The sequence below is a fragment of the Macaca mulatta genome, chromosome 7, assembly GCF_049350105.2.
Source record: "Macaca mulatta isolate MMU2019108-1 chromosome 7, T2T-MMU8v2.0, whole genome shotgun sequence".
Lineage (NCBI taxonomy): Eukaryota > Metazoa > Chordata > Mammalia > Primates > Cercopithecidae > Macaca > Macaca mulatta.
In genome coordinates this window covers 132,140,345-132,212,433 of record NC_133412.1, presented here as the reverse complement: position 1 = coordinate 132,212,433, position 72,089 = coordinate 132,140,345, and the positions used below count along the sequence as shown (strand labels likewise).

The following is a 72,089-nucleotide window of genomic DNA, read 5'->3' as shown; positions in this document are numbered from 1 at the left end:
GGACCTGTTTATTTGAGGTTTGCCTTTACCTGACACTGCCTTCTAACAAGTCTTCCTGTATTGTGCTTTTGTGTGCCACATTCGATTTCTGCCTGCTAATTAATACTGAGTCTCACCATAGTTCATACTAAATTAAAATATATATATATTTTTAAAATGTGTCCTTTAAATCTAAGAAATAATGTGATTTTTTTTTCTTAGTTTCCAATCTTGCCTTTAAATATCTGGTTAAAGGTAAATTATATACATTTATTTAAAACTTCAAATGATCCTTCTCCCATTTATGCAGTCCTAATGCAGTCTTGCTTTTATATAGACATCCCGAAACAAGCACAGGGCAGGCTATGTGAACTTGGTTCTACTGTTCATTATATACTGCAGAAAGGGCTAAAAAGCATGTCATTCGTAGATGAGTGAATGAATGAATGATGAACCACGCCTAAGCCAGCTGGCTAGGCCTTAACTTACAGAAACTACAGGACAAGAAGTTTCACTATCCTTGTCTTCTACACTGCCTGGTACCGTTTCTTGACTTTAAGCCCTTTCACTCTGTCTGCATGATCATGTTGCCAGACTGGACTGCAAGTGGGCCTGCCAGGGGATGTTGTGCCTGGCAAACTGGCCGCCCATTTCCTTTGTTTCACGGTAAACATTCAGCAACGTGCTAGGGTTGTTTTGTATCAGTTCCTCGCACCTGGTGAGCAGGTAGTGTTCAGATCAGCTGGAAGTAGGTTGAAAAGTGTGTTAGGAGTTGGGGGTCAGCAGGGTCTTGCAGAACCTTCTATAAGAAAGGCAAGGGAAACCTCTCATGTCTGGTAGAATCCTCACTCAGTGCTGGTGATTACCCTGTGGGAATCTGGGAATCTGTGCCCTTATTTGGGAGCAGGCTACCTTGTCTCCTGCAATGTGTAATGACACATTTTTGTATGTTTTGCCATTAGAAATACTTTACAAGATTATGTCCTTTACAGGGACATGGATGGAGCTGGAGACCATTATCTTTAGCAAATGAATGCAGAAACAGAAAACCAAATACCACCAAGTACCACAAGTGGGAGCTAAACGATGAGAACACACGGACACACAGAGGGGAACACCACACACTGGGGCCTATTGGAGGATGGAGGGTGGGAGGGGGATCAGGAAAAATAACTAATGAGTGCTAGGTTTGGTACCTGGGTGATGAAATAATCTGTACAGCAAGCCCCCATGACACACATTTACCTGTGTAACAAACCTACACGTGTACTCCTGAACTTAAAAGTTAAAAAAAATACTTTACATGCTCACTGGATCTGTTGAAATTACTCTGTTAATGAATCTTTCATCCTGTTGTGACAGCTATATGTCTGCTGTCTAAGACAGCATAGGTTTGAATCGCATAGACTCGAGGGCTTCTATAGTCTTCATTTCTCATATACACATTCAGGATATCTAAGAATGAGGAGATGATGGTTTCAGAACTCTCTGGCATAATCAGAAAGACCATGCAAATTAAACAGTGACTTTCTCTCCTAACACCAAAGGAAAAATCCCAGAGCATTATAGTCTAATCTTAGTTTGTATATTAAACTGTGCTTCCATATTTTGTGGTTTGGCTCTAAGTTCTAAAGTATAATTGAATTGACTTATAATGTATATTCTATGTTAATAACTATACAAACTATACAAATAACTTGACAAACACAAGAGCATAATGTATCACAGTATGATGCCTGAAAATCACTGCGTGGTTAGGACAATATTAATGAACAGGAATGAATGATTCCAGGCCTGGGAGAACTTGCTGCATTTTTTTCTAGAAGTATAGAACAATGTAGTGACCCCATAAGCCATTGAGCACTTGGTAAATAATGTGTTATCTTTCAGTATAATCTATGTCTGTCTGAATTCCGGCCCACCACAACTTAAAGATTTATTTAAAATAAACACGTTTATTTCACCATTCCCCTGTATTCCAAGTAAAGCTGTGATAGACTGACTGACCCATGCCAATGGAACATGAGCAGAATTATTATCAGACACATAGAACAAGATAAGCCCTGCTAATTGGCACATAGAAAGTGCTTGATGAAATGAGTCTGTTGCAACATAACCATGCTGTTGGCTTCATCTTGAGCTTCAACTATAAAAATGGAACAAATTGAACTTTTTTTCTTTTTCTTTTTTTTTTTTTGAGATGGGGGTCTCACTCTGTCACCCAAGCTGGAGTGCAGTGGTGTGATCTCAGTTCACTACAACCTGCACCTACTGGGCTCAAGCCATCCTCCCACCTAAGCCTCCTGAGTAGCTGGGACCGCAGGCATGCGTCACCACAGCTGGCTAACTTTTGTATTTTTAGTAGAGATGGGGTTGCACCATGTTGGCCAGGCTGGTCTCGAACTCCTGAGCTCAAGTAATCTGTCTGCCTTGGCCTCCCGAAGAGCTGGGATTAAAGGCATGAGCCACTGCACCTGGCCAAATTGAACTTTTAAGACTTTTTTTTTTTAAAGTTAAGTTGCCTGGGAGAACTTCACTACACACTTGGATACTTTGATGATTGTTCCCAGTTCCCTTTTCAGCAAACTGGATTCTGGTTTGGTGTAGACCTATGACTTTTAAGCTTAGGGGTTCTCTGAAAAGACTTGAGGGTCACTTGGCTTGGGAATAGGGATGAGTAAAGTTTTAGGGGAAAAAAATCCCTGCCTGGTTTCAACCAAAGTAGCTTTGATCGATTTCATATATCGGAATTCCACATGAGGTTTTTCCCGGGGGTAGGGGGCTTTGATCTTTATCATAGATTGGAATTCCATGTAAACTTTTCCCAGGGGCAAGGGGCAGTTTGCTGCTTAAACGTGTACTCAAAAACAGCTTGTAGAGTGCTAACAAATCAACAACAACAACAAAAACCTATTTGGTTAAAGTAAGTCATCATAAAATGAATTCTCAAAATGGGAGTTACACTTCTATTTAGAAATTATTTTATTTTAGATTTGCGGGTAGATGTGCAGGTTTGTTACATGGACATATTGTATGATGTTGTGGTTTGGGCTTCTATTGATCAACGATTTCCCCCTTACTTCCCTCCGCCCCCAGTAGTCCCCAGTGTCTATTGTTGTCATCTTTATGTCCATTTGTCCCAATGTTTAGCCCCCACTCATAAGTAGTAACATATGGTATTTGTTTTTCTGTTTGTGTTAATTAACCTAGTATAATGGCCTGCAGCTGCATCTCCATTGCTATAAAGGCCATTAATTCATTCTTTTTTTAATGGCTACACAGTATTCCATATTCCATGCTGTATATGTAGCATATTTTCTTTATCTAATCCACCAATCCAGCACTGATTCCATATCTTTGCTATTGTGAATAGTGCTGTGATAAATGTGTGAGTGCATGTGCCCTTTTAGTAGAATGATTTATCTTCCTTTGGGTATACACCCAGTAATGAAATTTCTGGGTCGATTGGTAGTTCTGCTTTTAGTTCTTTGAGAAATCTCCAAACTGCTTTCCACACTGGCTGAACTTATTTACATTCCCACCAGCAGTGTATAAGCATTCCCTTTTCTCTGCAGCCTTGCCAGCGTCTGTTGTTTTTTGGCTTTTTAATCATAGCCATTTGGACTGGTATGAGAGGGTATCTTATTGTGGTTTTAATTTGCCTCTCTCTGATAGTGGTGATGTTCAGCATTTTAAAAATGTTTTTTGGCTGCTTGTATGTGTTTTGAGAAGTGTCTATGTCCTTTGCCCACTTTTAAATGGGGTTTTGTTTTTTTCTTGTTGTTTTGTTTAAGTCACTTATAAATCCTGGATATTAGTTCTTTGTTGGATGCATAGTTTGTAAATATTTTTTTTTTCCAAAATGGAAGTTAATACTTCTTAAGACTCCCAAACATGAGCCAAAGTTGTCATGTTTAAAATTCAGGGGAACAAAGCTGGGTAGGCCTGAGTGAGGAAGGTGACAGTAATATTTGGGAAAGTAGTTCACAGGCGAGTGTGACATCATAAAAATATATATCTGAACCAAAGACAAAAACCACATGATTATCTCAATAGATGCAGAAAAGGCCTTTGACAAAATTCAATAGCCCTTCATGCTAAAAACTCTCAATAAATTTGGTATTGATGGAACGTATCTCAAAATGATAAGAGCTATTTATGACAAACCCACAGCCAATATCATACTGAATGGGCAAAACCTGGAAGCATTCCCTTTGAAAACTGGCACAAGACAGGTATGCCCTCTCTCACCACTCCTATTCAACATAGTATTGGAAGTGCTGGCCAGGGCAAACAGTCAGAAGAAAGAAATAAAGGGTATTCATTTGGAAAAGAGGAAGTCAAATTGTCCCTGTTTGCAGATGACATGATTGTATATTTAGAAAACCCCATCGTTTCAGCCCAAAATCTCCTTAAGCTGATAAGCAACTTCAGCAAAGTCTCAGGATACAAAATCAATGTGCAAAAATCACAAGCATTCTTATACACCAATAACAGACAGAGAGCCAAATCATGAGGGAACTCCCATTCACAATTGCTTCAAATAGAATAAAATACCTAGGAATCCAACTTATAAGGGATGTGAAGGAACTCTTCAAGGAGAACTACAAACCACTGTTCTGTGAAATAAAAGAGGACACAAAGAAATGGAAGAACATTCCATGCTCATGGATAGGAAGAATCAATATCGTGAAAATGGTCATACTACCCAAGGTAATTTATAGATACAATGCCATCCCCATTAAGCTACCAATGACTCTCTTCACAGAATTGGAAAAAACTGCTTTAAAGTTCATATGGAACCAAAAAAGAGCCCGCATTGCCAAGACAATCCTAAGCCAAAAGAACAAAGCTGGAGGCATCACGCTACCTGACTTCAAACTATACTACAAGGCTACAGTAACCAAAACAGCATGGTACTGGTACCAAAACAGAGATATAGACCAATGGAACAGAACAGAGCCCTCAGAAATAGCACCACACATCTACAACCATCTGATCTTTGACAAACCTGACAAAAACAAAAAATGGGGAAAGGATTCCCTATTTAATAAATGGTGCTGGGAAAACTGACTAGCCATAAGTAGAAAGCTGAAACTGGATCCCTTCCTTACTCCTTATATAAAAATTAATTCAAGATGAGTTAGAGACTTAAATGTTAGACCTAAAACCATAAAAACCCTAGAATAAAACCTAGGCAATACCATTCAGGACATAGGCATGACAAGGACTTCATGTCTAAAACACTAAAAGCAATGGCAACAAAAACCAAAATTGACAAATGGGATCTAATTAAAGTAAAGAGCTTCTGCACAGCAAAAGAAACTACCATCAGAGTGAACAGGCAACCTACAGAATGGGAGAAAATTTTTGCAATATATTTATCTGACAAAGGGCTAATATCCAGAACCTACAAAGAACTCAAACAAATTTATAAGAAAAAACGAAACAACCCCATCAAAAATGGGCAAAGGATATGAACAGACACCTCTCAAAAGAAGACATTCATACAGCCAACAGACACATGAAAAAATGCTCATCATCACTCGCCATCAGAGAAATGCAAATCAAAACCACAATGAGGTGTCATCTCACACCAGTTAGAATGGCAATCATTAAAAAGTCAGGAAACAACAGGTGCTGGAGAGGATGTGGAGAAACAGGAACACTTTTACACTGCTGGTGGGACTGTAAACTAGTTCAACCATTGTGGAAGACAGTGTGGTGATTCCTCAAGGATCTAGAACTAGAAATACCATTTGACCCAGCCATCCCATTACTAGGTATATACCCAAAGGATCATAAATCATGCTGCTGTAAAGACATATGCACATGTATGTTTATTGCGGCACTATTCATAATAGCAAAGACTTAGAACCAACACAAATGTCTATCAATGACACACTGGATTAAGAAAATGTGGCACATATACACTATGGAATACTATGCAGCCATAAAAAAGGATGAGTTCATGTCCTTTAGGGACATGGATGCAGCTGGAAACCATCATTCTGAGCAAACTATTGCAAGAACAGAAAACCAAACACCGCATGTTCTCACTCATAGGTGGGAATTGAACAATGAGAACACTTGGACACAGGAAGGGGAACATCACACACCGGGGCCTGTCGTGGGGTGAGGGGCTAGGGGAGGGATAGCATTAGGAGATGTACCTAATGTAAATGACAAGTTAATGGGTGCAGCACACCAACATGGCACATGTATACATATGTAATGAACCTGCACGTTGTGCACATGTGCCTTATAACTTATTTTATATATACATATATGTTAAAAATACTTTATCTATCTGGTATATATAAAGATATATATATATATATCTGGTCCCTGCCCCTGGTTCCGCACACAGAACTCTTTTATTTATTTTGAGACAGGGTCTCACTCTGTTGCCTAGGCTGGAGTGCAGTGGTGCAATCATAGTTCACTGCAAGTTCAAACGCCTGGGTTCAAGTGAACCTCCCTCCTTAGCCCTCCCAGTAGCTAGGACTACAGGTGCGCCACCATGCCCCACTATTTACATTATTTATTATTATTATTATTTGTAGCAATGAGGTCTCCCCATGTTGCTCAGGCTAGTCTTGAACTCCTGGGCTAAAGCTAGCCTTCTGCCTTGGCTTCCCAAAATGCTGGAATTATAGGCATGAGCCATTACGCTGGGTCCATAGAACTTGTAAATCTCTTGTAATTTCCTGGGCAGTAAGGGCTCTAGGTGCATCTTTTGTTCTGTATTTGGTCTCTGAGCTCAGTTCCTGACACAGAACTCCTAATCCCTTGGAATTTCCTGGGTGATGAGAGTATCTTCTGTTCTAACAAGGCAATTCTTGGCGGGCTCCTGGATGGGGACTGGTCATCAGAAAGGCCAGACCATGATTAAAAGCTTGAAACTTTCAGCCCCACCCCCTAACTTCTGGGAAGGAGAGAGGGGTTGGATATTGAGTTAATAACAGATCATGCCTATGTGATGAAGCCCCCATAAAAATCTCCGAGTTACAGGGTTCAGAGAGCTTCTGGCTTACTGAACTGGGGAAAATGGCTTACAACCTCTGCACCCCTTCCACATACCTTACCTTATGTACCTTTTCTTCTGGCTGTGTGTCTGCATTATTTGTAATACCCTTTATAATAAACCAGTAAAGGTAAGTGTTTTCCTGAGTTCTGTGAGCCATTCTAGCAAGTGATTGAGCATGACGATGGGGTAGTGGGAAGCACTGATTTGTGGCCAAGTCAGGCAGAAGTCGTGGGTAACCCAAGGGCCCACCTCTTGTGATTGGTGTCTAAAGTGAGAGGCAGTCTTGTGAGACTAAGCCTTTAACCTGTGGGATCTAAACTAACTCTACATAGTTAGTGTCATAATTAAATTGAATTACAGGACACCCCACCTAGAGTATGAGAATTGGTTGGTGTAGGAAAAACCCCACACAGCTGGTGTCAGAAGTGAAGCATTGAGAATGATGTGAGTGTAGAAGGGAAAACAGTTTAGTTTTCCGTATTATACAAGGAGAAACTTTCGCCCATCAGGCATTGGAAGTCTCCATGGAAGTCTTTGTTAAATCCCAGATCACATCTATACTGAGAACTGGCAATGAAGATCTTGCTTTAATGTCATCTCTAAAGAGGTCACTGCTTCTGGATGGTGTTTCACTTGAAATCATCTAAAGCATGATGTGGAACCAGATGTAGGTTTATACCAGAAACTAATTTATTTGACCTTTAGATTACAACTCAAGGATGAAGCTTTTGGGGAGAGTTTGGTCTTAATGAAAGAAAATATCAATCTGTATGCTTTGTTCTCACATTAAAAGGAGTAAGTTTAGGATTGAAAAAAGACACTTTAAAAATGGATTTCTACCAGGAATTGTTTTTAATTGGGTATAAAGTTTGTTATGCAAGATGAATACATTCTAGAGATCTGCTGTACAACATAGTAACTATTTAACAATAGAGTATGTGCACCTTAAAATATGTTAAGAAGTCAGGCATGGTGGTGCACATCTGTAGTCCTAGCTACTTGGGAGGCTGAAGTGGGAGGATCATTTGGGACCAGGAGTTTGAGGCTGCAGTGAGCTGTGATCAGGTCACCGCACTCCAGTCTGGGTAACAGAGTGAGACTATGTATCTAAAAAAGTTAAATAACAACAACAACAAATGGCTGAAAGATACATCTCATATTAAATGTTCTTACCAAAATAAACAAAAGAAAACCCATGAAAGGACGCAGAAAATTTTGGGGAGTGGTAGCTATCTATGCTTAGTACCTTTGTAGTGGTGGTGATATCATAGGTGTATGGCATATGTACAAACTCATCAGGATATATACATTAGATGTGTGTGAATTTTGTATATCAATTATAACTCTGTAAAGCTAAAAAAAAATAGATTATTATCTATTAATAGAGTATCCCAGAGCCAACTGCTAGGCCATACATTTTTAAAGGTCAACACTAAAGCAACATCTTTGTTCATTTGATGATGAAAAGGTACATTCCTCTATGATCTGTTCCCACAAAGGATAATGTTTTACAGTAAATTTATTTTTATTTATTTTTTTTATTTTTTGAGATGGAGTCTCACTCTGTCACCCAGGCTGGAGTGCAGTGGTGTGATCTTGGCTCACTGCAAGTTCTGCCTCCTGGGTTCATGCCATTCACCTGCCTCAGCCTCCCGAGTAGCTGGGAGTACAGGTACCCGCCACCACACCCGGCTAATTTTTTGTATTTTTAGTAGAGACGGGGTTTCACTGTGTTAGCCAAGATGGTCTCGATCTCCTGACCTCGTGATCTGCCCGCCTTGGCCTCCCAAAGTGCTGGGATTACAGGTGCGAGCCACCACGCCCGGCCAGTCAATTTCATTATTGGAACTCGTCCTAGGAAATATTTGGAGACAAAAAAAGAAACATGTCCAAGAATGTTTCAACTTTATTTATAATATAGAAAACTAGAAAACTACTTAAATATCCAGCAAAAAGAATTCAGTTAAATAAATTATGGTAGCTTCATTTGCTGGAAAGTTATGCAGGCATTAAAAATACTTTTGAAGAAAAATAATGTGAGAAAATTCTAATATAAATGTTAATGAATATATATTAAATATTCACATAAGGTTAATTTCTTGCAAATGTTAAGTAAATGCACATTGAATTTAATCTCTGTATGTTTAAAAATTTATAGATATATGCGTAAAAGAAGAAATTCATCTAAATATTAGTAGCATTTATCTCTGTGTATTGAAATTAATAATAATTTAAATATTGTTTCCCCTCTGGACTTTCCTTTATTACATACATGTTTAATTAAGAGAATGTATTATTTTTAGAATCAGAACAAAAGCTAAGTATGTAACAAAGGACTTGTCCAGGCAGTTGACATGGTTTTTTCTGTGAGAAAATATATAGATGAAAGGGACTTGGAGTCACTAAGTGGGAGAGGGATAATTTGCCTGAGAATTCCCAGAGCATCTGGAGGAGGAAGAAGCCCAGATCCTAGTCCCTTTTTCCAGATACTCAAAGTAATTGAATGAGATGAGTGGTCCACGTAGCTGTCATCAGGACCCAGTGACAGGAGAGAGCGATAAACCACTAATGCAAAATCGTCACAAAGATAGAAAGTGGCAGGAGAAAATGCTTGTCAAGGAGGATTGATGTGTTGAGTTTTGGTGGGGTTAAGGCAGGAATTGTTCCTGCCCCACAGAGTTTCCAGCTCCGATCTGATGCTTTAGACCATAAAAACCATCTCAGGGACACATGGAAGTATCACTGAAGCAGTCTCTCTGAGAAGGAGAGATGCTTTTTATGACAGAAACATGTACACTCAAACCATTTAATTGAAGCCCAAAACAGAGATGCTCACTTACTTTGTACTCCTAGGCTGGCAGAATGGAACCTAACAGTTGTCGGTCACTCTTTACCCATATGGGGATAAAATTAGCTAAGAACACACAAATAAGATGATACATTGAGGTAAAGTGCTATAAAATGAGATGAAATGATGTATAGGTCAAGAATGATTAAAATTAGAAAAACACCTCAGTAATTATAAAAATAAAACCACCAGGTTAAAAATATTGAGATTATGTAAATAACAATAAAATTATTAGCTTAAAGAAAATCCCAGATAAATGTTGCCAATATGTTGGTGTATCTTGAGATCCTCCATAAATGGAATAACACTATAAAGAGTTGTTTGTAACTTGTTTAACTTTAAAATTTATCAGATGTATATTTGTATGCCAACAAATATCTACATCATGGCTTTCAATAGCTTTGTAGGTTTCCATTTTATAGTGTAGTGACAATTTTTAATATTTTGTTGGTGCTACTCTAACTTGGGAGTTGGGATTATGATGGTGAACAAGATTCTGTCTTTAAGTGGAAACCTTCCTCCACAGATTTTTTTTTCTCTTCTCGTAAAAATACAACAACATGGGCTGTAGTTATATTCAGTGTTAAGACTATGAGAATTCTCATGAATTAAAAGATAACTTCATGAGGGTCAGCAGGATGCAGGCTGAGGAATAATCTGATTTATTAGACTTGTCTTCCTATGCTAGATAAAACAGTTGAGCCAATGTTATTTGGGTCTGCTCCTCTCTTCCTAGGTCTTACAGTGAAATACACACCAAAGAGAGATACTGCCCCTTTCCCTTCTGATGCAACAGCCTTGAACCAAAATACTGGTAGAGACAAAGCTATCTATTCTAGTGGACAGAAATCTGGAGAAATATCATAAATGTTCTGAGCCCTGGACCTACTGAGACTTTTGCAGGCAGCATTACCTCTATCCTACCTGGCAGACAAAACACTGCCTACCCTTTTTTGCTAGATAATTCTAAGTTAGGAAGCCTGTGGACTTACTAAATGACCTACATGATCTGGGAGGAGTAAAACACAACCATTCTGACAGGAGACATACCCGGACCCATAAGAGTCTTTCACTAGGACCAGGGTAAGATGGTTTGGGGGGAACTGTCAAATATTTATGGCTTTTTGTTCTTACATCAAATAAGTAGAATTTTTTAAAAATGTCTGGTGGTGAGAAGAACTTTAAAAAGTTGAAGTATTTGGGGTGTCTAAAGTAAATTCAGGCTGGGTTCATCATAATTTAGTTAGCCAGTTCTTTATAGCTAGACATTTAGTTTCTTTCTAGCTCTTTTCTGTTTTTGGCATGCAAGCATCATTGTACGTGTATTTGATTATATTCTTATGATCATTGCCTTAAAATGTGGTTTATTTGATTTATTTGATTATACTCTTATGATCATTGCCTTAAAATATAGTTACTAAGAGTTTGCAAAACTTCCAAACTTTTGATACATATTGTTAAGTTGCCCTCTAAAAATATAATAAAAGTTTCCATTTCCACTAAAACTATATGCAAATACTTGTTTTCTTAATATTGTCACCAATACTATGTATTACCATTTATTAAAATATTTTTAAAAACTTGTCTAATCTGAAATGTGAAAAATGGTACCTTATTAAGACTCCTTGTGAGAACAATGATCATAATCATTATCATCATTTTTTGTGGGAGTATCTTATTTTCCTCTCAAAATAGTTCAAGTAGGTCCTATTAATTCATATATTCATTGGCTATTTCTGCTTTCTAAAAATTAATTTATGTGTATGTCTTTTGCCTGTTTTTCTATTAGGATTTTTTTTTTTTTTTTTTTTTTTTTTTAGTGTAGAAGTACTCCTTAAAGATTAAGGAAATCAGGTTTCTCCTGATCATCTTTTTTTGGGATATGTCTTTAGTGGTATTTCTGTTGATCAAAAGTAATTGATAAATCAGAAAGTGTGGGGAAAGTCCTACAACTGAATACAAATAAAAACAAATGAACCTCAATGTGTATAAAAATGTTAACATATCCACACAGAATAAAAAAATTAATACAAGGGACTTTTGAATATATTACTCTGATGTACACTCTCAGGGAGATACATTCCAAGGAAAAAAAGGAATACGAAGAAATATTAAACTTTACTTATTAGGTTTCTTGTTAGTATAAGTATTGATAATAGTAATTTTGAAGTTATTTGCTCAATTTTACAATGTTAGAATTGAGATAGATAGGTTGACTGATATTGTTGGGAAAAAAGACTCTTACTGAGGCATAAAGGTGGTACAAACATGAAATGGTCCAAGGAAAGGAAGAACCCTCTGGTGTTTGATTGGCATTGGAACGTATGAACTTATAATTTTATATATATTGGATTTGTTTATCTTAGCAATGTCTGGATTTGTAAACATGTTCCAACAAGAAACAGGGTGCACAAGCTTTGTAGATCCCAAGGAGCATTAACTCTCCCATGCCCTTCAGATGTGGCCATAGGGGCTGATGGACAAAGAATTACCTCCTAGAGCTAGGAGCCATGGATACCAGGGAGTTTTCCATAGAAAGCTGAACCAGGTACTTGCTCCATAATCAGGACAGGGATCTTCACAATCTCTGACCAGAAGGATTTGCTTACCACTGTGGAAACAATGACTGTCATGTTTCCTCTCTTCTTTTTTTGGTTCCAAATCTATCACCATTGGTAGAAAAAAAGAACTTTCTCTTAGACTGTAGGTGATATGACCCCAGGAGCCACACTTGGAGAGAACTGCCCATCACCAAGAGATCCTGGAATTTCAACTTGATGATATAACTGGATGGGACTTTGGGTACTCCTTCTCCCGTGGGAAAAATGAAAGGATTTTGTTTGGCAGGTCAAGTGTAGTTGGATATTTGGGTAGCTAAAAGGGCAGTCTGTGGAAGAGACTTCTTGTTATTTCTTCCCAATATCCATTCCTTTCTTCTCCTATTGTGAGAGAGATTTTGAATTTTCAATAAATCCCAGTCTCCCTTGCATCTAGATGTGGCCGTGAGACTAAGTTTTGGCCAAAGGGTTATAAATGATAGTGTTGTACACAACTTTAGGCTTGCATCCTTAAAGTGAAAGAGGTGTGCCCTACTCTGCCTTTTTTTCTATCTTGTTTTAACTGTGGATGAGGTGGTGAGCTACCATGGACCATGAGAATCAGTGGAGCATACTAGAGATGGTGCAACAATAAGAGAAGGAGCCTGGGTCCCTGAATGACCTCATGGAGTAAATATCCTAAACTAGTATTGCACTATTTACTCCCAGACTGGTGCAGAGAGAGAAACAATTTCTGACTAATTCAAAACACTGTTCTTTTGGACCCCTGTTACATGCAGCTTAACCTGTATTCCAGTTTATATAGGTAAGATACCTTAAAGCACTTTGGCATGCTATCATTCCCAAATACATGGGAATTAAATTTTTTGGTATAAATTTATACTGAGAAACAAAAGTATCTAAAACTAAAAGTCTTATTTTAAAAGTTTAATTTATATTTGCCTTTGCTTTGTTGGTATAACAAATTTAAAAAAAATTAAAAGAGTTTAATTTATAGTAATGTCTTAATCAATTAGGAACTTATTTATAAACTGAAAAATGTTACATTTTAAAAAGTTTTTCATAGAAAACATTTATACATATTCTTTCAAACAGAAGTTTGAAAAAAATGTTTGTTTTTACTCCTTTTATAAATGGAAGCTTTATATTCTCAAGTATTTAATTGATTGCTTGGAAGGTATCTTTTCCAAACAGTTTTTAAAGCATGGAGGCCTTCAAATGCCATTTAAAAGCCCAAATGGTTTATATTAAATCTACAAATTTAGAGTTCTAAGTTTAGAGTTTTTTTAGAAAACTCAAAAGCTTATTTTTTTTCAAACAAACAGCATTAACATACATGTTAAGTATAAACTGTTAAATATGATATAGGATACATATAACTAATGAAGACATGAAAAGTTCCATGTCTTCATTAGTTATATGTATCCTATATCATTTTTCACTTTTCAATTTTGAAATTCACATTTTCATTTTTTAATTTTGAAATCTAAGTATCAACCTCTTCTGTTGTATCTTGAACAAACTGACATTGTTCCAATTGTATGTATAAAAGCAGCTGTTTGGCATTTGGTTGGATCAGCTTCACATGTTTGATTAAGAACTTTGGCAAATCTTTTAGATTCAGGTGAGAGCCCCTACAACTTCTCAGCTAGATTTTTCTTGAGGGTTTTGTTGTTTTATCATACAGTTAAAGTAAGAAATCTATTGAATTTTGATTAACCTTCTCCCTTGCATGTCAAATTCACTCCTAAAAATGAACAAACAAAATAATGATTGGTTCACCAATTTTTATTTTGGAGGATCCATAATCCTTACAGGCACAGCAAATATGCTGAAGTGTGGATGGGTACTTTCTTGAATCCTTGACCTCTCCATTCACAAAGCAATGAAAAGACACAGTCTGACAGATGATTCAAACTAGACTTGAGACTTGCTTGGCCACAGATGGAGTACAAACTGGGGAGGGGGTCACCAATTCAAACATAGAAAGAAGATAATCAAAATGAGTCCTTGTGTCAAGGATTCCACTGTGTATAGAACAAGCCCCTAACTGAGTAATCATTTCTAGCCTCTAAGTCCACATAAGATGGTAAGCCAGGGCTGGCAGACAGGTACACAGATCTGGAGAATTTGGAAATTTTGCATCAGTTATTGTGTAAATGTGATCCTAATTCCTAGCCAACTTCACAAAACAGAAGAAGCTATATCTCATTTCATCTGGTAAGACACATTCAACATTTTGCATTTATATTTAATCTTAGCTAGCATATTGATCTTTGCTTATCTAAAACTGTGTCTAGCATATCTGGTTGCAAAAACAGGGTGGCATGATTCCACAACTGAGTTATACAAATGACAGGCAGCCTACTGGAAGCCTACATTAAGGTTTTAAAGGGCCTCTTACCTTGGTGATTGGCATCGGGAGATACAGCAGTGAGAATCCTGTCTTGTTATCATAATTTTAGATGCAATCACTTTGAGTCAGTACCAAAACATACTTGCTGATCCATTTAAACACAAATGTAAACAAAATCAGCACAATTTTATACCCTTCTTTTTCTGTTTTACATAGCCATATCTCTTTCCAAGTCACACATAGATTTACCACATTTTACAAAGTTAGCTAGATATTTGTGAGATCTAAAAATCAAAACAATTGAACTCATTGACGTAGAGAGTAGAAAGATGGTTTCCAGAGGCTTGGAAGGGTAGTTGGAGGCTGGAGATGACTCATGGGTACAAAAATAAAATAGAATGAATAAGACCTACTATTTGATAGCACAACACGGTGACTACAGTCAATGATAAATTAATTGCACATTTTAAAATAAGAGTGTAATTGGATTATTTGTAACACAAAGGATAAATGCTTGAGGTGATAGACACCCATTCTCCATGATGTGATTATTTCACATTGCATGCTTGTATCAAAACATCTCATGTACCTCATAAATATATATACCTACTATGTACCCACAAAAATTAAAAATAAAATTTCTAAAAAGTTTGCTAGCGATTCCATTTATTAACCAATACCTTACTGATGAACATGTAAGTCATTCTAATTTCTTGTTATTATTAACAATGCTCCTGGTGAGCTCCCTTCTTTAATACTCATTTTTATATCAGGATTTGAGCGCTAGCTACAGAGACAGCCTCCATATACAGATGCAGATGTGGCACAGCACAACTCCAGGGGTTACCCTTCATCCCAGAGTGTCTGTAAATGGCAGGCTCTGGAGTCAGGTTGTGGACAACCTCCCCAGGCTGTATGTGATGGCCCTTGCTGCAGAATTCCAAATGTTCCTTGGAAGATTATCCCTGCCCCAGCTCCAGGGAAAAATCTCCACTCTCACCTTTCCAGCATTCTTCACTTGACTCTTCCAAGATTCCTAATGTCCAAGAAGGACACCACAATTAAATCAATTATTTGCCTCCCCTAAGACTAAGGTAGAATGCCTTATTAAGACCTTGTTTTGACATCATGTAAGAGCAATATCTGGGAGGTGGGTGCTGCCTAAGTGTTGGGGCAGTGTGATAAAGTTGAGTGCCAGCAATGTATTTTGGAGGTGAACCCAGGAAATACTGGCAAGAGAGTGGGGAGAGGAGATTGAGAAGTAAAGGAAGACAATAAAAATGTACTTTCAAGCATGTTGATACTGTGGGCAACTGGGGCTCAATCCCACCAAAGAAACTTGGTGGGACAGTGTAGGACAGGTTTCAGAGTCATTCCCTCTGAGAGGTGAGGAGCCTAGAGAAGTTATTCGTCAACTCCCCATGTCTTTGATTTATGGCTGCTTTCAGGGGCATTAACCCTTTGACACTTCTGCCCTGCCCTTCTTTGTGCCTGGGCCTGTCCCCAAAGCCAGAAAAAAGCTCTCAGACAGAGAGGTAGTTTTTTGGGCAAGTACCAACAGCATCTGCTTCAATGGTCATCCATGCCTGGATTTGAAAAATGTGTTGGCTGGTAAATTGTCTGTTTTTGTTTAAGAAAATTTAAGACGGGTGTATATCACTTTCAACCAAATAAATTCTTACATATACAGCAGACATATATTCCCTACCTATATATTAATATAAATAGTGATATATGATCACCATGTATCACTATAAAATTATTGTGGGAAATAACAAGATAAATAAGATGCAAGACCTGTGTTAAAAATAATGATTGATATGATTAAGACTAGTTACTTCTCATTAATAGTTCTTGTTTGAATTTAGTGGCCACCTACTATATAACAGACCCTATACTAATAATTTATGTTTTACGGTTACATTTATTAAGCCCCTAATTTGAGCCAAGATTTCTAATTATATTGTTTTGTTTAATCTTCACAACCTATGAATTAGTTATTACTATCCTTTTTATTCTCTCTGTAAAGGAAACTAAAGCTTATAGAAATTAAAAACTTGCAAGGTTACGAGTAAGTGGCAGAGCTGTGATTCAAACCATCACCACTACAGATGACAATGGGAGCAGGGAAAAATTAAAGTGGTTTGCTTAAGATCACATAACCAGAGATTTTAAATCATAGGGATGAAGTTATGGGGTATTGACTACTGGAGAAATATTGGCAGGCAAAATAATACACTTCCCACCCCCCACACTGATTCCCCTCCCCTCCCCTCTCCTTCCTTCCCCTCCCTTAACCCCTCCCCTCCCCTTCCCTTCCTTCGCTTTTCTTTTTTCCTTTTTTGAGATGGAGTCTCGCTGTAGCACCCAGGCTGGAGTGCAGTGGCATGATCTTGGCTCACTGCAACCTCCGCCTCCTGGGTTCAAGCGATTGTCCTGCCTCAGCCTCCCAAGTAGCTGGGATTACAGGTGCGTGCCACCATGCCTGGCTAATTTTTGTATTTTTAGTAGAGACAGTACCTTGGCCAGGCTGGACTTGAACTCCTGACCTCAGGTGATCTGCCCGCCTTGGCCTCCAAAAGTGCTGGCATTACAGGGGTAAGCCACTGCACCCAGCCAAAGATGTTTATGTCTAATCCCAGGAACCTGTGGATTTGCTGTGTCACTTGGGAAGGGACAAATAAGATCAGCTGACTTGAGATGGGGAGGTCACTCTGTATTAGCAGGGTGGATGCAGTGTATGCACAAGGGTCCTTATAAGTGAAAGGGGGAAGCAGGGGAGTCAGCTTTTTTGAAGATTTGAAGATGCTACCCTACCAACTTTGCCAACTCTGTAGATAGAGGAAGAGGCATGGGCCAAGGAATATAGATGGCTTCTATAAACTATGAAAGGCAGGGAAATATTTCCCAGAGGCTCCTGAAAGAACATACTTTCTGACACCTTGACTTTGGATCACTGAGACCATTTTGAATTTATGACTTCCAGAACTGTAATTATAAATTTGTATTGTTTCGAGACACTAAGGTTGTGATAATTTTTTACAGCACGAATAAGAAACTAATATATTGAAACTATTAAAAGAGGTCTGTCTGTAGAACTAGCCACTCTCAAGGTTCCAGAAAGAACTGTGATGTTGACATGATGAGATCACTTAGAAGGGTTCTACATCACCACTCAGATGCTGATAGGCTATTGCCTAAATGTACCATGGAGGAGAAGGAAGATACAGGAAGATTTCCAGTTAGAGGTGGGACTGCTTTAAGATGTCCTTCTATCTGGGTGAAAGCCTACCTCAATAAGCTCTGGTCTATTCTTGGGTGAGGACTTTTCTGGGGGCTATTTTCACTCCTAATAATATAAAGAAATGCTTCTTGACAAATCACTGGATACATTTTATTTTTTCATATGCTTTTGGTGAATCAGACTTTTTAAAATCATTTTCCTTAGCCATAGAGTACAATAAAAATAAAAATGAATCTCATGTTCTATTAATACTTAACTTAGGTCCCTTTGCTTTTGGAAACTAATATTATTCTTTAGTTTAAGCATAGACTAGCAAATAATATAATTATTCTACAAATCTGGAAGAAAATTAAGATGCTCACTTTTATTGTTTTAAGAAGTTGAATTATCTATGTATAGGGAGATTAAATTTATTTTGTCTTTGAAGAAAACACACATAGAAATTTATGTATGTAATCCATCTATATATTGGTATATTTTAAAGTATTTGCTTTAATTGGCATATTGACTTATATATATATATACCTATTTGAGGAAGAGTTTCGAATTGTGATTATTTTGGCATTTCCAAAGTGTAAGAATTATTTTTAGTCATAAGTCACACAACAATAAAATTTTCCCATCGTGCTGACGGCTTGTACTCTTGAGAGCTAATTCCGTTTCTGATGGAAGAGGTTGGCAGGCAGGTAGGTTTGATCCGACGGGACACCTATATAAAAATCAAGGATATCTCCATAGAATTTGGGAAAAAAAGACAATTTTTATTTTAAGGTCCAGGGTACAGGTGCAGGATATGCAGGTTTGTTACATAGGTAAATGTGTGCCATGGTGGTTTGCTGCACCTATCAACCCGTCACCTAGGTACTAAGCTTTTTTCCTGATGCTCGATGCTCTCCCCTCACCCCACCCTCCCCTGAGAGGCCCCATGTGTGTTGTTCCCCTCCTGTGTCCATGTGTTCTCATTGTTCAGCTGCCACTTATAAGTGAGAGAGAACATGTGGTGTTTGGTTTTCTGTTCCTGCGTTAGTTTGAGAATAATGGCTTCCAGCTTCATCCATGTCTTTGCAAAGGACATGCTCTCATTCCGTTTTATGGCTGCATAGTATTCCATGGTGTATATATACCACATTTTCTTTATCCAGTCTATCATTGATGGGCATTTGAGTTGATTCCATGTCTTTGCTATTGTGAATAGAGCTGCAGTGAACATATGCGTGCATGTATCTTTATAATAGAATTATTTCTATTCCTTTGGGTATATACCCCGTGATGGGATTGCTGGGTCAAATGGTATTCCCAGTTCTAAATCTTTGAGGCATTACCACAGTGTCTTCTACAATGGATGAACTAATTTACACCCACACCAACAGTGTAAAAGTGTTCCTATTTCTCCACAACCTTACCAAAATCTGTTGTTTCTTTACTTTTTAATAACTGCCATTCTGACTGACATGAGATGGTATCTCATGTGATGTTGAGCTTTTTGTGTATGTATGTTTGTTGGCCACATAAATGTCTTCTTTTGAGAAGTGTCTGTTCATGTCCTCTGGCCACTTTTTAATGGGGTTGTTTATTTCTTGTAAATTTGCTTAAGCTCCTTGTAGATTCTGGATACTAGACCTTTGTCAGATGGATTGCAAAAATTTTTTTCCCCATTCTGTAGATTGTTCACTCTGAGGATAGTTTCTTTTGCTGTGTAGAAGTCTTTAGTTTAATTAGATCCCATTTGTCAATTTTTGCTCTTGTTGCAATTGTTTTTGGTGATTTCATAATAAAATCATTGCCCATACCTATGTCCTGAATGGTATTACCTAGATTTTCTTCTAGGGTTTTTATATTTTGGGGTTTTATATTTAAGTCTTTAATCTATCTTGAGTAAATTTTTGTATAAGGTGTAAGGAAGGGGTTCAGTTTCAATTTTCTACATATGGCTAGCCAGTTCTCCCAGCACCATTTATTAAATAGGGTATCCTTTCCCCAGTGTTTTTGTAAGGTTTGTCAAAGATCACATGGTTGGAGATGTGCGGTTTTATTTCTGAGTTCTCTATTCTGTTACATTGGTCTATGTGCCTGTTTTTGTACCAGTACCATGTTGTTTTGGTTACTGTAGCCTTGAAAATCAAGACAGTTATTTGGCTTCTTTGTCTTAATATTCCAGCCAGGTCTCATCAAGATAATGGTTACCTTTTTACCAAGTAAAAAGTTTTTATTTGCTCATGCTGAGCAGCACAGAGAGGAATGGGAAGTGAGAACTGGAAAAAGAGACTTCAGGATAGATAATCTCTCCAAATTCATCTTGATTGGGCAAACTGATTAATAATACACATTTTATATCTACCGTAAACATTTCCCCAGGAATGAGCTGTCTTGGACTCACTTGCTTCTAAAAGGCCAGTATCCACATTCCTCCTCTACTCATAAGTTAACTGTTAACAACATTCCCCAGAAACCGATTCTCCCCCCTGCATTTTCACATTCTAGGCTATTTCATGTCAGAATACAATTGAAGTTCAAATTTTATTTCGTCATGAATATTTTGGGATTTTTTTTTGGTATGTATTTGTTGAATCACAAGACTGCTGTTTTCTTGATGGGCAGAAGACTATTTTTGTTGTTTACTGTTTGGTTTGTTTTGGGGGTGGAGACATTTTAAATTAAAGCAATTTAGCTTCCTGTGCCTCTCATTCCATCGCTATTTCATTTTCTAATAGAATTACTTGTTTAAGCCTCTGAATGCATCCTGATGATGGCTTTTGTGAGCTATTACTTGATGGGGGCAAAAATATTTCAAATTTTGGAGACAGACATTCATGAAGTGCTGAAAAATTCCATTTGAGAAGCCAAAGCAGCTTTAATGGCAAACTATGCCGACATAACTACAGAAGAAGTTGAAATCTTTACAGGTAAGAGATGAAGGGGCTTTGTTTTGGAGTTTTAAATTTGCTGTCTGTGTTGAAAGAGTGCTATAGATAAAAGATTGTATAGATTGGCCTCCTATGTATTTTCCTAAATGTATATAAATAATAGCACCAGTTTTTCTTTCATCCAGTGAGAATAAATAAAAGATAAGTCCCGATACTAGCAGGAGACAGAAAGACAACAGCAAGAGAATGCAAAGGAGTAAGAGAGTTATAGGTGAAGGGAAAATCACAGAGCAGGGCATATCTCTAAACAATTTTTTGAGGGCCAGGAGAGAAGTCTTATTTTTAGTTTAGTTTTTTTAAAAAATGTTTTAAATGATGCTAATCATTTAAATTTTTTAAAGTAACATGAAACTTTATGTACATGAGCCGTAACTCCTTCATCCTGGAAACCCAGACCCTGCTTGTATTTTTAAGATGGCATCTCAATAGTATATGCAGCTTCTCTCTTATTTTGAATTTTTGATCATTTGTCTCTTCCATAACAAATTCTGTGTACCTTTTCCCTTTAGTAGGTGGTCTCGGCAGTGGTATTTCTACCTAGTTTCCCAACATACTGGGGTAAGTGGCAAAGCCAGACTAGCCAGACTCCCCAGGACTCCTGACAGAACCGTAATGTCCACAAGTTTCTCTGGAATTCAGCTAGAACTTACCTAGAGAATTTTGTGATTCAAAAACAAAAAGTTACCATAGGTTTCTACTAAACTTCAGAGAATTCTAGCATATTTTGTTGTCAACTGAGAACCATTAGGGTTTACAAAAACAGTCAGCATAATTTAAGGTAGTGGCTGTGGAAGACCCTCAGGAGGTTCCTGGAAAACACCAGTTTAGACTGTCAGAGACCTCCAGCACTGCCATGGAATTTTCCTTCTCCTGGCAACATAGGAGTTTAATAAGTAATAACTGCTATTTCCAAGTATGGCATGCTCAGATCTATTTTCCCTACTTAAAATAGGCTGCATGTTCTCGCTTATGGAGGTGAATGTGATGCCTACAAACTTCCCAACAAAATGATCCTATTTGTTTAGAAATCTTTCTCATTTGCTTGTAACATTTCGGTTAAAGAATTGGGAGACCTTGGATTCCAGGGGCCCACATAAGGTCAGAGTTTTGGGACTGGATATCTCCACAACCTGTGGTTTCTGCCCTGAGGAAAGGAACATGGATCTGACTCCTGTCTCCCTCGGTGCAGAGCCTGCTGGTGCTCACAGAGGCCTGGCTGAATGGTGGGCATGCATTTTGTCATCTCCTCCCCTGTCCCAGTGAGCCACTCCAGCTGTGAGCCAGGGCAGTTGAAGGAACCTAGCCTCAGGCAGTCAGGCAGCTGTCAAAGGTCTTGTTTAATAGAGAATTAAGGGAGGTGAAACCGTTTGACCACTCTCTTTGATGTTCTGCGATTTTTATCTCATAATAGAATTAAAATACCAGCTATCCTGAGGAATGGAGATAGCCCTTATTTTGCAGTCCCGAAAACAGTCAATAAGCCTATTTTTCTTTTATTCTTATAACAAATTATTTTCTCTTAACCAAATGGGAGTTAAGGCAAACTGTGAATTTAAATGATGAGTTTAGACATGACTTCAAATGCCATGAGCTTCTCATTTGTTGAGATGGCTTTGACATTGCCAGGCTGTCTCAAATATGACCACAGGCAGCCAAGGGAACTTTTGTGCAAACCTCATGAACAATTGTGAGACTTTGGTTATAGCGTTCATTTTTCTTTTTCTGTTTTGTGACGTTGCATTCTTTTTTCCTTTTTATATCATTGAAAATAAAAACTGAACTTAAAGGCCATGAGCACAGAAGGGATAGATTTCTTTACGTCATCATTATGTGTGTGTTAATATGTTTAGACAAAAGTAACCCCAAATTCACAATTTAGAGAAACAAGGCTTTGTTAAATTTTGTGCTGTGCCTAAGGCAGCAAATACCAATATGTGTAAATTAAAATTAGATGCAGTAATCGGGATTGGCTCATCCAACAGTAACAGAAAGGATTATTTAAGCTTGACTATGTACTAAATAGCAATTTTTTTCATTTTTCTTTTTCCCATAAATAGGTGTTATGAATGGTTATAGCTGAACACACAAAAAAAGCCTTTTTAAAATTCAGCAATGTATGATTATTAATTTTCCATATCATTGAATATACTTTCACACTACAGTTCTTAAAGATTGGAAAGCATTTTATCATTTCATTTTACTCAGTAAATTCCTTGTACTGTTAAGACACTTACATTAGTTCCAATTTTTCACTCACAAATAATGCTTCAGTGATATACTTCTATCCTTCTCACTTTTCTGGTCATTTCCTTAGGAGAAATTCCTGGGTGTAAAGTGGCTGAATCGTATGTTTAAGATCATATGATCTTAAATGCTGTGTATGCTGCTGGGGCTGTCATAACAAAATATTATCAACAACAATGCACCAAAAGTGCATGTTCCAGAGTAGTCATATTGAGCATTTGTCTCCTACTGTCCATCAGATTACAGGTCAATTGCTCCCAGAATTCGTACTAGACAGATACTCTGTATTTTCTATACTTTATTGGGGATTCCTCAAACTATCATATTCCTGAATTTTGTGAGCAAGGCAGTGTCAGCGCCATTTTCAGGACTTTGGAAATACCTTCAGAATATGGGAAGGGAAGAGCTAATGTTTACTAAATAATTTTGTTTTCTTATATATACTTGGGTTCACAACCATATTTAAAATATGTATGCAACACCTAATAAATTCTTGCTAAATACATAATAAAAAAATATACATATAGGTATATATGTGGCCCTCTCAACATATATTTGGTGTACTGTTTGTTACTCCACTATATGTGTACCTCTCTGGTATCCTGGACACAGACTTATATGTAAAACATTGGAACTTCATTAGACAAATAGCAATTCTATATTAAAATGGCATGTGTTAAAATACTATGTTAAAATGCTTGCCCTATATTTTTGGAACTCCTAGCTCAACAAAAGGGTATTCAGACCAAAATATTATATATAGCGCTTTATTTTTCTTCTTCAGAAAATAAGAATATTATTTCAAAGAATACTTATAGAATATTATAGTATAAATGCAGTTTCAAACCCATTTTATTGATTCTCTGAACCATTCTATGAGGTATGGGCAAATCTCACATCTAGATTTTCTAGGAGAAAGTTATCAACTTGAATTCACTTCTTCTGGTCCTAGGCTCTGAGCTCTGTTATCTCACAATGCTCTGTCAACACTGCTAAGGGCAAGAAATTATTTAAGGTGATAGATTATAGACTGTTTCACTTTCTTAATATATGATTTCTTATACTTTAGTATATGATTAGTAGAGGCTGTTTGGAGACCTTATAGGAAAATATGTGTTTATTTGGGACAAAGTGAAATAAAGAGAAATGACATGGACAGATAGTCCACTCCTGACATTCCTGGTATCCCACAAGGAGATACACAGAGGAGACAAGGCCAGGCAAAATGTTTGTGCTTGTTACCATGAGGCTTTGTGTCTGTGTATTCCTGTGAACCAGGTTGCACTTTGGCAACAATCCCTTGTGCTTACATTAATCCAGTGTGAGTGGCCAACCGAGGCAGGACACTCCTTTTCCTTCCCCTCTGAGCTCATATTCGCTGGCTTAAGAGTGATATTAAAAGACTAGACAGGCCTAGTCTAAGCAAGCTGCCCCAGGCCTTCTCAGGAAAGAGCAATGCTGAGTCGAAGCAGACTCTGGCTGGTGTTACTTTCTCAATCTAAGGAAGTAAAGTCCAGAGAAAGAAAACTCAAGGGAGAGTACACGCATACCTCACTTTACTGCGTTGTTGCTTTATTGTACTTCACAGATAATTGTGTTTTTTATACATTGAAGGTTTGTGGCAACCCACGGAGCAAGTCTGTTAGCAGCATTTTTCCAACAGCGTGTACTCAGTTACTGTTTCTGTGTTATATTTTAATTCTCACAAGATTTCAAACTTTTTCATTATCGTTATATCTATTATGGTGATGTGTGATCAGTGATCTTTGACGTTACTGTTGTAACGGTTTTGGGGTGCCACCAACCATGACCAAATAAGACAATGACCTTACTTGATGGTGCTGTATGTGTTCTGACTGTTCTACTGACCATCCATTTCCCTATCTCTCACCCTCTCCTCGGGCCTCTCTATTCCTTGAAACACAACAATATTGAAATTAGGCCAATTAATAACCTCACAAAGACCCCTAAGCATCCAAGTCAAAGGAAGAGTGTCACATCTCTCACTTTAAGTCAAAAGCTAGAAAGGATTTTAGTGAGGAAGCCATGTTGAAAGCTGAGACAGGCTGAAAGCTAGGCCTCTTGCACCAAACAGCCAAGTCATGAATGCAAAGGATAAGTTCTTAAAGGAAATGAAAAGTGCTACTCCATTGAATACACAAATGATGAGAAAGTGAAACAGCCTTATTGCTGATATGGAGAAAATTTTAGTGGTCTGGATGGAAGATCCAACCAGCCACATCATTCCCTTAAGCCTGAGCAAGGCTCTAACTCTTTTCAATTCTGTGAAGGCTGAGAAAGGTAAGGAAGCTGCAGGAGAAAGTTTGATTCTAGCAGAGGATGCTTCATGACATTTAAGGAAAGAAGCTGTCTCTATAACATAAGTGCAAGGTGAAGCAGTAAGTGCTGATCAAGAAGCTGCAGCAAGTTATCCAGAAGATCAAGCTAAGATCATTGATGAAGGTGGTGACACAAAACAACAGATTTTAATTGCAGGTGAAACAATCTTACATTGAAAGATGTCATCTAGGACTTTCATAGCAGGAAAGGAGAAGTCAATGCCTGGCTTCAAAGCTTCAAAAGAAAGACTAACTCTCTTATTAGAAGCTAATGAAGCTGGTGACTTTAAGTTGAAGCCAATGTTTATTTACCATTCTGAAAATCTGAGGTTTTCTGATCCTCCCACAGAAAATGAAAGCATCAATATCAATTGCCTCTTATTCCCAAGCTTCTTAAAAGGTCCATAATACATACTAATAATTAGCTATCTATTTCTTCCACCTTCTTCTAATTCTGCTGTCTCCTGCTACAGGTATTCCAATAAGTACTTGATTGGAATGTCTCTAAAGTTGATCATGAGTATCCGTTTTCAAACTTTTAGAGCAGCAACAGAGCACATAGAATTTCATAATATCAGCTCCATATCCTACCAAATTTAGAAAGTACTTCAAATTCCACAATCCAATATAATTACAATAAGCGCTAAAATTCAAGGAACTATTTACATGATGTCCCTTTATCATAATACATTTTGGAAGTATATAATGCTCTTAGCATAGTGTCTGTCCCATACAAGATATTCTACAAACAAAAGCTTAAAAGACATGTGATTTCTAATATTGGTTTACCTGTCTCTCTCTCTCCTCCTTTCCTCGAATAAAACTGTAATCTCTCTGTAGACAAACTAGTTTTTCTCTTTGTATCTTGAGTATCTCCCATGGAACTAATAGGAAAAGCTCAATAAATGCTTTTTGGGTAAATGAATGAATGAATGAAGAGATAGTATGTTGCATTGTTAAGAATTTGAATTTCATCATGAAAAGCATTTCATCAGTTAATAGGATATAGAATTATAAATGAATATTCAATTTTTAGATTGGAAAATATATTTATCTCATGATTTCAGGTTTTGAAATGTCTCTGAACAAAATATAGTTTATAAATTGATGTCCAAAACTTCCAGATGACGATTGTTCATCCTACCCTTTTGGACTCAGCCAGTGGGACCCAGAGCTTGAGGTGAGAGTGAGCAGGTCACAAAACAAAAGAACACTACAGCATGAGACATATGGAGGATGGGAAGGAAGGGCAGGTTTTAAATGTAAAGTGCAACAAAATACATGAAGAGGGAGAAGTGAAATAAAGGGTCAGCAATATTCACAAGGAAGATAATTCAGCAGGTAGAGCAAGGAAATATTCCCATATGCAAGGGAAGTCTGCGTGTCAGAGTATGGTAGGAGACACCAAGTAAGCTCTTGATCAGGAACAGATCTGTAAAGGGCAAATGTTGGTTTAGTTAGGTTGATACTAACATCTATTTCCCTCCTTCCCTCCCTTCTTTCTTTCCTTTCCCTCCTCCTTCCCTCCCTCATTCCCTTCCCCGTTCCCTTCCCTTCCTTTTTTCTAGAGACAAGTAAAAATTTACAGACTCTTCTTCTTCTCGGTAACTGGACTTCTCATTTTCATCCTGCTACCATCATTAACTTTTGTGCTTACAGTGGGCTGGACTTATAAGAAAGGATTATATTTTGCATTCACCTTAAGCATCATTGGGTTTGGTAACTATGTATTAGGTAAGTCAACTGATATTATTAATCATAGAATTGTATTATTGCTAGCCACAGAATCAACAGGTTTTTTGTTTGTTTGTTTGTTTGTTTTTGAGAGGGAGTCTTGCTCTGTCGCCCAGACTGGAGTGCAGTAGTGCCACCTCAACTTACTGCAACCTCTGCCTCCCGGGTTCAAGCAATTCTCCTACCTCAGCTTCCCAAGTAGCTGGAATTACAGGTCCCACCAACACGCTCAGCTAATTTTTGCATTTTTAATAGAGACCAGATTTCACCATCTTGGCCAGCCTGGTCTCAAACTCCTGATCTCGAGTGATCTGCCCACCTCTACCTCCCACAGTGCTGGGATTACGGGTGTGAGCCACCACGCCCAGCCAGAATCAACGGAATTTTAGATTAAAGTATAACTAGAAATTTAGAAGTTATCTATTAGAGTAGAATGAAAGCCAAAAACGATTTTTAAAACTCCAATCACATAATAAAAAATTCAAAATGAGAATTATAACTACAAATTTAGAACTATAATTATATATTCTCATTGAATATGCTATTCATTTTATAAGTGCTACTTCTTAATTTCCAGTTAGTTTTAAATAATCTATAATAGTCAGTGATTAGACTCCACAAGTAGGCTTTTTGTGGGTTTATACAAATGTGTTATAGCTTATGAGGGGGAAAAGGGGATGAGAGGCAAAATTCAACTTTCGGTGATTTAAATGTGATTGGATTTTTACCTTTAGGTATAAATCATTCTAAGAATTACTCACAAATTTACCCAATAATACTAATACTTTGGTGTACCTTTGGTCTTGCTTGAATTGCCAGTGTGCAGGAGATTTTCCCCTATGTTTTATTCTGGAGGTTTTATAGTTTCTGGTCTTACATCTGGTCTTGAATTGCCAATGTCCAGGAGATTTTCTCCTATGTTTTATTCTGGAGGCTTTATAGTTTCCGGTCTTACAGTTAAGTCTTTTATCCATTTTAAGTTGATTTTTATGGATGAAGTGTTTGTTTTTCTGCATGTGGAAATCCCATTTTCTCAGTACCATTTATTGAAGAGACTATCCTTTCCCAGTTGTGTCCTCTTGATGCCCTTTTCAAAAATTAGTTTACCATATATGGTTGGATTTATTTCTGAGATCTCTGTTCTACTGGTCTATGCGACAGCTTTTAGCTCAGTACTATACTGTTATGACTACTATAGCTTTGTATTATAGTTTTAAATCAGGAAATGTGATGTCTCGAAATTTATTTTTTCTTTTCAGAATTATTTTAGCTATTTGGAGTCTTTCATGTTTCCATGTTAATTTTAGGATTAGTTTTTTCTATTCCCGTGAAGAATGTGATCAGGATTTTAATAGGAATTGTGTTTAATCTGTATATTGCTTGGAATAGTATGGAAATTTTAACAGTATTAATTTTTCTTTCTTTTTTTTGGAGAAAGAGTCTCACTCTGTTGCCCAGGCTGTGATCTCGGCACACTGCAACCTCTGCCACTCAGGTTTAAGTGATTCTCCGGCCTCAGCCTCCCAAGTAGCTGGGATTACAGGCACCTGTCACCACACCTAGAAAAGATGTTAGACTTTTGTACTTTTAGTAGAGACGGGTTTTCACCATCATGGCCAGGCTGGTCTTGAAATCCTGACCTGGTGATCCACCCACCTCGGCCTCCCAAAGTGCTGGGATTACAGGCATGAGCCACTGTACCTGGCCCAGTATTAGTTTTTCTATTGTATGAACACAGGATATCTTTCCATTTATTTGAGTCTTCAATTTCTTTCATCAATTTTTTACAGTTTTCAGATTTTTCATCTCCTAAAGTATTTTTTGATGCAATTGCAAATGGCATTTGTTTTTTTAAATTTATTTTTCAGTTAGGTAATTATATTTAAAAATGCTACTGATTTTCTACATTGATTTTGTATCCTGCAACTTTACTGAATTCAATTATTAGTTTAAACAGTATTTGGTGGAATCTTTAAGATTGTTCAAGAATCATTAAGGTTACTTACATATAGAAACATTTCATTTGCAAATAGAAGTAATTTGACTTCTTCTCTCTCAGTTTAAATACATTTTATTTCTTTTTCTTTTCTGATTGTTCTTGCTAGTACTTCCAGAACTATGTTGAATAGAATTGGCAAGAGTGAGCATCCTTGCTTTGTACTGGATCTTATTGGAAATGCTTTCAGTTTTCCCCCACTGATTATTAATGTTAGCTGTGTGTTTTTCATAGATGACCTTTATTGCATTGAGGAGCTTTCCTTCTATACCTAAACTGTTGAGAGTTTTTATCAAGAAAAGATGTCGGACTCTATCAAATGCTTTTCTGCATCAATTAAGATGATCATGTGGTTTTTATCTCACATTCTGATAATGTGATGTATTACACTGATTGATTTCCATTTGTTAAAACAGGCTTGCATGCCAGGGATACATCCCACTTGGTCATGATGATGTACAGTCTTTTTGATGTATTGTTGGAAAAGGTTTGCTAATATTTTATTGAGCATTTTTGCATCAATATTCATTACAGAAATTAGCCTGTTGTTTTCTTTTCTTGAAATGTCTTTGGCTTTTGTATCAAGGCGATACTGGCCTTATAAGATGTGTTTGGAAGAGTTTTAGGAGTACTGGTATTAATTCTTTGGATGTTTGGTAGAATTTAGCTGTGAAGCTATCTGGTCCTGTGCTTTTATTTTTTGAAAGGTTTTTGACTACCTCTTCAATCTTTTGTTTGTTATATGTCTGTTCAGGATTTCTATTTCTTCCTGGCCAAATCTTGGTCATTATTTACAATCTACCAAATTTACAATCTTGGTAGGTTGTATTTTTCCAGGAATGTATCTGTTTCCTTTAGGTTGTCTTACTTGTTGGCATAAAATTTTTCATGAGAGTCTCTTATAATCCTTCGTATTTCTGAGGCATCTGTTGTAATTTTCTCACTTTCATTTTCGTGTTTGTACCTCTTCCAAATTCTGATTTTGTTGAGCTCCCATGTGTTGAGGTGGTTACTCAGGACAACAAGACAAACTGAAAGTAGTGATAAACTTTTTATGCACTTTCTGTGATGGAGTAAGCCAGAGACAGCATAGGTGCTGGCTCCTCAATGTTTCATTTACCCCCATAGAACAGCACTGGGTGAGGTAAAGCAGTGTAGACAAGGGGATTGTCTCACTGCCAAGAAGCTGTGAACAAAAGGATCCTGTCATTATATGGATCCAGGAGGCTGTGGGGAGACAGAGTGCGTAAGGGCTAGGAGTGGAAAAGTACTAAGTCAGAGTGGAGAAACATGTCTTAGTCAAGGCCCCCTAGCGAGGAGGTCTTGGCAGAGTTGCTCAAAATGTGCCTCACTGAGGACCCCCATAAAGAGGTCTTCAAATGGAGGCGCCTAGGCTAGACATGCAGAGAGGTAAATGAGCATGGTTGGCCCAGGGGCGCCTGAGTCCTTTCCTGCAACACCGCCCCCGCCCCGAGACTGCAATGCACTGGCTGTGCACCAAGACTGGTGTGGAAGGGCAGCTTCCCCCTGTGAGGCCTGCCAGGCAAAGCCTTGTAATTGCCTGTGGTCAGACTTGAATGAACACACATAGAACTGTGGCCTGGAGCTAGACTCCTCAGATTAGTCCCACCAGCTCAGCTGAAGTTAAGGGCTCAGTTGTTTTCTCATCATCCCTGAAGCCTCTTCATCTCTGGCAGGCCCTGTCCTCTGCCAGACACATCTGTGTTTGTCCCAGGGATGAGTTGCCACTGAGCTCTGCTGACCTATAAAGGGCTCATTCTTCTTGTGAATTCATTCATCATGGCTTCCTTGTGTCCACTGCTCAATAGCTCTACAGAAAACTAGGGTTTTTATTTTATCCCTTTTATCTGTGTTATTGGTGCAAGAGCCAAGAATTTTTGCATCCTGAAGAAGTAGTATTAAGTGCCTTACATGCACTGTGTTCTAGGGAGCGGTTGTCTGCCTTCCAGTTCCACTCTCCACCATTCTGCACTCTGCTCTGAACCCCACACACTGAACTCGGTGGCCGCATCAATAGACAGCCTTGCTTCTATTTTAGTTTGACCAATGGGAATTACTAGAAGTAGATTAGATGGAGAGGAGGAGGGATTTTAGATCATTTAATCCCTCAGCTTTACCTCTGCTGGGTCATCAAAGGACAGTTGCTTTCTTCTGTTGAAGCATTTGTCAGTGTCCTCTCCTACAACTATAACTTAAACTTTCTCTGGGTTCGGGTATCTATTCTCTTCTTTGCCTTTTTAGGCCTAAGGTGGTAATGACTTTTATTTTGCCAACATTGGGGTAGTTCACCATCTCTTATGACTATACTCTTTCCAGTTTGTAAACAGTCCCTTTATTAAATGACCCTCAATTACTCATTTGAATGTGATTTCCTATTGTGATTCTGATATATTTTTATTCACTGCAATCATACTTCATGTGCTAAATATGATTATCATCCTCATTTTACTGATGTGGAAATTGAGGGTTAGTAAGTTGCCTAGTTAGTAACAGGACTATAGTTCAAGCTTACGTCTATTTAACATAAGCGAGGTCACCTGTAGCCAGTTCACTCTAACTGTAGTGTGCAGGGAACATTTGAGGGTTGTGTTTTGGAGACAGGAAGACAATTACAATTATCTAGGTGAAAAATAAGCACCCTAATATGCCAGTGACAGTGTGAATGGAGATCTTGTAATGATTCAAGTGCTTTTATGAAGAATAAAAAAGACTAGGTGGCCAACTTTTATGTATCTACTTAAGTTGGCCACCCATTCATTTTTATTCTTCATAAGACAACTCAAATCATTTTATATGTGTATATAATATTTATTACATTATATATAATATTACATATATGTAATATATATTAAATATAATATTTTATATATATAACTTTGTGGGAGAGGTTGGGTGGCTTGTGTGAAGGAATGCAAGAAGTCGAGGGTGACGTAAGGTTGTCAGCTTACTACCACCTTATTACACTTGGTTCTCATGTAAAATAGTAATAACAACAATGGCTGATGATATTGCCCCCAATGAGGAGACAAAATATGCTTCGAAATGAGCACCTTTAATTGCTTTACAGAATTGCCTGTAGTACAATAATGGAAGCAGGCAATCTTAGTCCTAACAGATCTTCCTTTCTCTCCCAAGCTGGTAGACAGATACTGGCTCTTGCCAGACTGCTATCATCAACAGATTGAGTTGACAAGTTTGTAATGAAGGAAAACTTGGAGGGATGAAGTGTAAGAAGTACCCTCATCATTTATGATCTCTGGGCATATGGCTAGAAACAGGAGGAGACAAAACATTGTGCCTACTGACATTTGCCAGTCCTACAGTGAATTTTGATTGAAAAATACATGAATGTTCCCTTTTTTGAGATGTCTGTTGTCACCACCTTAATATAAAAAAAAATCATTTTTTCCCTTTCTACAGTAAGCATGCCCTCATTATTAGGAGTATTAAATCATCGAGAAACACTGAAGTCAGCTAAGTCCCTTTAGCCAAGTACAGGAACTACACTAGCCAAAATGCTCTGGGTGAAGTTCATTACTTAATCATCCACCTTCCAAAAGCAAAGTATCTTTTTCTAGTTTCTTAGATATTATCTGTAACCCATAACTTTTGAGTGGTTTGACTTACCAACAAAGGCCTGACGATAATTTAGTGGAACTACTTCCTAGAAGAGAAGGCTGAGTTTGAGAAGAGAGTCCTTAAAGCACAGATTAACATTTTCTTGGCTAAATGTTCCAAGCACATTTGTGGAAGGTACAGAGCTGTCCACTTGGGCATTTAAAAGGGCTACAAAGACCTGGGATCCTTCCATCTTTGGAGGCTCTTAGCTTACTAAAATTTTTTTGGGTGCTAAAATAGACTTATAATAGTTGAAGTATAGCATGAATACACGTAACAAATTAATACTTAGACAGAAAAAAAAAGTGCAATATAACTCTGTTATTTAAAAGATAATAACAACATTCATAAAAGTCATTGCTCCGCATAACGGAGGTGGACAGTTAATGGAACATAAGCTTAAAACTATACGACATCTTTCAGTGTCATCAGTATACCCCATTTGAAGATCTACATTTGAGCCCTTTCACGAGTACGGGCCTTGTATAAATAGCCCTTCAGGTCTCCACTAGGATAGGGATGGTCTCAACTCCTTTAGCCCAAGAAAGCACTTCAAAAATAGACGTTGGAGGCAATGGATATCCTAAATACCTGGCTTACACGTTCTAGGAGTGTAACAAAATTTCACACATACCCCATTAATATGTACAAAGATTAGGTATCAAAAAAGTAGACCTTAGACTTCGTTTTGGGAAATGATGGTTTCTGAGACACTCCTGTCTCCTTCCACTGAGCCTCCTTCTAGGTAACATTTTTGACGGTCTATTTTGAGTGTTTATGACTTAGGAAGTTATATACCTTGGCTCCTTGTAGGAATGATCCAGAATGCTTATTCTTCACAGGAATGTCCTTTGACAAAAATACAGTGCAACATAACTGCTATTTTATCTTTTTTATTTATTTTGAGACAGGGCCTCACTCTGTCACCCAGGATGGAGTGCCTGGTGCGGTCTTGGCTCACTGCAACCTCTGCCTCCTGGGCTCAAGTGATCCCCCTACCTCAGCCTCCCAAGTAACTGCGACCACAGGCATGCACCACCACGCTCAGCTAATTTTTGTGTTTTTTGGTAGAGAGAGGGTTTCCCCATGTTGCCTAGGCTGGTCTTGAACTCCTGGGCTCAAGCAATTTGCCCACCTTGGCCTCCCAAAGTGCTGAGATTATAGGCATGAGCCACTGCGCCCGGCCAATAATTGCAACTTTAAAGATAACTATGCTTTTTAGCACAATCCTTGTTGAAGAATCTCTGTAACAGTGTAAACTGGTCCATCTCCAAGAGTGCCGGACCTGGGGATTTGGTCACATGAATATGGGTTCAAGTTCTGCTGCACCAAGACTAGTTAAGTGACACGAAGAAATTACTAATCCCTCTGAGCCTTGATTTCAACTGCAGAATGGGGATAATAATAGTCCTTATCTCACAGGGTGGTCTGAAGATTGAATGGGTTGCCGCAATGAGAGCACTCCTGTGCTGCCTGGCATCTACCGGGCACTCAGATGTTCCTCATTATCGCTGTTATTCTTTTCCCAAATGCAGACTCAAATTTTCAGAAACAGAGCTATACGTAGAAGGTAAAAAGTTCAAACTTCTTTTTTAAACTACTTTTTGATGTTTTTAGACATTTCAGATTTTTACTTGAAGTTTAGAGGCACTAATTACTCTGATGAGCTCTGAAATGGGTAATAGCCCTTATGTAGTGCCAAGGCTTGGCCTCCAGATGTCAGTATGAACTCAACTGATTGAGGTGGTTACTGTTTGAACCAGTTGGATGGTTAAAGCTCCTCTCTGCTTATCTATTAAATAACATTGCAGATGCACAATCATTCTTTGATTTTAAAAAGGTAATAAATATATACCTTTTGATCTATTACTTTGGAGGACATTAAACCATAAAGCTGGTATGGAAAATATGCAACAAGTATATGAATCTGAAAATACCACTTCAAGAAAGTTGGACACCATTACCACAAATAAAAACGTGGAAAGAGTGTTAAATTTAACAATTGCTCTTGGAATAAAAGTATTATTTACATAATTATGACATCTACCCTATGAGTCCTCAAAAATTATTCAACAGAAATCAGAGGCCACATCTGATATTCCTTACATTCTACAGCTGTGCAGTAAATATTTCGAGCCATTTCCATTAGAAAGTGGGATTAAAAATAGGTCCATGTCTATGAAGACCATGTGAAAGTAAATTGCTCCAGAAAGTGTCCCAGATTTATTATGGGTGTTGCTACAGAAACCTCAAGAAGAAGTTTGCTCTTAGAGGACATCCTTTTTTATTCTATGTGTTCAATAAACACGTATTGAGCATCTACTACATTCCAGGTAGATTTTAAGTGTTGAGAATACAGCAGTAAACAAAGCAGACAAAATCCCTGCCCACATGGTTTATGGTTTAGGGAAAAGAGACAGAGAGTACACACAATAGATAAATGAATAAACAAAATAGTATAGAAGATAAGTGCTACAGATCAAAAATGGGAAAGAAGGCAAACATTTGAAATACAGTGGTTAATGCAGGACAAATTGAACAAGTGACGTTTAAGGAAACACTTGAAGCAAGTGAGGGAGCAAACCAGAGGTATATTTGGGAGAAGAGCACTCCAGGTAGAGGGACCAGCAAAGGCAAAGTCAAGGGACAGCAAAAATGCTAGTGTGACTGGAGCAGACTAGACGGGACTCCTTCCAGGATTTCTGGTAGAGTCATGGCATGATTTGACTTTACTGAAACCCATCTGGTTGCTCTGGTAAGAACAGGTGGCAAGTGTGGAACAGGGCCAAACAGGAAAACCAGCCAGGAGGCAACTGCAATACTCTAAGGTAAAGACTGGGGGTTTAGAAGAAGATTTCAGGTGGAACATCTAAAGATGGTTGTTCAAGTGAAGATATCTGGATGCCTCTGCAGCCTGGAAAGGTCTGTTAGTTTAAGGATGAACCTGTTTTAAAGTCCATTCTAAAACAAACAAAAAAATCCCACCCATAATCCTTTTATACTAATGAATTACATCTTGAAAGCCTATTATAGAAGAGAAAAAAAGTCTTATTTTATAATAGTGCAAAAAGAAGAGTCAGAAAAAAAGCATGACAAATATATAAAACTCAAATACATAATGAGTACATGACAAATACATAAAACTAATATTTATGGGAGACAAGATGCAAAGTTTCTTCTGATCTTGACAAAAATATTGAAACCAGATTTCTATCTTACAAAAAAGAAAATTTCTATCTTAAAGAAAATTCCATTTTCTCTGGAATCCTAATCATTTTTTTCTTATACCAAACTTATCTCAGAAATACCAATTCAGTTTTTAAAAAGTCAATAGACTGTTTTAGAGTAGTTTTAGGTTTACAGAAAAAGGAATTTAAAAGAGAGCATTCCCACATACTCCTTCTCCCCCTGCCCCACTCTCAACTAATGCAGCCCTCACCCACACTAATGCAAGATTTTAATAACTCATTGATACATTATGATCAATTGGAGTCCATAGTTTACATGAAGTTTCACTCTTCGTGTTGTACAGTTCTATGGGTTTTGACAAGGGCCTAACATTATGTATCTAACATTGCAATATCATACAGAATAGTTTCACTGTTCTAAAATTCTCCTGTGCTCCACCCAGTCATCTTCTTCCTTGCCCAGAACCTCTGGCAACCACTGATTTTTTTCTATCTCTATAGTTTTGCCTTTTCCAGAATGTCATATAGTTGGAATCATATAGTATGTAGCCTTTTAAAATTGGCTTCTTTTATTTAGCAATGTACATTTAAGGCTCTTCTCTGTCTTTCTGTGGCTTGATGGCTTATTTTTAAAATTGATTTAGTTGGAAGCGTCTGTGTGTCCCTCCCTTTGTACTTGTATAAAGAAATATTTCACCTATCCTGTATTACCATCTTTGTATGCAGAACTCTAAAACTTCATTATGTACCCTTCCCACATGCCAGCAGGCATTGTTGATTATGGTGACAAACAATATTTTCATTAAAATAAGATCCATTTGTTCTGGTAAGTGTTCCAATAAGGAGACTACAAAATATCATGTAGAGACCCATTGTCACTGGCACCTGATCCAAGTCATTGCTGACTTGGGTCCATTTTATGACCCACTCTTGACATTTCCTATTTGCTGTACTTCAGGAAAAAGAATCCAGTTTTTCTCTCTACCCCACCTCCACTGTGTGTCAAAGAAGGTGCACAGATACCAGCCTGGGCAACAGAGTGAGACTCCATCTCAAAAGAGAAAAAGAAAAAGAAATACGTAACATCTATGGAAGGCGAAATTATGACACTAGCTGGCAACAAACACTGCAAAGTCAGCATGTTTTCCTGCCAATGTGGTGTATGTCCTTAATTCAAAACCTAACACTGTTCTTTCTCTCACAGACTGAAGACTGAGATCTGTGGAATGGTGGTGACATTTCTCAAAATGACATGGAAGGATCCACTCACAATTTTTTTTTTTTTTTTTTTTTTTACATGACATGCCCATATTCCTGCCTGTGATGGGATACAGATTTTATTATCCGAGGAGGAATGCTCCCTTCTAGAGGACAAGAATGGTTCCACTAAACTGGAAGTAGAGACAGTCATCTGATGCTTTTGAGGTCCACATTTCACTGAGGTAAAAGGCAAAAAAGGAAGCCATGCTGTTGTTTTATGTGATTGCTCATGACTGTCAGAGAAATGTAGTTAGTGCTAGATAATGGGAATATAAAGTAGTATAGAGGAAATCTGGTGTGCCCAGTAATGAACATGGAGCATAATTTCTGGTTGGTCTCTTGCCTTATATATGTCTTCCAGCATGCCCACTTCCTTCAGCCTCTTCATTCCTTCTTGTACCTCCCCCTACCATCTGGTGGGCCAACTCGGGAATTCCCATTTCATTCAGTGCTTCCCATTACTTTTCCATGCTTCCAAGAACCACGCCAGCAGCACATTTTCCCTTCCCCTAGAGTCCTTTTTCAGGGTGTTAAATCCCGTCCATAAGCAAGTGCAACCAAGCCAGTGATTTCTTGCAAGACCAGTTTTATATTTTGTGCACCTTGATCAAGTAGCCTCAAAATCCAATCCCAGTTACAGGCCAATGAATTCTTGTAATTACTCATTACATAGTATCTTTTTTCCTTAATCCCACCCAGCATGTTTCTTGACAGTTTGTGTAGGGATTTAGCTCTAGTTATTGGTCTGGCAACCAGGAGAGGAGGTGAGGATGTAACACGGTAACACAACAGAAGCACATGCTCTTATTAGGGAAACATGGGCCACCTTTCCAAGGCTAGAGGGTCCAGAGGTAGAAGATGCAGAGTCAACATCCTTAGGAGTATCCATCCAGATTTCTCCAATCTCATGTTTCAGGAAGCCCACTAGGGCCCTGGATTTTGCATAATGCATCTGCCTTGAGTATTCAAAGGTCACTAGAGCACTGTGACTCTAAGAACTAGGTTTTCAGTCTCTTGCTCAGCTATGCCCTTCCGCTGAAGGAAACAAGGGTCTTTTTATAAGATACATAGAGGCTCTCTGGCTCTCATATTTATCCATTACTGTAGACACACACATCTATATCTACCTGTTCTTCCATCCATATCTATAACTATATCCATGTTTGCATCTATGTATATATTTAGAGAATTCATACTTTGAATTTTTTTAAAACATCACATTGAATAAGATGAAAGGCTAAGTTTCCTAATTTCTCCCAAAAAAGATGCTACTATGATATAGGGACCATAGTTACTGAAACAACAAATCCCTCAGGCCATACTTTTTGAGTTAATATGAGAGAGCTAAAAAAAATGCATACGATTTTAAGAAAATTAGATTGAGGTCAGGTGCGGTGGCTCATGCCTGTAATCTCAGTACTTTGGGAGGCCGAGGCGGGCAGATCATGAGGTCAGGAGATCGAGACCATCCTGGCTAACATGGTGAAACCCCATCTCTACTAAACATACAAAAAAATTAGCCAGGCATGGTGGCAGGTGCCTGTAGTCCCAGCTACTTGGGAGGCTGAGGCAGGAGAATGGCGTGAACCTGGGAGGCAGAGCTTGCAGTGAGCCGAGATCATGCCACTGCACTCGAGCCTGGGCGACAGAGTGAGACTCCGTCTCAAAAAAAAAAAAAAAAAAGGAAAATTAGATTGATAATCAGAAATAATGTGTATAAAAAATATATACAAATGAAAATAACTCCACAGATTTGTACATGTGTATTTCTACCTTTACTGAAGTACATGGTGGGGGAAAAATGGAAACACAGCTTTCAGAATAAGCTGCTATTGAATAAAAATGCCAGTCTGCATCCAAATATGGGGTGAGGCTGATGTGGGGAGGATTAATAAGTAAAGTTGAGACTTGCATTATATTTTAAAATTATTTTTAAGTGACAAAATTAACAAATTTAATGTGGAACTATAACCCATATAAGAGGTTTACTGAGAAACATCTGATCATTTTTCTGTTCCTCCTTTCTCTTCTGAAACATTTGAAAAGGCTTTGTGGAAACATTCTGCAGTCCTGATGAATGAAAACTATTACAAGTATTGTATTCCAAGCTCTGGCTTCTTTTTTCTTCTACACCCTCTGTTTCAGATGTGTTCTTACTTAGTTTGTTTCCATTTTTTGCAAGAAGCTGGTTATTATATTAAATAGAAGAGCAATCCAGGAAAGACCATGGAGAATCCAAATTGATATTAAGAGTGAGTAAATGATGTGCTGATTCTCTTTCATAAGAAGAAATTACAGACAGGAAATAAAATGTAAATAATCATATGGTGAATTTTTCCCATAACACCTTCTTTTTATTAATACCTAAAAACATGCCTCTTTGGTTGCAGTGAGCCAAGATCGTGCCACTGCACTCCAGCCTAGGTGACAGAGCAAGACTCCGTCTCAAAAAAAAAAACAACAACAACAACAACGACAACAACCAAAAAAAAAAAAAAACCAAAACCAAAACACATGCCTCCTTTTAGAATCTGATCTTAAAACCAGAAAGTAAAATTAAAGATTTCTAAAATTATCACTGCTTTCAAGGAAAAAATGTACTTTAAATTACAAACATTCGGATTATCTTCGATTTTTATAGCACATTTTGAGGGTGAAAAATTCACTTCCCCTTTGAAAATTGTTCTTTTGAATAAGGATAAGATTTTGAAATGGTCATTTATTTATCATCTCTACCTATAGGAAAGCTTTAAAATGAGGAAAGGAAAATATAAATATGTAAAACATCTTTTAAAATAATATTCATTTTTAAAATAACAATGCAATCCACTCTACTGTGCCATTTATCTGCATTTCTGAGTTTAAAATTGTATAATTTATTGCTTTTGTTATAAAAAAATCTTAGGCAAACTCTTTGAAGGGGGAAAAAAAATCACTCATAATTCAATCATCCTAACATGGCAGCTACTATAACTTTTACATTCCCTTCAGATCTTGTCATTTATTTTTCATGATTGAAATCTACATGTATGAGATGTAACAGAAAGAACATGGACTTTGAAGTCAAAGAGAAGTGACAAGAAACAAATTACATAATAAATAAATCTTGATTTATCATATAATACAATTTGTACTGTGCTAATTATGGCATAAAATAAAAAATTTAAATTATCAGACATTAAAGTTTTCAACATTATCTGCAAATTTACCTGGAACAAAAGACTACAGACAGAGAAATACAGTAGAACATATAAGTCCTTGAGAAAATGCAGGGGTGAAACTCATAGGGAAATTAAGACATTTTAAAACAGCTGTGTATAATGGGGGGAATTAAGAAAAAAGCACGTGCACAGGCTCAGGGAAGATACATGCCCAAAAAAGACCAGAGAAGACAAGAGAATAAAAAATAATTATAAATCTCTGTTAATAGGTATACAATATATGAAATTGTAATTTGTAACATCAATAACAAAAGTGGAGTAGAGCTGTAAAAGAGTACAGCTGTTGTTTACAACCATTAAGTTGGTATCAGTTTAAAACAGATTGTTATAACTTTAGGATATTGTATATAATAATCCATGATTAAATCTCAAATAAAATATCTACAGAAGGTACTCAAAAGGAAATGAGAAGGGAGTCAAAATGTCTTCAATTTTCTGCTAATTAGAGCATAAAATAAAAGAAATATTTTAAATTATACATTAGATTATTAAATATTATCTACAGACTCACTTGGGGCAAGAGACTACAGGCAGAGATTTCTTAATAAAGTATAATGCGTTTATTGTATAATTTGTCTCTGGTCACTACAAAGAGATCAACTAAACACGAAGGAAATCAATAAGGACGGAAACGAGGTGTAAAAATGTAAAATACACAGAAAACAACAAAATGACATAGAAAGCTCTCTCCTATCAGTATTTTAAATGTAAATGGATTAAACTTCCCAAAGACATTAGATTGGCAGAATGGATTGAAAAAACAATCCAATTATTTGTTTTCTACGAGAGACTCGCTTTAGATTTAAGGACATGCACAGATTGAAAGTGAAAGGATGATAACAAGATAGTTCATGCAAAGAGTAACTAAAAGAGAAGTGGCTATACTACTATCAGACAGAATAAGTTAAAAACTGTGAGGAGAGACAGGAAAGGACAGTGTATAATAATAAAAAGGTCAATTTACTAGAAGATTTAACAGTTATGAACATATAAGCACCAAACATAAGAGCTCCTAACTGCATGAAGCAAACACTGACAGAATTAAAAACAGGTCTTCCTATAATTATAGTAGAAGATGTCAGTGACCAACTTTCAATAATGAATAGAAGGACCAGAGAGAAAATCAATAAGGAAATTGAGGAATTGAAAAACACTAGACTAATTGGGCCTAAGAAAAATAAACAGAACACTCCACCCAACAGCCGAATACACATTTTTCTCAAGTATACATGTAACATTCTCCAGGACCAACTATATTTTGGGACACAAATCAAGTCTTAATGAATGTTAAAATATTGAAATAATACAAAATATCTTTTCCAATCACAATGGGATAAAACTAAAAATTATAGCAAGAAGGAAAAATGGAAAACCTAAAAATATGTGGAAATTAATTAACACACTCTTAAGCAACCAACGTGTCAAGAAATCACAAAAGAAATTAGAAAATATATTGAGACAAATAAAAATGAAAACATAACATACTAAAACTCACGAGATGCAGTGAAAGTAGTGCTAAGACGGAAATTTATGGCTATAAATGCTTGCATTAAAAATATCTCAAATTGACAACCTAAATGTATACCTTAAGGAGCTAGAGAAAGAACAAACTAAACTCAAAACTGGTAAAAGGAAAAAAACGATAAAGCTTAAGGCAGAGAAACAAAACAGATAACAGAAAGATAGGTGAATCAACAACACTAAAAGCTGGTTCTTCAAAAGACTGACAAAATTGACAAGTCTTTAGCTACATTGATTAACAAAGAAAGAAAGAGTCAAATAATGAAATTAGAAAAGAACAAGGGGACACTACAACCAACTTAACAGAAATAAAAAAGATTACAAGAAAGTACTAAGAACATGGTATACCAACAAACCTGATAACTTAGATAAAATGGATAAATTCTGAGAAAAACACTACCTACCAAGACTGAATCATTAAAGAAAATATGAACAGACATATAACTAGTATGCAGATTAAATCCGTAATCAAACATCTCTCAACGAAGAAAAGCCTAAACCCAGGTGGCATCATTGGTTAATCTATCAAACACAGTGTAAAGACGACGTAACACCAATGATTCTCAAACTCTTTCAAAAAATAGAATAGAATACACTTCCAAATGTATTCTACGAGGCCAGCATTACCCTGATACAAAGACATTACAAGAAAAGGAAACTACAGACCACTATCCCTGATGGAAAATTGTGGGAAAAGGCAGTCATGCACGGATTCTTGTCCTCTGCATAGTCACATAAGACTGGCTGTGAGCCTGGAACATTTCCTTACAGGAAAATAAGGAGCCCTTGCAGCTTGTGCTGGGCATTATTTGGGTGTTTGGGAATATCTTTCCCTGTTGCAGGATTGGTGTATACTCCTTTGTTCTGCTTAAGCATGTGTGTCACTGGAGCCCAGGCTCACCCCTCACTTTTTATATTTCAGACCCCATGGGGAAGAGGTCAAGATTCTTCGCTTGCAGTAGACAGTTTCCTTGCATTAGTTGTGAGGCAAAATCTGTTGGCCATGAAGGACCCTTGCTTGCCATTTAAGCTGATATTTTTCTGCCTGTTCTTTACGTAAGTAAAGCATTGCTCCATCCAATGCCTGTGTAAGCTGTGCCTTTCTTGGCAATTTTCTTGCAAGTTGGAAGATACATGCAAACCATCTAGGAGTTTGATGTCCTAAAACTGCTACTCATGGTGATAGGCAACAGACGTTATTTGCTTCACAATACTGGCGCAAAAATCCTCAATAAAATACTAGCAAAGAGAATTCAACAGCATACCAAAAGAATTGTATGACTTGTCCAATTGAGATTATTCCTGAAATGCAAGGATAATCAAATACATGAAAATCAGTCACTATAATATACCACATTAGCAAAATGAAGAAAAAACCCATATGATCATCTTGATTGATGCAGAAAAAGCATTTCACAAAATTCAACACCCTTTCATGATAAAAAAAAAAAAAATACTAAATGTTTAGAGAAAGTAGCAAACTACCATATAGAAAGGAAACTAATGAATAGAGAGAAACCAACCAAACATAAGAAGGCCATATATTTAAAAACAGCTAATATCATGCTCAATGGTAAAATACTGAAAACTTTTTCCTTAAGATTAACAAGACAAGGATGTCTGCTTTGCCACTTCTATTTAACATAGTGTGAAAATCCTAGACAGAGCAAATAAGCATAAATAAATAAGTGGCATCCAATTGGAAAGGTTGAAGTAAAATTATCTCCATTTATAGATGACATGATCGTGTATGTAGAAAACCCTAAAGATTCCATTCAAAACCCTATCAGAATAAGTGAATTCAGCAAAGTTGCAGGATAGAGTATCAACACAAAATTCAGTTGATTTCTAGACACAATCCAAAAAGGCAATTAAGAAAACAATTCTGTTTGTAATAGCATCAAAAAGAAATACTTAGAATAAACTTAAACTAGGAAATCTACAAAATGTAGCTGAAAGAAACTAAAGAAAATACAAGTGGGAAGATGGCCTTTGCTCATGAATTGGAGGGCTTAACATTTTTATGAGATCAATACTACCCTAAGTGATTTATAGATTTTTAAAAATTCTAATCAAAATCCCAATAGTTTTTTGTAAGAAATAGAAACATTCTTTCCAATTTGGTATGGGATATCAAGAGATGCCAAATAGCCAAAACAATCTTGAAAAACAAAGCTGGAGGTCTCACATTTTTAAATTTCAAAGCTGCAAAGGTATAGGAGTCGGAACAATGTGGTACTGGCATAATGACAGACATGTAAACCAATGGAATAGAATATAAACAGCCCAGAAATAAACCCTTGCATATATGTTCAAATAATTTTTGACAAAGGTGTTAAGACTATTTAATGGGGAAAGAATAGTCTTTTCAACATTCAGTGTTGGGAAGCTGGATATCCACATGCAAAAGAATGAGACTGGGCACTACAATCTTATGTAATCTAATCATATACATTGAATCATGTACATGACCATTACTAATCATTAGAGATATGCAAATCAAAAACACCATGAGAAACCATGGTAGAGACCATGCAGTCTCTACCTTGCTGGCTTTGAAGAAGCAAGCTGCCATATTGTGAACTGCCTACTGGTGATGCAACAGGGACTGGGAGATAACCTCTGGCTGATAGCTAGTGAGCAACTATGATCACTGGTCTGGCCACTTGCAAGGAACTGAATGCTGCTAAAGGCCATGTGAGTTTGCAAGGGGATTTTTCCTCAGATGAGACCACACTCCTGTCTGACATCTTGACTGCTGTCTTGCAGAGGACCTAGCTAAGTTGTACTCAAACTTCTGACCCACAGAAACCAAGATAATAAATGTGTTTTGAGCTACTAAGTTTGTGGAAATATTGTTATGCTGTAACAGACAACTCATATATTGGGAAAGAATAATAACTGGGGCCTATATACTGAACTATTCCTAAAGCTCACACAGGGTTGGAAATTGAGCTTTCTCAGCTAGAGTAAAGAGAAGATTTTCTATGCTGAGGAAGTTCAATAGAGAATCAAGAAAGGCCAGGACTTAGAAGTGCAGCAAAATTAGCCCCAGAAAAATATTGGCTACTTTAAGCCTGAAATAAGCTTAAAAACAAATCTTGGAAAAAATGAAAGTAATATTTAAGTAATAAATTGCCTGCCAGAGAAAGTCCCAGGAATCTAAAGAAACATCATAAACCCAAGCACTCTAAAATATAAAATTTACAATATTCATTATCCAATTGAAAAAATACTAGACATACAAAGAAGCAGGAAAACATGACCAATGATCAGGAGAAAAATCACTCAATAGAAACAGACCCATAAATAACAGAGTAATGGAACTAGCAGACAAGAATCGTAAAAGAGCTGTTAAAACTACCTAAAGGATATAAGAAGCATTAACATAACAAGGGGAGAAATAGAATATTTAAAAAGTATAACCAAATGGAAATTTTAAAGATGAAAAAATACAATAGAAAATAATATTTCAATAGATGGGATTGCAAGTAGAAGAAAAAATTCATAAATATAAACACATAGCAGATTTTATCAAAATGGATGCATACAGAGAAACAAAACACCCCTCAAAATCAGAGTCTCAGTCAAATATAGAATGTATTAAGTATGTATATTGGGAGACAGTAGGGTATAGAATAATGACTGAAAAATTTTAAATTTGATGAAACGAGGGCAATGACTAAAATTTTTCTAATTTTATGAAAACTATAAACCTAGTTTCAAGAAACTCAATGAACCACCAGCAGGATGGACATACACACACACACCCACCAACATCCTTCCACACAAAAAACACATACACAGCATAATCAGATTGCTAAAAACTAGCTATCTAAAATGTAGCCAGAGGAAAAAAGACACAGTATGTAAAGAGCAAGAAATATATTTAAAAAAAAAAAACAGGCTTCCTGTCATAAGTAATGCAAACCAGAAACCAATGGAACAACATCTTTAAGGTGCGAGGCCAGAATAAAATATGCAATGAAAATATCATTTTAAAAAAAGGCAAATAAAAACTTTTTCAGACACACAAAACCTGGGAGAATTCATCATCAGTTGAGATTTTTGTGTTTTTTCATACACTGAGTACTCTGGGGTTATATCCTGTTCATTTTGAACACTATGCAACCATAAAAAAGATATAGTCTTTTAAAAACGTGATTCTGAAACAACAAACAGGATATTCATATTAAAAACAACAAGAACAATAAATTTTGATTACTCATACAATTCACCAAAACTAACTTGAAATATATCATATAAATAAACATAAATAATAAACTATATAAAACGGACATGTAAGAGCATTAAGAAGTCAAACAAAAAAAGGGAGATATTTGAACGAACAATTCACAAGAGATGATATAAGATGGCCAATTCATAAAAATGCTTAACATAATTAATCATCTGAGAAATGCAAATTAAAATCACAATGAGATATCATCATTACATCAGTTAAAATGCAACACCTAACAACATAAAATTTCAGTGGAGATGCAGAGCAACTGGAACTCTGACGTATCGTTGATGGGAGTGTGAAATTATACAACCACTCTGAAAGACCATTCTGGCTGTTTCTTATAGAGTTATACACACACTTACTATTTCACATATCAATTTCACTCCTAGGCATTATCAAAAAAGTGTATTTCGTGGCCCGGCACGGTGGCTTAGCCTGTAATCCCAGCACTTTGGGAGACTGAGGCGGGCGGATCACCATGTTAGGAGAGCAAGACTATCCTGGCCAACATGGTAAAACTCAGTCTACTAAAAATACAAAAAATTAGCCGGGTAGGGTGGTGCACGCCTGTAATCCCAGCTACTCCAGAGGCTGAGGCAGGGGAATAGCTTCAACCCGGGAGGAGGAGGTTGCAGTGAGCCGAGATTGCATCACTGCACTCCAGCCTGGCGACAGAACGAGACTCCGTCTCAAAATAAAAACGAAAGTGTGTTTCCTCACAAAAGACATTAAAAATATTTGTGATAGCCCAAATCTGGAAACAACTCAAAGTTCATCGATTTGTATAAATGGAATTTTGGTATAGATATACAATAGACTAGTACTCAGCAATAAAATATGACATATTGGTAAGTGAAATAATATGGGTAAATATAAAAAATATCATGCTAAAGGAAATAAGTGAGCTGTAAAAGACTATAAATATATGATTCCTGCATAATAGATGATTCCATGTATAAGAAATTCTAGAAAACACAAAATTATAGCAAGTAAAAATAGATCTATCAGTGGTTGCCTGAGACTGGGGGAGAGGGAATTTAGAAAAACCTAAGAAAGGGCCGGGCGCAGTGGCTCACGCCTGTAATCCCAGCACTTTGGGAGGCCGAGGCGGGCGGATCACGAGGTCAGGAGATAGAGACCATCCTGGTTAACACGGTGAAACCCCGTCTCTACTAAAAATACAAAAAAGAAAAAAAAAAATAGCCGGGCGTGGTGGCGGGCACCTGTAGTCCCAGCTACTTGGGAGGCTGAGGCAGGAGAATGGTGCGAACCCGGGAGGCGGAGCTTGCAGTGAGCCCAGATCGCACCACTGCACTCCAGCCTGGGTGACACAGCGAGACTCCATCTCAAAAAAAAAGAAAAGCCTAAGAAAGATTTTTGAGTTAATGTGTATGTTCTATAGCTTGATTTTGATGGTTTTTATCAAAAATCATGGATAAAATGGAAAACTCATTAAACTGTATACTTTATATGAGTGGATTTTATTTTATAAAAATTATACCTCAGAGTTGATTTTTAAAAATTTGAAAATTAGAGATAAAGAGTTAAAAAATAAATATCATTACCCCATCAAACCTCCAATAAAATTAGAAAAGAAAAACAATTATTGACAGACAACATAATTGTTACTTAGAAAATATAAGAGACTACACAAACTTCGAATTGGTGGTAATGTGACAATTAGTAAATCAATCAGAATATGTAATAATATTACACTAGTGATTGATTATTATAATGATGGTGGTGATAAGATGTCATCCATAATAGCAACAAAACTATATGTCACCTACAAATAAAGATAATAAAATATGTACAAACATGTTAATGGAAAAAATTATAAATCTTTATTGAAAAACTTAGAAAAACATAGATGAAGCCCTAAATGGAGAAACACCTTATTTGTGTTTAAGAGTACAATATCATCATATAATAATTCTCCTCAAATTCAAAGACATTTCTATCAAAACTTCAGCAGAGTATATCATGGAATTTGATTCATTTGTATGAATTTGATCATCATATTCATACAAAAGAGTAAAAACATTTATTTCAGGACTTATTCCAAGGCTATTGTAATTCAAACAGAATAGAACAGAATCAAAAGTCCAAAAACAGATTTATGTACATATGAGAATCTGAAATATGACACAGACAACATTAAAAATGAGGAAATAGTTGTTCAATAAATTGTTCTGGAACAATTGGCTCTCCATATGGAACAATAAGTAAAATTAGATCTTGCTTTACATGCACGCACACACGCATGCACACACACACACAATTTAGATAGATTAATGATTTAAATGTAAAAAATGCAAAATTGTAAAACTTTTATAAGAAAGTTTAAGGAAATGTCTCATGGCATCAAAGTTGGGAAATGGCTGGCATAAGTTGTACAGACTCTAAAGGAAAAGAGTAATAACAATAATTTCATTAGAATTACATTTTCTCTATCACAAAAGATACCATAAGGAAAGGCTTAAGGCAATGTGTCCATAATTTAGAACATCATAATCTTTGAAAAAAGAGGAAGAAAAATAAGCCATATTTTCTGCCAAATTATTATCTCCTTTCAGAACACCCTTTTGAATTTCATAAGGAACAATGGTAAAAGAAACTTCTCAGGATTACATCAATCAGAATATTTTTAGTTTTTATACTCATCTAATGATTGGGTTGTAATTTGTTCCTTCTCTGATTTTTGCCTCCTTCTACTTTCTTCTCACATGCTACCTTCATCTTTCTTCCCAGTCTGCATGATTTCCTTGCTCTTACTCTAGTCTTTCCTATCTGGTCCACAGCTGAAACAAAATGTCCTGTTTTGAACTGTATTGAACCTCAATGAAGGAATTTATTTCATGGAATTTTTACACTAAACAACTTTTCTACATGGATAGCAGTCTTATGACTCTGACAATAACCATATCTTAATCTCTTAACTGCAGAAAAAGCTCGACATCTTCTCAGATCATATTAGAAAGTTTTTTAATGGCCGACTGTCACTGCTGTACCTCAGAGTCTTTCTCCAAGGCTCGAAATATCATTGCCCCAAGCAGACATACTATGTAGGCAATTATTAGTATGCCTTTGTGGACTTTGCTGTTTATCTCTTTCTTATACCCTGGAATGAGGGTTAGAAGAATTCACATCACTTTATGTCCTCCCAAAAGAAACCCAATACAACAAAGCCAAACTAACTTTTCAGATAGGCAATGTGAATTCCCTCACGTTTATTAACATACCTTTAAACAACTATACAAAAGATACCAATTCCTAGTCATGGAAGCAGAAAAATGACTCCACTTTGCCTCTAACTATAAACCTCCTTATTCTTAAAAAGATGATAAACTGTGCTATTTTTGTAGATAGAAAAATATTGGAGGGTCAAAGCTGGCCAAGTGGCTCAGTTGTTTATTCAGCCTCCATAGACGAAATTTTATCATGGAGTTACATGTTGGAGTATGTCAACAAATATTTTTAAAAGAGTACATGTTAATGCTTTCATTTTCTGATAAAGTAGATTAAGTTAGACCACACTCTACTAGTTACTAGTGGTGTAAACTCAGGCCAGTTATGTATCCTCGCTGTGTGTATTAGTCTGTTTTCACACTGCTGTAAAGATACTATCCGAGACTGGGTAATTTATAAAGAAAGGAGGTTTAATAGACTCACAGTTCCACATGGCTGGGGAGGTCTCGGGAAACTTTCAATCATCCCAGAAAGGGAAGCACCTTCTTCACGTGGTGGTGGGAAAGAGAAAAAGAGCCGGGGGCAACTGCCATTTATAAAACCATCAGATCTCGTGAGACCTCCCTCACTATCACGAGAACAGTATGGGGGAAACTGCCCCCATGATCCAATCACCTTCCACTAGGTCCCTCCCACATCACCTGGGGATTATAATTGAAGATGAGATTTAGGTGAGGACACAAAGCCTACCCATATCACTCTGTTTCAGATCATCACCTGTAAAATGGAGATTAAAAATAGCTACTTGATAGAGTTACTATAAAGATTGAATTAGTATATTTGAATGCTTAGAGTAAGGGATAGCAAATAGAAAATGCCCGACAAAGCTAGCAGCCAAAGAATTGGTAGCGTTTGCAGCAGTAGCAATAGTAGTAGTAGCAGGAGAAGGAGGAGTATCCACTCTCCCTTCCAATTCCTGCACCCCTTTGCCTTGCAAAGCACGAGGCGGAAAGAACAAAATAGTTGTTGGTATGATTAACAAGATTCTTCTCTTGAGGAGGTCAGGTTCTAACATTAAGAAAGGTGAACAGCCTGTGTGGGTTATATGGCTCTGGGGCAATGCCTTAAGGCAGGGATTCCTGATTTGAAAGTAGTACTGCTCTCGACTCTGCCTCCTCACAGCTTCTTCCACTTTAGAGAATGGGGCAAATCTCAGCAGCACTGAGGTGAACTTTCTTTCCCGGTGAGGACTTTAAGAATGAAAACACCTGGTTTTATTTTGTATGTGATGTTCAGAACTTTAAGACATCATTACAAGAACAGGCACATTTTGCCGGGCGCAGTAGCTCATGCCTGTAATCCCAGCACTTTGGGAGGCTGAGGCGGGCAGATCACTTGAGGTCAGGAGTTCAAGACCAGCCTGGCCAATATGGTGAAGCCCCGTCTCTACTAAAAATACAAAAATTAGCTGGGCGTGGTGGCAGGCACCTGTAATCCCAGTTGCTCAGGAGGCTGAGGCGAGAGACTCTCTTAAACCCAGGAGGTGGAGGTTGCAGTGAGCCGAGATTGGGCCACTGCACTCCAGCCTGGGTAACAAGAGTGAAACTCTGTCTCAAAAAAAAAAAAAAAAAAAAAAAGCAAATTTTAACACCTGTAATCCCAGCACTTTAGGAGGCTGAGGCGGGCGGATCACTTGAGACCAGCCTGACCAACATGGTGAAACCCCATCTCTACTAAAAATACAAAAATTAGCCAGGCATTGTGGCCTATGCCTGTAATCCAGCTACTCGGGAGGCTGAGGCAGGAGAATTACTTAAACCCAGGAGGCAGAGGTTACAGAGAGCCAAGACTGTGCCACTTGACTCCATCCTGAGCAACAGAGTGAGACTTTGTTTCAAAAAAGAAGAAAAAAGAACATTTTAAAAGCAGTATCTTTTCAATAACCAAAATGTACCCATAATAAATTATACTATTAAACATGTTATAGCCATAGTTATTGGTATACATTTTCAGTGTAAAATAATACATTTAATCAAACTGCCAGTCAATTCAGAATAACAGAAAAACAGTACAGCCTCACCTGAGCAGCCATTTTACTTTTAATTTCTACCAGAATAACAGTATGCTTTTATCTATTATCTTCTATGTCAAGGTTTAAACTAACAGTAGGTCTTGTAACTGAAAAAAACAATAGATACCTGAGTTAAACCCCCATAGAGTATTTCTTAGGTTTCTCTGGCATCAATAAAACACTTTGAAGTAGGGAACAATCAAATACTAGGTTGGTGCAAAAGTAATTGCGGTTTTTGCCAATACTTTTAACGGCAAAATAACCCCGCAATTACTTTTGCACCAACCTAATACTTTCAGGAAGCATTAGAAGAGCATTCAAAACAAAAGCATCTTTTTTGGCAATATTCTACAAAAAGGTCTTTGTTGATCTGTTGGGGCTAAGACAGTACCCTGGGAAAACACTCTAGCATTTGAGGGTTTACTTTTCAGTAGTCATACCATTAACCTAAGGCTGCTCCACACCATTCCTGTCAACAAAAACCAGGCCCCCACTCTAGTGAAGCCTTTTCAAAGTAATCCTACTGCCAGACTGAAGATTCTGATGATTCAAACCCAGGGGACAGCTGGTCAGAAATGGACATTTTGAGCCTGTTGAAATGATCCTATCACCACTCCACAGTTCCATCTGGAACCTTGAGAATGGCTGGTTCTACACACAGTCTTCTCCCCATTATTACCACATCTCTCCAGTTCGTGTGGCCCAGCAACTGCAAGCCTGTGATTCACAATCCTTCTGCACCCAGGTTTTCCTGAACTGCTGCATTTTTGCTGTGATATCATCCAGCTCAACCTTCCTGGTCTACAGTCTCCCATGACTCTTTACCTGGCAATGATGTGGCTTGCCTCCTATAGCCAGTGAATCTCTTTATAGCTCTTTCAGGTTGGTGCAACAGTAATTGCCCTTTCAGACTACTCACTCATGCTCAATATCACACCAAGTGTCTGTGCTTAGCTGTGTTTTTCCCACCCTTCTCCACTTGCTGAAATACTCCTATAACCTTCCAGAAGTGGCTAACTTACATTATCTGTGATACCTTCTCTGATCTTCTTTAATCAGAAATAAGGTTCTCTGCTAACTCGGTTATAGCACTTATTTGTACATATTAGAGTACAATCCCCTAAAGAAGATCTGGGTAGACTATCTTATTCAAGGCTTTATACCTCCTTCAAATGCAGAACAGTGCTTTACATCCTCAATAAATGCTTCTTGGATGCAATTGAATAACTTATATATAATTCATATTATTGATAAGCTTTTATATTTTTCCCCTCTAGATTAAAATATTCAGAAGCAATATAAAATGTTGCAAAAATCGTGGGCTTTCGAGTTTTTCAGCATTGGGTTTGACCCTTGGCTCAGTCACAATCTATCTTGTGACCTTACATAGGTAACTTCTTTGAACCTCAGTTTTCTTATCTATAATGTAGATTTCATCATATCTGCCACACCCCAATCATTTTGGATTTAAGTTCCTGCATAGAATGCCTGAAACAAAATAATTTCTCAATAAACAGCTTTTATGACTTTTATAACTAGTAACAATTCTCTTTAGGCAGAAAGAGTCTTCATGGCATATTTTATGGTGACTTCCCCATAGTGTTTATTTAAAAAACTTTGTTGAGTGAATGAAAAATATGGTAATGCCTAAACTTGGAGCCTGAGTCTTGGCTAGAAGTTTCTGGGAATTAGTCTGTGAGAAACACAAATGGGTCATTTCCTCTTTTCTTGAATTTCAAGAAACTAAGTGAGTTTCTTCTTTTGTTAATTTGTCCTTTACTGCTGTGAACTAGGAATGGGATAGCTATATATTTTGAGTGTATGAACCTAGAGTGTATCACTAAAACACTCGAGGAAACTGATATGGTTTGGCTCTGTGTCTCTACCCAAATCTCATCTTGAATTGTACTTCCATAATTCCCACGTGTTGTGGGAGGGACCCAGTGGGAGATAATTAAATCATTCTCCCATACTGTTCTATTGGTGGTGAATAAGTCTCATGAGATCTGATGGTTTTAAAAATGGTAGTTTTCCTGCATAAGCTCTCTCTTTTTGCCTGCTGCCATCCATGTAAGACATGACTTGCTCCTCCTTGCCTTCTGCCATGATTGTGAGGCCTCCCAAGCCATGTGTAACTGTAATTCCATTAAACCTCTTTTTTCCCAGTCTCAGGTATGTCTTTACATACTAATACAGAAATGTTGGCACTGTCCCAGGTTCCAGGTTTTCATTAACATGAGCAACTCTAAACTTAGACCAATCTTTATGGCCATTCCATACCATGTAGAAAGAGGCTACAGTGTCCCCATATTCAAATGACTGCCCTAGTAGCAAATTACTCTGGTGGAGCAAAGCAGAAGGACACTTCTGATTTGGCAGTGTTACCTGCATTGCAGTGCTAGGATACACTGGAGAGTGACATGTGTCAGCTTGTTGCACATGAAAGGTTCCACATGCTTTATTTGGTATGCACAAAGTTGGAACTCTAAGGAAAAAAATAACATGGTTTTGCTTTTTATCTTGTAATAATAATAACAAAATGGAGAAAGAGGAGGAAGAAGAAGAAGGAGGAGGAGAAGAGGAGGAGGATTGAGAGGAGGTAGAAGGAGGAGAAGGGGAAGAAGAAGAAGAGCAGGAGGAGAAGACGAAGAAGGAGGAGGAGGAGGAGGGAAAAGGGAAGGGGAAGGGAAGGAGAAGGGGAAGGAGAAGGAGAAGGAGAAGAAGAATAAATGCTTTGTTGAGTGCTTGCTATGTGCCAGGTACTGCCTTAAACATTTTTCATGATGGAATCTCTGTTAATCGTCATAACACCCTATGAAACAATTAATTTGAATACCCTCCATTACAGATGAAGAAATGGAAGTTTAGATATATTAAGAAATTAGTCCAAGATCACAGAGCTATCATTATAGCTTTAGTGAAGTTGAGACTCAAACTAATGTCTAGTTAGCTCTCAACTTATGTGTGCCCTTCACTGCTATTTATTCATCTATTAAATATTCATTAAGCATTTATTTATTATATGGTAATAAATGTTCTAGCATGAAAAATATAACCGTGGACAAAATAGACAAAAATTCCTACCCTCACGAAGCTTACATTCTAATGGGGGAATTCAAATAATAAACAAAAGTTCACATAAGGAAAATAGAATGTCAGATGATGAATAATGCTCTGGAGAAAAGTGGAACCAAGAAGGGAGATGGGAGGTGTGGGGCTAGGGCTGCCATTTTAAAAGGGGTAAATGGGGTTGTAATGGAATACTGCACTGACAAGATAAAAGCTGAGCAAAAACCTAAAATGTTGAGAGAGGGAGCTAGGGGGATCTGAGGATAAGCTTTCAAGGCTATGTAAGCAGCAAGTGAACAGGCCCACAAGCTGCAATAGTTTTAATTTGTTTTAACCTGTGTGAAAAATAAGGGAGCTGGAGTAGTTGGAGCAGATTTAGTGCAAGAAGAATAGGTATTCTTGAAAATCAGGGTGCAGTTTTGAAGGAGAGAAGGCATGGATACTATATGATCAAACACACTAGGTAGCACATATGGGATCTGTGGAAGAAATTCATATGAAAAATAAATGTACAGAGAATATCTGTGGTTTACTTCCAAGGAGTTGAACTAGGAGTAGGAAGAAAGGATAGGATGTAGCTTATACTTTTCATTTAATACATTTCTGTACTTACAATTTTTATAACAAGCACGTATTTCAATTTTAAAGTGTTTAAATAAAGGAATGAATATTCACATAAATGTGTGTAAGTACATGCACAGGGATATTTGTTGCTGTTTATAATAACAATTAATTGGGAGCTGCTTTTTAAAAATGGACTATCCATATGAGGAGATATAAAGATAATGGTAAAGTGATCTACATGTTTACTTTGAAAGGAGTATATGAGCTAGGACTCAAAACACTGGAGTGTGGGCCAGGCGCGGTGGCTCATGCCTGCAATCTGAGCACTTTGGGAGGCTGAGGTAGGAGGATCACTTGAGTCCAGGAGTTAGGTACCAACCTGGGGAACACAGTGAGACCTTGTCTCTACAAAAAATAAATAAAATTAACCAGGCATGGTGTCATGCGCCGGCGGTCCCAATTACTCAGGAGGCTGAGGTGGGAGGATCATTTGAGCCCCGGAGTTCGAGGCTGCAGTAAGCTGCGATATTGCCACTGCACTCCAGCCTGGGTGACAGAGCACGACCCTGTCTCAAAAACAAAACAAAACAGAACACTAGAGTGTGAAGTTTGTATAAGTAAGTAAATGTGCCAATTTATTTATGTGTCAGTGTAGAAATTTCCTTTGAAAAGTTATTCGTACAATAATAACAGAACACACTGGAAACTTTATTATTATGGAACTAGATTCATAATGGAACAAATGCTGAACTATTAAGTCGTCATTTGAAAATACTGCACAGATCGATAGTTAGCATAACAATGCATGCAATATACTTTAAATGGAATAAAAGCAGGCTTTAGAATTGTAGGTATGGAATGATTCCATTTTTGTGAAGAGAATCTAGAAAGTAAGCTCCGTGTAAGGAGAGGCTTTTCTTCAATGCTATATTCCTTACACCTAGTTTCTAGTGCTTGGAAAACACAAAATGAATATCTGTTGAATGTTGAAGCAGTAAATAAAAGCGTGCCTCCACGCACAAAATTACAAAGCAAAAAGTCCTATCTCAATATGTTAACAAAATGGTTTTGATGTTTTTTTCACAATTATCTGTATTTCCCTATTTTTAAAATAACATGTAACAAAAATGTTACTTTCACTTAATGTTTATTTAAAGGTTGTAAGTTTCAAGGCTAAGAGTTTAGAAAATATCCATTATCAGGAATAACTATAACTCATTACCTATCTAGGACTCAGAGGGTTGAACGTGCACTCAACAGCACCGTCTGCTATAATTGTGTGGCCACAGAAACTTTTGCAAGGGGTTGATAAGGGGAGACTGAACAAATAAAAGTTAAAAATAAAGCAGAGTTGCTAAGCCTCAAAAATTTGTAGGGTGCTGTTGTTCTAGAATAAACACAGAGAGAAGATGACCGTATCATTTGGGAATTTGACATGTGCCATTAGTCTTGATTTAGCTTTATTTAGATGCTGTGCTTGCAAATTGGGTAGCTGTCCTTTGTGGACTAAACAGAATTCCCCAGGTGTAGGTGTGATTTGCATATGATTTACTCAATTATGAATTTTCTGTTGAAAAGTGATGGCTTTATTAAAATAGGAGGAACTGAACGTGGACTTGTCAGTCTGCCTGAATAGGCAGAGGAATAAGGCAGAGACTGCATTTCCACTGGGGCCAGCAAGGAAGAACAGATGGAGCTGGGCCAAAGTTAGTTGGCAGTTTTTTCCAGAAGGTTAAAAAAATAAAAGTCCAGAGATAACCAACTTCAGCAAGAGGCTATAGGGACATCCTTTCTTAGGTTTCAGGCGTACGCAAGAAATTTTTTTTAAAAATGTTTGCTGGCCTTTTGTAATTACCACAACATGAAGGGCAATGAACTAAAGTTATATGAGTCCCAAGATTTGGGGGAATGTTTCTATTTTTTCTTTTCACTGTGTCAAATGTATACATTTAATTGACTTTGTCATATCACCATATTTGATCCTTTTCATTCTTCTAACATTTTCTTTTAGCCAAATTTTTTTTTATTCTTCATGTATGCCTTTGCTGGTATTGCTTTACCTTGTTTTTTAAAAAAATCTTTTAACTTTCTTTGCCTTATTTACCAATCAAATTATTATTTTTTATTTTATATAAAATTTTTACCTTACCATATTATCTTGCTAATATGTCCTCTTAGATAATTTCATTCTTCTATCAAAATGTAATCTCAGCATCCCATTTACCAGCGTGATGTATGGTCACATTTCCTTTATTTATTTATTTATTTATTTATTTATTTATTTATTTGAGACAAGGTCTCCTTCTGTTGCTCAGGCTGGAGTGCAGTGGAGTGATCTTGGCTCACTGCAACCTCTGCCTCCCAGGTTCAAGCGATCCTCCCACGTCTGCCTCTCGAGTAGCTGAGACAACAGGTATGCACCACTACACCTGGCTAATTTTTGTACTTTTTTGTAGAGATGGGGTTTCACCATATTGTCCAGACTGATCTCGAACTCCTGAGCTCAAGCAATCCACCCACCCTGGCCTCTCAAAGTACTGGGATTACAGGCATGAGCCACCACACCCAGCCCACATTTCTTTTAAATGTGCCCATTAAATCACTAGAATCCCACCTGCGCCTTCTCTCCTATAATACCCAGAAGTCTCAGGATGCTCGATCTTTATCTCATTCAGGAGGTTGGTCCCTGATTCCCATTCCCAGTCATTGCTATATGCATCCAAGGTGCTCCATGTGAAATCTGACTTATGCTTCCAATTTACAATGTTTGAATATACAGCTCCTTCACCTGAAGGACCAGGTGAAGTTCTACCATTCACTGCATCACCCAGAACAACTTGTGCAGATAATGGCTGTTGCCTACCCAAAAGCCATTCCCCTTTCCTACTCTCTTGCTAGTATGTAATCCTACCCGATAGGGAACAATGGGAAATATATCGGGGCTTCAGGAAAATATTTTTCTTAGTAAGAAGTGGTGCATGGGAGGAAAAGCAACTTTCCATACACATTGAATGTGGTCACATCTCCAAGTGATGCCTGGAACTACTGCCACCATCATGAGACAATGAGGGGAGATGTTGTCAACATGCTGAGAATGGTGAGAGAAAAGATTGGAAGGATCTGGCTTCATTGCTGCATATTAGTTTGCTGAACCAAATCTGGAACCCCTGTGCCTCTGAGCTTCTCATGGAAAGTAATACTTATTACTTAAGCCAATGTTAGCTGGGTCATTCATAGCCAAAAGAATCCTAACTGGGACATACTGTCTCTATGGGAAGGTTCACCATTGCAGGGGTCAACCGCTAACTGCAGCTCTTTTCCACCTTCATGGTGATTTTATTTACGGGCCTCAATCGCATTTTACTGCTACTTAGATAAGCCACCATAATTCTCCCCAACAAGTTTCAGTAGCTGTCAATCACTGATAGGAGTCAGATTCTTGTTCCTCACCTCCCACCAAATGTTTGTACTCATGCAAATTTGCCTACAAATTCCTAAGCAACTGTCAAGTTCATTGTCTTGGTCCATTTTGTATTGCCGTACAGGAATACCCAAGGATGGGTAATTTATAAATAAAAAGGGACTATTTGGCTCACAGTCCTGATGGCTGAAAAAGTTTGAGATTGGGCATCTGCATCTGGTGAAGGCCTCAGGCTGTTTCTACTCATGGAGGAAGGTTAAGGGAAACTGACTTGTGCAGAAATCACATGTGTACAAAGAAAGGAAGCAAGAGAGAGAGAGAGGTGAGGTGCCAGGCTCTTTTTAACAACCAGCTGTCATGGAAACTAATAGAGTGAGAACTCACTCGCCCCGGAGGGAGGGTATTAATCTGTTCATGAGGGATTCACCCCCGACCCAAACACCTTCCATGGTGCCCCACCTCCAACACTGGGGATCAAATTTAAACAAGAGATTTGGTGGGGACAAACAAACCATATCCAAACTACAGCACTCATTATGTCAGATTTTCTTACAGAATAAAAATGCAAAATGTCTCCTCACTATGCATCTGCTACACAATAACTTTCTTCCTAATTATAGAAGCAAAGTATGTTCATATAAAGAACCAGAAAACACAAAAAGATGAAAAGACAAGAATTTCAATATACCATCCAGAAACATGTTCATTTCGGTATTTTTCTTTTGAATCTTATACAACTGAGATCATACTGCATCTACCATTTTGTATCCTGATTTATTCACTTAACATTATATTGTTTTTCATTTTGCATTACTATTCTTCAAAAATCACGATGTTTAATTTTGGAAAATATCCTATTATGAGGATGTACCCAAATATATTTAATCAATTCTATTATATAAAAAGAAGATATATAATATAGATTTTAAATCTATGGGTTCTGGAACCAAAATCCCAACTCCAATTTTTATTAGATTTGTGACCTTCAGCAAGTCACTTAACCTTTTGGAGGCTTGGGTTTCTCATCTCCAAAACGGGTATGTAACAACACCTACCTGTTAGGCTTGTTGTGAGAAACAAGAGAGCTTAGTAGGATCTGGTACAAAGTTAATATTCAATAAGATTTGTTATTGTTATTATTATTATAAAAAATGTTAGGTTATTTTCCATTTTCCCAAATGTAAATAGGACATCTATGTCTCAAAACATCCTTGAACATACATCACTTTTTGCATCTGATTAATTTTTGGAATCATTTCCTAGAAAGGGAATTCTTGGTTAAAGCCTATTTGATTTTGATAATTTATCAGATTTTTATAAAGATGAAAAAGAAAATTCAAGCCTCAAGGGGCAAGAGTGAAAAGAATACATTCCCTGAGCAAAATAAGTATTTTCCTACTCCCCGTCCCAACATTGTAGGGCAGATTCACCCATTTCCTTAAAAGTTGAGCTTTCTGTCCTTAAATTGAAGTGAAGAAGTTCATCCATAGGTCAAAATTAGCCCTTAACATAATAATGGGTCTGTTTTGGGCACTACTCAGATGGCATGCTGGAACGGTATTTTCTTTTTCAGTTACAGATTCTCACTTTCCTTTTTGAAAAGAAATGTGATTAAGCAAAAATCCATGCTCTTTTATTTATACAATTATTAAAAACTCATGGGAGCACAAGAAGTGGCTAAGAGGGTCCTTTCTGGAGGGACCCTCATTGTAGCTCCCCAGGTATAATTTTAATGAGCAATTAAGGAGTCTCGTCAATCAATTGTCAATTTCCTCAGGTATACTTTTCATTCATTCTACATTCTGATTGAGTTTGTTAGCGTATCTTTAGCTGCCTGTTTGCCACTACTTCTAAGAAAGGCCACAGCCTCTGTCCTGAATTCTTAGTTACTGGTCCATGAATACTCGACCCATGATGGCAGACAATGAGAAAATAATGAAAGGAAAAATGCACCTTCTGTCTTCCCTGCTCAGAAAATCCCTTCACCAGACTCACTTCTCCTACCTAATCCTTTGAATCTTTAGATTGAATATAAACATTGTTTTGGGTTCAGTTTAATGGCATAAGAGCCATTAAGAAATACTCCACTAACTTCCAGCAGTTTGAAGTCTAGATTTTGCGACAGACTGCTATGTTTTAAAATGCACCCTTCCTGAAAGGACGCTCTGTAACTTACATCTGTGCTGCTTGCTTCTGCTGCCCTCCTGTGGCTTCCCGGGGTCCTAACAACCCGTGCCGCCTTTTGTCCAGCTGCCTGGTCTCACCCTTTGTCATCTGTTTTCTCTGCTGTTTATTCTCCTCTTTACCCTCATCTGTGATAGCTGTAGGAATTCAGGCCCTCAATGACTCATCCAGATTCATGGCTCCAATTTGCCCCCAGGATTGCAATGTTATGCTTTGCTAGACTCTATTCCCTTCCAGCACTGGTGCTCCTCATGTGTGACTAAATGCTCTTTCTTCTTTGATAGGAAGTGCATATTCTAAGTAATGGTGCATTCAGTTAAGTGATTATTTGTTTAAAAATTATATTCTCAATCCTAGTTTATAATATGCCACTTTATCAGGCGCCAATGATCAGGCTGGGCACATCTGTTAGCAAAGCTTGGCTTGTACACTGTGTATTACAGACATTTGCAGGGAGACTTTTCACAGGAGCCTTTGTCTTTTAGTTTTTACTTTTCTCACCAAGCAGTCAAATATGCCTTTTCTTAGTTCAGCGAGCCTTGAAAAGTTTCATCTACAATCTAAGGAAGACTTCTAATTCAGAGTAATTTGCCAAGATGAGCTACCTGATCTGCTTTAAGAGAAATTAATCATTTCCTTTTTCCTGGAACTTCCTCAAGTTTTGAGGAATGATTTTGTCTCCTTTCTGCATGGAAACATTCTTTTAAAATTAAAATTTTAAAATATTTGTGAGTTATGATTCCAAGACAATAGTAAGTGGGGTAAGACTGAGGTCTAGGATTAAGAACAGTCATCTACTCATTGTCTCTTAACACATCAGTACTTTTTAAAGAATGCAGGTAAATGATACTAGGTCCTGGATATATGATATATACTAGTGATTTATTTATTTGTTTATTTATTTAACTAATTATTATTTTGAGACAGAGTATCGCTCTGTCACCCAGGCTATAATGCAGTGGTACGATCTCGGCTCTCTGTTGCCTCTGCCTCCCTGCTTCAAGTGGCTGTCATGCTTCAGCCTCCCAAGTAGCTGGGATTATGGGTGCCTGCCACGACATCTGGCTAATTTTTGGGTTTCTTTTGGTAGAAATGGGTTTTCGCCATGTTGTCCAGGCTGGTCTTGAACTCCTAGCCTCAGGTGATCTACCTGTCTCGGCCTCCCAAAGTGCTGGGATTACAGGCATGAGCCACTGCCCCCGGCCTACACTAATCATTTAGATATTAGGATGAGTATGTCCTCTAGTGCTCTCTACCTCTGTGACCAGGTCACTCAATCTCACAGCATCTCAGTTTATTCATCTTTAAGATCGAGATTATAATACATATTCTGCAGGGTTGTTATGACAAACAGATGTGACATTTTACACACTGTAAATCAAGATATAAATAGAAAATATTATTATTTATGCCCTTTTGGGGGGAGAAATATAGGAATACAGCATCAAAACAGCCAACCAACAAAGATGCTTCTTTAATGGGCCCTTTATAAAACTTAACTAGTAGCAGATAGTTCACAAAAAAATAAATTATATTCTAAAGATAGTTTCTTCTATTGACCTACCTTAATTATGAGAACTTTTTTTCTTTATTTCTTCTAAAAAAAAAACAAAACAGGATACATGTGCAGAACGTGCAGGTTTGTTACATAGGTATACGTGTGCCATAGTGGTTTGCTGCACCTGTTGACCTGTCCTCTAAATTCCCTCCCCTCACCTCCACCCCTCAACAGACTCTGGTGTGTGTTGTTTCCCACTCTGTCCATGTATTCTCAATGTTCAACCCCCACTTATGAGTGAGAACATTCGGTGTTTGGTTTTCTGTTCCTGTGTTAGTTTGCTGAAGATAATGGCTTCCAGCTTCATCCATGTCCCTGCAAAGAACATGATCTCATTCCTTTTTATGGCTACATAGTATTCCATGATGTATATGTACCACACCTTCTTTACCCAGTCTGTCATAATGGGCATTTGGGTTGGTTCCATGTCTTTACTACTGTAAATAGTGCTGCAATAAACATACGTCTTTATAGTAGAATGAATCATATTCCTTCGGGTATATACCCAGTAATAGGATTGCTGGGTCAAATGGTATTTCTGGTTCTAGATCCTTGAGTAATTGGCATACTGTCTTCCACAATGAGAAGACAGAAAATATGAGAACATTTTTAGCATATATAATTTACAGTTTCTACTATTAAAGCAAAACCTCCAAGCACAGATAGACCTTAGGTTGTAATTCACAAAACAATGAACTTGCATTTGGGGGAGAAAATAAGACAATTCCAAACTTACTTAGATATTGTCATAAGTGATTCCGGCCAGTTCCTGAGACCAGTAGATTTTAAGGCACAAGATTGACTTGAAACAGTCAAAATGGTCACCTTACAAGAGAAATAGAGGAAACATGGCAGAAAATGCACTAGTATCATTAACAAATTCCTCTATGTGACTTCAAAGGCACACTCAGGGAAGGCTACCCCCACTGAGGAATTGCTTTCCCAAGTCCTGTTGCTGCTGGCTTCAATGTGGGGCCATCTCATTTCATCAGCCTTCATTCTGCACAGCTGCCAACCATTACTTATTCCCTTGGATCTTAGGAAGTCTTACCTGCCATTTCAAGAGTCAGATTCTATAATGATTTAACTGAAACACTGCAGTTATTTTTGGCACAATGATCTATGTCAGATAAATTTTTAAAATAAGTAGAACTCCTTTTTATTTAAAATTTTTGATTTAGGAAGTATTTGTATAGGTTTGTTACGTGGGTCTATTGAGCGATGCTGAGGTTTGGGCTTCTAATGTTCTTGACACCCAAGTAGTGAACACAGTACCCAATGGGCAGGTTTTCAACACGTGTTCCCCTTCCTCCCCCCCCTGCTTTTTGGAATCCTCAGTGTTTATTGTTCGCATCTTTGTGTCTGTGTCTATCCAATGTTTAGCTCTGTCTTAGAAGTGAGAACGTGTGGTATTTGGTTTTCTGTTTCTGTGTTAACTCACGTAGAATAACGGCCTCCAGCTGCATTTATGTTGCCGCAAGGATATGATATCATTCCTTGTTATGGCTGAGTTGTATTCCATGGTGTATATGTACCACATTTTCTTTATCCAATCCACTATTCATAGGCACCTAGTAGAGCCCCCTTTTAAAACCAAACCCCACATGGAATTCCAATTTATAAAAGACTTCAGAGAGGGAGCTACTTCACTTGAAGGGGGAGTTGGGAAAGTGTCTAAAATGTCTGAGATCCTCTTTCGCCCCTTCTTCCAATCCTCTGGCAGTGGCTCCCCAGCCACCTCCAAAGATCTTTAAGACTCTAGGTAGAACAAGGTGAAAAAAAGTAATCTATGCCAATATGACAATTGATTTTCTAAATAAGAAACTAGAACAAAGTTCTAAAATAATTTAAAGGATTGGCTAGCAATGAAAGAAACCAGATCAGTCTCTGGAGAGAAGATTCCCGAGAAGAGGAGCAAGGGAACTGTCTGGAATCATGGTCGTGTTCTGTATCTTGACAGGGTTATGGGTCATACAGGTGTAAGCTGTTGTCGAAACTAAAGTATACAGTTAGGATCTATGATCTCACCATACATAACATAAAATAAAATAACTGAAGGCCAGATCCAGCTGAAATCTTGTTGGTCTCCGGATAAATACTGACTCATATTTACTTAACTAAAAAGATGCCCTGTGACTAGAGTTTGTTTCATCTATAGAGATCAAGCACGTGTTTATGGAGCATCACTTATTTTGGGCTATAATTCCAAATTAAGTAACACAATTCAATGACATTAGCTCAATGGTTGCAATATATATCATTGTTCAACTTATAGTCCCAATTTATATTTGATGGTGATGCAGAAAGAACAAACTGCCCGATTTAAATGGGTCAATACTTCATACTATAATCAAGAGAATAAGTACTGTAATACCGTGGAGACCATTCCCAGAAAAATGACTCCTTAAAACAGCTGAGTTTCAGGTTAAAGTGTTAATTCTCAGCTGGAACTAAGAGGTAAGAATTTCATCCCAAAACAGTGGCTCATAGAGTTTTTGATCCTTTACACACCTTCATGAATGTGATCAAATCTAAAGATTTTCCCTTTAGATGTGTGTGCATGCATACACAAATGCACATGCACACACTGCAAATGTTGCAGGCATAGTCAGAGGTTAATACTGCCCGAAGCCTATCCATGGATTCCAGGGAAAGAATCTGCACTCGAAATCTTTTCTCAGCTGCAGAAAATCTCATTTGAGAATAATCACTACAGTGTGGTAGAATAATCAACAATTCCGCAGGGGCAATGAGTTAATGCTGTATTCCTGAGGTAGTTGGGTTTTTTTATTGTTGAGAAATTAGTTTTCTTCAAATTGGCTCACATCTATTAAAATAATATCTAAGATATGTGCAGCATTGTTTTGTTTTCAGAGCACTGGCATATAATGCCATACAACTTACTTCATCCACTGAATTAAAATTTATGTAATAGATATCTACTGAATTAAAATTTAAAGTCCTGTGTCTCACCCAGCAATTCTAGAAGGTTTCAACTTCATTTGTGGATAAGAAAACTCAAGTACAGAGATAACTAAGATGAGTTGGCTAGTCAGCACCAGACTGAAAAAGACTGAATCCTTTCTCCAGCAACAGCCCCTTTCTTTTGGCTATGTTGCCAACCAAATGTTTTAAATAAGTAAGTAGCAACAACAACAATAATGATAGTTATTCACTCTGGACCGAGAATTTGGAGCCAGAATTTTAAATATGGGTTTACACTAAATGATAATCTTTAAAGATAATATGAGCATATTCTTTATCATCTAGCAATTGTCATAAACTGAGATTGCTACTTCCTTCTCATTGTCCAAGTTTATATTTGTGCCTGCCACTGTGTTTGTACTGTGTGAAAGCCAAATAATTTCATGGCAGCCCACAAAAAAGGAAGCTTTCCAGAAGTTGAAATAGGGAAATGTAATGAGAGATCTATATTCACAGAGCACATAGTAGTTTGGGAAATATGCTCAATGAATGCTGATGTTGATTGAATACTTAGTTTCAAAAATATCTTTCTTCTAGAATACCAATTTGGCAGGAAATGTTATAATAAATACAAAGAAATTCTGCTTCCATATCTAGAAATAAATGGAGTTAATTCCCACTTAATGCAGATTTCACTTTTCTAAAAATACTAGCCTTAATACTAACCTTCAGTAATTAACTAAAATTGTTTTGTAAAAATGTCTTGCTTATAGGATTTTCATAAATTATAAGGTCCAACTTACTAACCTAAACTATCAAACAAATTTTTGAAGTTTGAAGTTTCATTTTGTGTAGCATACCTATGTAAGCAAGTCTTTTCTGTATTAGAAAGAGAAGCTAAAATGCTGCAGGGCATAGAATCTGACATAACCCCTCATCATTTTAATGTTAAATTCAGCATCAGTTGATTTAGTGCCAGCAAACAATATTATCTGTCATGTTAACTTAATACCATTCACCTAAACTATGTTTTTATTTGATTCATGTACTTGTTTTGATTTAAATCTTTTATTTAATAAAACTTCACAAGTATAAAGAGCTTATTTCTAGGGTTAGGTCTAAATATTTTAATACCATTACAATAAAAGCAAATCGATATTGGTGAAATTCATGAGAACATTTTTCCTTTGAAAGGGACCTACATATTACTCAAGTTTGAGAAACCCTGGTCCAGATTAGCATTGATTAATTCATCAATATTCTTGAGATACATTTTTGCCACATCATTATCCAATTTCTCAAGCTTATCCACAAGGAGATCATGACAAATTTTGTCAATTATCTTAATGAAATCAATACTTTTGGTGCCTATGATGTTTTGTTTAGTGATGCTATAAAAAATAATAAACTTTGGAATGGAGTTAGTGGGTCATTTAATTCATCTGGAGACTCAATGAAAGCCACATTTGTCTCATCTGATCCACTCTGACACACATTCATCACTGTAGAGGAGATGGACTTCAAAATGGGACATAAGAAGCTTTGGTTTCATGTGGCAAGCTTTGGGACTATGGAGGTCCTTCACTTCACTTTGGACAAGAAAGGACTCTAGGGGACATAGAAGGTCTCAACCCTGGGCTACAGGTTTCATCTCCCTCTGTCTCCCACTCTTTTGTACATGGAGTGGTGTCATCTCTATTGTGGCTCCAGATCTGCTTGTATCTCAATCACCAACTGCAAGTAACCACGGTGTCCTTTCTCCTTCTGGAAAGGACCATTCCAGGTCCTGAGACAGGGCTTCTATTCTAGGTCCAAAGTCCAATTCCTGCCAGTCTCTAGATGCTGACCACATAAAATCTCATCTGCTGTCTGGTGTCCTTCGAGGCGGCACATCCCCATCTAAGTAGCCACTGCTGGCTGCGTATTCTAACTGACCTGTGGATCCTAATTCTGCCCAGCTCCAGTGCCAACTTGTGCCACCCTGTGGCTGCTCTAAACCCTACAACTAACAGAATCTTCATACAAATTTTTCTCTAATGTCTGTGAGGTCTGTGAGAGGAGGAGACTTGTTTCTTTTGTTCACGTTTCTATTTTGAAAATTTAGCATGGTATGCAACATTTAGTAGGCTTTCAATAAATGCTCATTCAATGAATGAATGAAAGCCTTAGAACACCCCCTAACCTACCAATTAAACAAGTACTTGAAGCATATATCTCTGGCTTCAGAACATAAATATTTTTTTTTTAAAATCCCAGGTTACTTCATTTGTGTGGTCTCTATATCCAGTAGCTCTTTCCTTGTGGATATTCTAGCTTTTAAAGGACTCAAACAAAAGGCTCTCCTTGCACCTTTCTCAATCATGCAGTGGAAGGACGTGCATAACCCCAGAGCCTAGAAGTCAGCACCCCTTCTCCTTCAAGAGATTAAAGAGAGAGAGTTCCAGCTGTCCAAATAGTAGAGGCAGAGACTTCTCCTTTACCTCGAGAACTAGAAGAAATTTTCTTTATTCTCTCGGAAGTCTAGAAGTCCAATGGGGAAACAAAATAGGATAATACAACTGATTTCTAGGAAGATGTCTGTGGTTACAGTCACCATACTGCTTGCTTCACTTTGCTTCAACAGAAAGACCCCTGGGTGACACGTGAGCAAAATGTATCCATCTATTCAGGCAATCCTATTTTTACCTTTGCTTGAGAATGTATCAGTAATATTTCTCATTTTAATGCTCATTTCAAATAAATTTTCCAAGTAAAAGCCTGTGATTACGACCTAACTCTCAAATTTCTACTATAAACTCAGATTATACTCCAGGAACCCAGGACCTTCTCACACCAGAAAAGGCTGACTTATGGCCACAAAGCCATGTTATCATTAAATAATGACATATTTGAAGCTAGGTGGCCAAGCTATAAATATAATGATTAATAATACCTAGCCAACATCTCATCTTAAAATCAAAATTATGTCAATTTTTTTGAATCTCATGCACCAATATGAGATTATATTTTCAAAGAAGGCTACAGAAATATTCCTGGTCCCACATGCCACCACTCAACAAGCAGGGAGTCTATTTCCCCTCCCCTTCAAATTGGGTTGATGTTCGTGACTGTCTGCCTAAATAAATAGAATCTGGTGGAAGCAATACTGCCTTCTTCCAAGGTAAGGTTATGAGAGTTTCTTTCACCTGGTTCTCTCTCCTGGGATGTTCACCCTTGAGATTCAGGGATGATGTTGTGAGGAAACCCAGATCACATGGAGAGGCCGTGTGTCGGTGTCCTGCAGACTGGGCCTTCAGAAGTCTCAACTGACAGCATTACTACCAGACATATGAGCATTCAGGTGACTCTCGCCCCTGGCCTTCAAGCCAGCCCCACTGGAAGGGGAGTGGAGCAGAAATGAATGATTCCCACCATATCCTGCCTAAACTGAAGCTTTGTGAGCAAAATAAATATTGCAGTTGCTTTAGGCCACTAGGTTTGGGCTATTTGTTATGCAACAATAGAAAACTGAAATAATCAAATGAGGTGCTCTCACTCAATCCTCATAATCACTGAATATTTTAGAATCCACATATAAGTGAGAGGTTAGTATTAATAATTTCATATTGCCAGTATATAAGCAGGCACTGTGCTAAGACATGGAAATGCATTAGTGAACATGGCAGACATGGTTCCTGTCTTTATTAAGCTTATATGGCAGACTGACTGTGTTCCTTTCTTTACAACCATAAACTATAAGCCAGCAAGGGCACTGCTGAACCTCACTATACATAGAAAGACACAGGATCACGCTTTTCTCCAGACATGTCTTAATCATAACATTCTCCATCAGAAAAAAATCAAATCATGTGTTTCTCTTGGCTTCACATGTAGTGTAAAGGTGTATGTGACAATTGGTCATATTCTTGCATTAGAATTTCACAGACTGAGTCAAGTTTTTCTAAGGTTTGTTTTTGTTTCAGCTTTAATGGGATATAGTTGACAAATAGAAATTGTATGTCTAAGTTGCAAAAGTTAATGTTTATATATATATATAAACATACATACACACACACACACACACGTATATATAAACAACTATCAAGCTAGTTACCATATCCATCACCTTACATAGTTGGTTTTTGTGTGTGTGGTGAAAACACTTAAGATCTAGCCCTGCAGCAAATATCAAATATACAATACAGTATTGTTTTCTATAGTCATGATTTCTATAGTCATGATAGTCTGTACATCAGACCTCCAGAACTTATTCCTCTAATTTAAACTTTGTACCCTTTGACCAACATTTCCCCATTTCTACCATCCTCTGATCCCTGTCAACTACCATTCTACTCTCAGCTTCTGTGAGTTTGAATATTTTAGATTTCACATAGAAGTGAGATCATGCAGGATTTGTATTTGTGTGTTTGGCTTATTACACTTAGCACAAAGTCCCCCAGGTTTATCCATGTTGTCACAAATGGCATATTTTCTTCCTTTTTAAGGTTGAATAGTATTTCATTGTATGTATATACCACATTTTCTTTATCTATGTATCCACTGATGGACATTTAAGTTGTTTCCATATATTGGATATTGTGAATAATACCCCCAGTGAACATGGAAGTGCAGATATCTCTTCAAGATACTGATTTCCTTTGGATATATATGCCTGGAAGTGGAGTTCCTGGATTATATGGTAGTTCTATTTTTAATTCTTTGAGAAAGTTCCATACTGTTTTGTATATGGCTGTACCAATTTACGTTCCTACCAACAGTGTACAAGTTTCCCTTTTCTTCACATCCTCACCAACACTTGTTATCTTTCACCTTCCAAATAACCCTTCTACCAGGTGAGAGGTGGTACATCATTGCGGTTTCGATTTGCATTTCTCTGATGATTAGTGATGTTGAATACTTTTTCATATGCATGTTAGCTGTTTCAAGATCTTTCATTAAGTCTACAATGTGGTCCAAGGTTGATGGGCCTGTCACTAGGAAAATAAAGGGGTTTGGGTCCTGGGCAGGCAGAACTATCCCTGGATGGCAGCAGAGTGGAGCTGAAGCCAGATCACAGGACTGTTTTAGGGTTTGCAGTCTAGTTGAGTTCAGTGGTCCTTTTACGAGGGGCAAGAAAAAGCATAGCTGCACCCAGCCACGAGGGTGCAGGCCTGCATCCTCAAAGTGGTCCTCCTCAGTCCTGGACTCCACTGGGGTTTTACAACCCCTTACCTGTATCCCAAAGCTCCCACAAGTTTTCTGAGAATGGATGATCCTGTTCTCGGAGGCCACCGAGCCTTCTCCAAGACATTCAAACTAGTAGGTCTGGGTTTGTAGTGCCCTGTGTCTTGGAGTTTTTGGTTTGTTAGTATATGGAGCCAAATCAGAAGTTTTTCTATAATCAAAATTAAGCCAGGAAAACCCAAAAGGCTGTTCTACCCTCATCTGAATTAGCAGTGTAACTGGGGACAGAGAACATAGACAAATTCTAAGGATGGTTTCCGAAAATGGGCCAGTGAGAGTCAAGGCCCAGAGAAGCAAACTTAAGACTTCTAAGTGATCACCTGAAACCTGCCCCACAAATCTATCAAAAATTTTCTCCACTCCTGCTGCCCTACCTCTAAATGTAGGTGACTGCATTGCTTCCATTCCAGTGTGCTTTCTTTAAGTAGTCACACTCACAGCATGCTGGGCTTCACCTCAAAGCAAGTCCCATTGCATACTTGATTAACACATTACTTCCCAAACCAGCTAACTCAACTAACATCCTGCGTCCTGTCCTCTTCTGCAGTGGAGGTGGCATGGGTAATTTTGGATAATCATGCTGTTGATTTCTCCATCTCACCACTCAAGTTTAATGTATATCCTCTGTCTAGTTATGGTCTTGGCTCCTACCTACTGCCTCTATCCTTGCAATGCACAGTTGACCTGATTCTAAGACCCATTTCATCCAGACATTGCTCCTACCTGACACATCCCCACCCTGCAGAGACAATGGAGATGTCAAACTTATTCAACGAGTTCTCAACACTAAGGAAAGGGATAAAGTAAAATAACATGTATTAATCAATTGCAGAATATTGCTGAGGGCACACTGGACTAAACATTTTTTTCCAGTTTTTTTTTTCCAGTTGTTTGGACTAAACTTTTATAATTTCTTGTATTTCAACATCATTTACTGGAAATGAAATTGTGGATGCTTAAAATGGACATGAGTAACATCAACCTAGTTTTGAAAAGCATGATGAATCTGGCAAGAACTCCCTGCAAGTATTTTTTACATTCTTTCACTTTAGAAAGGTAAGATCATTCAACTAACTATAGTTTATCTTTAATGCTTTAGAACTCTTCAAGTTTTTGGTTCACACATTTTCCAATGTATTTGTGATTATCTCAGGTATCAAGGGTCATTAACATATTGGCTGTGACTTTGAGGTCTAGGCATTGGAAGTTATACTTCCCCCATTAACAACATCACACAATCTCAAATGGCAACTTCTGAATCTTGGTTTTAGATGATTGTGGCAATCTGGGTTTCATTATTAAAGGGAGATAAGATGACAGATTGGGCTGATTCTCACTATCTTGGAATAACAGCCTTAAGTGTTTGGAAAATGTGAGCACAAAAATATTTAAGGATTTGAAGAGTGTAGGTTATTTTCCATCTGGAAGAGAAAGTGCAGAAGATTATCGCCCAAACAATTTTGATATTGGGTTTTATCTTTCTGCAACAAGCAGACCATGGTTGACAGAATCTTCTTGCTACCATTTATGATGAGACTGTGGAATTACTCAAATCTCTAGC

The 72,089-nt window shown here is 37.5% G+C and overlaps 1 long non-coding RNA gene across 2 annotated transcripts; it reads left to right on the top strand.

Moving 5' to 3' along the window:
- Positions 1–20,549: 20,549 nt before the first annotated feature.
- LOC106999452 (uncharacterized) lies at positions 20,550–45,131 on the top strand. 2 transcript variants are annotated; one of them, XR_001446279.3, is made up of 4 exons: positions 20,550–20,918; positions 27,091–27,256; positions 37,414–37,521; positions 43,004–45,131. It is a non-coding gene; the product is annotated as an uncharacterized LOC106999452 (long non-coding RNA). The 2 variants fall into 2 exon arrangements; XR_013396287.1 differs by lacking the exon at positions 27,091–27,256.
- The last annotated feature ends 26,958 nt before the right edge of the window (positions 45,132–72,089 follow it).